Source organism: Numenius arquata, chromosome 16 (assembly GCF_964106895.1).
Source record: "Numenius arquata chromosome 16, bNumArq3.hap1.1, whole genome shotgun sequence".
In the NCBI taxonomy this organism is placed as follows: Eukaryota; Metazoa; Chordata; class Aves; order Charadriiformes; family Scolopacidae; genus Numenius; species Numenius arquata.
The window spans coordinates 3,719,479-3,790,185 of NC_133591.1; the positions used below are offsets into that span (position 1 = coordinate 3,719,479).

At 53.8% G+C, this 70,707-nt stretch overlaps 1 protein-coding gene across 1 annotated transcript; it reads right to left on the bottom strand.

The window, feature by feature from the left end:
- Positions 1–29,487: 29,487 nt before the first annotated feature.
- On the bottom strand, positions 29,488–52,959 carry RPH3A (rabphilin 3A). The gene is made up of 20 exons (XM_074159489.1): positions 52,883–52,959; positions 52,307–52,321; positions 51,308–51,451; positions 43,033–43,162; positions 42,635–42,721; positions 41,966–42,131; positions 41,472–41,513; positions 38,891–39,025; positions 37,413–37,505; positions 37,183–37,242; positions 36,891–37,112; positions 35,745–35,824; positions 35,279–35,353; positions 33,944–34,053; positions 33,222–33,348; positions 32,648–32,704; positions 32,305–32,456; positions 30,603–30,684; positions 29,984–30,080; positions 29,488–29,618 (listed from the first exon to the last, which is right to left on the bottom strand). The coding sequence occupies exons 1-20, from the start codon at positions 52,957–52,959 to the stop codon at positions 29,488–29,490; spliced, it is 2,082 nt and encodes a 693-aa protein (XP_074015590.1).
- Positions 52,960–70,707: the final 17,748 nt, after the last annotated feature.

Below are 70,707 nucleotides of genomic sequence, written 5' to 3' on the forward strand. Positions count from 1 at the left end.
AGGAGCCACTGCTCATTGTCCCCAAAGCCTTCAGCCACTCCTGCAGCTGGCTGGGCCCTATCCTGGCACAGGCAGAGGGGACAGCGTGGGCAGAGCCCGGGGACCCTCTAGCCCCGCAAGCATCCCGGCCACCTTGGCATGCACAGACACCTGCACCATGCCCACCACGGTGGCAAAGCAACCCTGAACCACAGCCAGAGCCCACGGGCTCCTCATTTCAGAGAAAGCCATGACACTGCTGGTTTTCTCTCTTGTGCTTAACAATGAGGAATAAACCCCACGGCCAAACCAGAGCGGCTGAGTGGCATGGGTTTATCCCAAGGTTTTGAGTACCAGAGCCAGTCCTAGCTCCTGGATTCAGAGGAGGTGACGAGACTCAGCTGCCACACACCAAGGGGAGATCCCCGAGAGGAAACCCTAGTGCACCCCACCAGCAGCACCTACAGGACCATCCCCTTACGGCACATATAACGGTATAAATCCCATAGAGACCACAATGAGGTCCATGGGGGCCATGAGTTGGGAGCTGGGAGGTGACCCCTCGCATGGGGGTAGCTCAGCCCCACTGAAACACTTTCCATGGGTGCTGCAGAAGGCCCAGGCACTTTTGGTCCATGATTAATCCCCACGAGCCTCCCAGACAGGGAAGAGCCAAAACTAATTTGCCTGTAAAGCCCACGCTCAGCTCCTGCAGGTCTCTGCCACGGACACTTCGCTCAGCCCTCAGTAATCTGGGATTATACGCAGCACTGGGGCAATTAAGAAATTAAGAAAAACAGCTTTTCAAGCAGCAGACAATGCCTTCTGCAGCCTATTTAAATTGATATAGTGAGAAAGATTATTTCTTGCAGCCCTTGGTTTAAAGCCTCCTTTCCCAGAGGGGGACGATTTCTTTCTTTTCCTGAAGCCCAGCAGCATTGCATCCTGCTGCACGAGGGAGATGGAAGCCCAGTTTGGGAAGAGATCTACCTTTCCCATGAAAGCTGCAAATCCAGAGAGAGCAGTCGGCTCCGCAGATCACATCCCGGCCCTCTGATGTATTCCCCTGGGTCCCCTCACATGGCCTAGGATGGTGCTAGGGAGAGCCAGCCCCTGCTTCCCCTGGGCTCTGGAGATCCCTGTCCCAACTGGGGCAACGGATGTCCCCGGCAGCAGGGTGGACATCTCACTCCTCACTGAACAGCATATGCTTGTCCCCCTCTCCCAGGCTGAGCTCCAGGCTCCAGAGGGGACCAGCACATCGCAAAGGAGGCACCAAAGCACAGGGATTTCTAACTTGAAGCACAGCCAGTTCCCTGCATGACTCGAGGAGAGTGAGGACTTGGTAGTCCCAAGGAGGACAGGAGGTTAGAAGAAGCAAAGCTTCCCCCTCCACCCAGCCGGGCTGCAATGGGACAGCGCTGGGACACCTTGCCTCAGGGACCCTAAAGCCAGGGGGGAGATTTGGGCAGGGGGGGAGCCATGCCGGACCAAGCACTTGCAGCCCTGCTGCTGCAGGCCAGCCTCACCTCCTCGGACACAGGGCTCTGAGAAAATCATCCAAAAGCTGAGCAAAACCCCATGGGGAATTCTCCCTGGCCCCACGACGCTCCCCCCACCAGGCCTGTGCATGAACGGCACATACAATAATTAACTTCTAATGAAGCTCGGCTCCAGGAGCCCCTCGTGTTTACCAGTGTCAGACAGAACAAGGGCCAGGCGAGCGGTTTCCTGAGCCCGGGGAAGGGACAGCCCCCCCATAAAGGTTAATTCGGCACAAGTTCCCAGAGAGGGGAAAGTTACAGCACTCACATGGTGGGAAGGTGCAGGTGGACCTTGGCCAGGCTGGGTGGGGACACCCCGGGGTCCCCGCTGCCAGACTGTGCTTCCCGGCTCCAGCCAGCTCCAGATTGCCCAGAAACTTTATTTAATCCTGCCTTCACAAAAGAAACGGTTTATAACGCTTAGCTCAAGGTAACCTTCATGCGGTTCTCCAACTGCCTCTGCTTTTCCTGCACACTTTTTTTTTTTTTTTTAAACTTTATATTAAAATATTCCAATAGGTTGTCAGCATGGATATCGAAAGAAGAAAACAATCAGGGGAGGTGTATTTAGAGGGATTACCATCTCTCCCCATTTCCCTTGCCGAGATGTTCCTGCACAAAGTCTCGGGAGGAGGAGGAGAGCTCTCTCCCTGCCTGCCTCCCGCTCCTCTCCGAAGCGAGAAACCCTCCCGAAAGCAGCAAAATACAGAGCGAAAAATCTCTGCCAAGGCGAGAATTATTAACAACTCCTGCAAAGCATCCTTAACCCCTGGGGAGCCGGCAAGCTCTCCCATCTCCTCCCGAACTTCCCCGCACACGCAGCCCGCATCTTTCCACGCGCAAACCCACCGAGCCGACCCCCCTCCTGCTCGGTGCCCGCCTCCGGGGTCCCTCCACCCCAGGCTGGGGGTTCCCAGCGGTTCCCCCCCTCGTCCCTTGGGGGTTCCCACCGGTTTCCACCCCTGGCCCCCCCCCCCCCCCCCCCCCTTCATGTGTTGCGCTTTTCGCTTTTTTTTTTTCCTTCATTTCCCCCCGGTTTTAATCCGCTTTCCCCTTCCCGCAGCGCGGATGCTCCTTCCCCGCAGCCCAACTTCGCGGCGGAATCCCCCGACCCCCTCCCCCGGTCCGTTCCCCCCCCCCGCGCCGTCTCCTACCCGCACCGGGCGCTTTCCCACGCCGGCCCGGCCGCCGCCGCCGCCGCTCCATGCGCCGGCCGCCCCCGGGAGCGGCGGGGCCGGTGGAATGGGGGGGGGGGGGGGGGGGGGGAGGGACACCGTGGGGCGGGGAGGGGGTGTCTCACTGCGTCTGGGCCCCCGCCGTGCCCCCTTGCCGCCGCCGGCCCTGCCCCGCCGCCGGGGCTCCGCTCATGATGCCGGCCGCGGGGGGAGCCCTGCCCGGCGGCTGCCGCTCGGTTCTGCCCGGAGCCGCTCCCGGGCGCCGTTACTTAACGTCTCCATCCAGCTCCGCTGCGGCTCCGCTCCATCCGCCGGCCTGCAGCGCTGCCTGCCGCTTAACCCCTTCCCTCCCGCCTCACTCCGGCCCCCGATCCTCCTCCTCCCTCCCCCCCCCCCCCCCCCCGCCCCCCCGCGCCGCATCCCGCCTCCCCGCTTTATTTTTTTCTCCTTATTTTTTTTTTTTTTCCCCTTCTCTTGTTTGGGAATTGAGGTCGGTGGCGGAAAAGCGGCTCCCGGCCATCCCCGGCCCCGCCGATGCGCTCAAGGACAAGGGATGCTGAGGGTGCGGAGGGTGATGCTGTACACCCACCCAGCCACCCCCCCCCGCCCCTCCCGAGGACCCGGTCCCGACCCCAGCGCTCCCCCGAGCCCCGGCACAAGGGTCCAGCCAGAGATTTATTGAACAGGGCTAGCAAGAAAAAATAAAATTATATATATATATACATATTTGTGTCATATGAATGAATTTGAAAACTTCACGCCTCTGGGAGTAGGAAAAATTACGATTGTAAAGTGATTAAGGTGGGAGAGGATTTCCCACTCCCCTTATACTGGCAATTCTAAGCACTGGGGGGGGATTTTTAGGGTGTGCTGGTGGCAGCTGGAAGCCCCGTTGCCTGCCCGGTGCTGCCTCTGCCATGGCAGCAGTGTTCCCGGCTGCCTCCTGTTCCCCCAGCACGGCAGGCCACGGCACACACCGAGTCCCTCTGGGTCAGGAGATAATTAAAAAAGGATCTAGAGAAAATACCCCTGCCTTAACGTGATTAAGGCAGCAGCCTTTGGCGGCCGTGGATCCTTCTCCCACAAGCATCTTTGTGCTGACAAAGGGGGTACAGGCTCGGAGGGTGGCATTTTTTCCGGGTAACATACCCGGCTGGGCCCAGGGGAGCGAGGGGACCCCAAGCAATGTGCCCAAGCTGTGATTTCCTAGGGTTCGTGCATCCCCGCATCCCGCTGGCAGAGCCGATGTTGGGGAGGCTGGGGAATTTGGGGAAAGCAGCAGGTGAGGGGAGGGACAGATCCTGCTGCTGTCCCCAACGAGGAAAACTGCAGCCTCAACTCGGTCCGTGCTGGATGCGAGAGCATCCATGTGTGAGGAACCATCCGAAACTGCCCCAGGCAGGCGCAGGCGGGCGCATGGGCCGCGGCGGCTCGTTTCCATAGGAAACCGGGCTGGCGAGTGCTGCCTCAGCTCCAGGCTGGGGGCTGAAGAACTGTTTGTACTATTTTTATCCTCCCGGTACTAGGTTTCTTGGGTTTGGCCATGCTAACGCCCCAGCAGCGCTCCCTCCCTCCAGCCAAGACTGCAGGGAACTGGGGGGCACTGGGGGGGAGGTGAGACCTGCCATCAGCTGGGGACAGCAGAAACAGCCAGGCAGACCCCTGCCCAGGGAGCCCCACGCTGGGTTGGTGGGTCCTGCCACTTGAGGGCTTTCTCTGCTTCCAGACGGTCCCATTTTCCCCACAAAACCAGCAATTCTCTGTTGCATTTTATAAAAACAGAGATGTCTTCTCCACAGCTCCCCAACAGGGTGTTTGCAATTCCAGGTCTCCTGATGGGATGCGCGGTGCCTTCCTCCTGGACCAGCATCCACCAGAACAAAGTTTGCTTCCTGCAAATACCTCCTTGGCTTCTCTTTAAACCCTCTCCTGCCCCTTGGGGAGCTCGGGGCTGGAATATGCCTGGAAGGCAGAGATATGCCTGGAGGGTGCAGGCAGGCAGGAGAGGGGCAGCGGGGTGGGATGCAGCTGAGCGATGCCAACGCATGCCTCTGGGTTTTTTGCAGCAAGCACAGGCCAGAGAAACAAGAATTTGGCTGGCTCTGGCAGATTAGCTGCTAAACAGCCATTTTGAGGGGTGGGGGAAATTAGAGTCACTGGTTTAAAATAGCACTTGCAAAAATAACTTTCAAAGACTGTTTTATTTGGCTTGTTCTGGGCTAGGCTTGCCCTGGGAGTGGTCAGGGATCCTCCTGAAGCATCAAATAGATATTCCATGTTGACCATGATGTAAACGAAGCGACTCTAGATCGCACTAAGCAGCCTGAGCTGCTCCCAGCAATGCTGAACCAGAAGGACCCAGTTCTTCAGGGTGTTTTTCACCCAGAAGGACTCAGTTCTGCAGGGTGTTTTTACCCTAAGGGCATCAAGGCTATTGCCAGCGGACTCTTGACATTGATCTCAAGTGTCCCCAAAGTGCCAGTGTCACCAAATAAATCCCTACGTCAGAGATGTTGGGTTTTGAGCCAAAAGTGACCGCTGAGGTTTCTGCAAAGAGCCTTATCCAGGGGAGCGCAGCCCGTGGCGCTCTGTGCCCTGGCACTGGGGTGACTGTCATTGCATAAGGGCTTGGGGCAAATTCCGGGTCCCCATTGCGGTGGGGACACTGGAACAGCTGTCCCCTCCTCCCCGCCAAGGCAACAGGCTGCAGCTCTCATTTATGGGTTTTTTCAGAAACTTCTAATTACCCAGGCTGTCTCAGGAGGGCTCGTCAGCCAGGGAAAAAAGGATGTGGTGCATTATAATACTAAAAAAGGCTGCATAAAATCTCATTTTGAGGATTATGAAGTGCCAGCACAAAAAAAGCTGTAAACAGGATGTCTGAAAAGATCTTAAGCATAAAGGTCAGAATCTACAATTTAAATGGGTCGCTTGTTGCTTTCTTGCTCTGTGCCACTAATGAGCCGAGATGTAGAAAAACAAGTTTGGGTTTGAAGCCACATTTTGGTCCTTTTGTGCTTTGAAATGTCAACTTTTTAGCAGCAAATTTTTTACCCGGGGGGTGGAAGGGGGTGCTAGGGTGCAGCTGAAAGGGGTGTCTCTCCCCCTGGTCCCCGGCATCCCCATGGCAGCAGCAGTGGGGGACCAGCGGGGATGGGGCTGCTCAAGCCCAAGGCCTTTGCAGGCGGGTGATGCTGCAGCAGCATCTCAGCCCTGGGGGGCTCCGGCTGCCGGTGCTGGGGCCACAGCATGAGGCTCTGCCTTCCTCCCAAGGATGAGGCTGGAGCTTGCAGATGTTGCCTGGCACAGGGTTACTAAGGCGGTGGCATCCAGGGAATGTCAGGATAAGGAGCCTCATTTGAATCATTTACTTCTTTATATCCTCACTGAGCCCCTGGTGAGTCCCTCCGGGGGGGTCCCACCTCCCAGAGGATGGAAAATGTACTTGCAATCCTGGCTTTCCAGGAGGTTTCAATGCCTGGGGGAGCTGGGCTGGCTTATCAGGAAACAGCTGATTAAAAGTCAATATTCAGCAAATCTCGTGCTCTCAGTGCTTGTCTCCGCTTTGACCAACCTGAGCAATGTGGGGCAGAAAATAGAGAGAGAGCGCCCAGAAATAACGAATGCTGCAAAGTAATGAGCTTCTGCTGGCAGTGCGGATGCCTTTCCTCTTCTTCTGTTTCATTTATATTTTCCATCATTACAACTTTGGCAGGAGCAAACCGAAGCAGCTGAAAGGGGGGCAAGGCAGGGTTGCACCAGTGTTTTTTAACTGCTTGTAGGGGCGAGTTTTGGGGTCTGCAGGGGGGCAGAGGCAGGAGGTGTGTGTGAGCTGCAGTGCCCTGAGCACCGCTCACAACCCCTAACACCATCCTCAGCACCGGAAAGGATGGGCCAGCCCTTGGCAGCTGGAGGGGAATATTGTGAAGGGGCTCTGCTGCCTTTTTCGCATGGGGAGCCACGCACCGTGGTCCCCCTCCAGCACCCAGGAGATGCTTGAGGGTCCTCCCTCAAGGTGCTGGCATCTCCTGGGTCCCCTGGGAAGCAGCTTCATGGCCATAGTCCCCTGGGACAAACATGAACATTCCTGGAGAATGCATTCCTGGAGTAAGCATCCCCTGAGGGCTCACACACCTCTCACCCTGATTTTTCTTAATTAACTCATTAGGATGCCAGCGAAGGTGATGAGAGTCTCCCAGGAGGCACCTGCTCTCCTGGTGCAGGCAGCGCAGGCAGCCACGGCTGCCCAAGCTCTGCTGCCTGCGAGCTCGAGAAATGCCCCGTGGCTGCAAAACAAGGGGGTCGTTTTAGGGTAAGAGAAGGGAAAAAAAAGGAAAGGGGATGTCGAAATGCTGAGGCAGGCTTCTGCGGACGCTTGCCAGAGCCACAGGGCCAGGAGGATGGACACAGGCCTCTGGCGTCTTGGTGTTGTTTTTGTGATTATTTGGAGGGGGGGAATTAATAAAAAAAGAACCCAAACAAGAAAGAGGCAACCATGTGGATTAAAGCTGGAAGGAAGAGGATTAAGAGATTGAAGGGAAAAGAAGTGCAGAGAATGCAGATGGAGGGAATAGTTCCCCTTTCAGCCATTCTGCCATTGAAAAAAGGGGGAAAGCAAAAGATTTTGATAAGCTCTTTGAAAAATTCATGAGGTTTCCATTTCTCTGTTTATTTATTTGTTCCCCAGGATAAACTCTTGAAATACAACATCTCATTTGTCAGCGGGTCCCGGGGGAGCAGGGCATAAATCAGATTGCCCTACTAATAAGTTATACAAAGCCAACGCTCTGCAACTGTGCTGCCAGGCTGGCGTGGGGCAGGAGGGGACATTTTGGGGCAGGAGGGGATGGTTTGGGGCAGGAGGGGATGACTCAGGGCACATGTGAGAGTGTGGGCAGCAGCTCTGCGTTGTGGGGCTCTGCAGGCAATGCATTTCTGCCTGGACCTGGCCATGTCCCCCCCATGCAAAAGGGGAGGGAGCTGACAGCCCCATAGCCGCGGGAGGGCTTAACCGGGTGGTGTGGGTGGGAGGTGGGGGGGGGCATAGGGTGGGAGATGCTGCCCCAAGTGCGGGTACAGCTGTGGGTAAGTGGGAAACCGGTGCCCCTGGTGCCAGGCAGATGGGAGCCAGGTTTGGTGGTCCCCGGGGAGCTCAGCCACCAGGGAGGAGAGAAAATGTGGGAATCTGTGCTCTCCAGCTGTGCACGGCACAATGGGAGCTGACACCAGCCACCCCGTCTGCATTCAGGGACAGGCTCAGCTAATGCACCCCACAGGGGAACCCCGGGCAGGGGTCCCATGGGGCAGCACCATCCCCACCCAGTCCAACCCCAAAGCATCTTCGGTGAGGGCCATTTGGCCCCTAATACACAGCAAGAATTGATGCAGGAATTCACCAGGATGGGGCATTTTGCAATTGATGGGGCTGCCACCCCCAACCTTGGGCGCAGTGCTTAATTTTTCTGGGCTGGTGCAGTCTAAAATGCAGATAAAAGAACCTCCTAAGGGTGTCCTGAGGCTTAATGAGTATTGGAGAGACATCCTGAGAGCAGCACTGCACTGCCCGTCCCCGCAGCCTGCGTGACGGCACAGCCCAGACCAACACAGCCTGTTAAAGTTCAAAAAGAGATTTTTAATTTCTGTTCACTAATTGATGGATCTGATTTTTGTCTTTCATGTGGTTTGTAGCTTGCAAGCTGCCCTTTGGAGCGTCGTGGGCACCAGGCGTGGGTTCCAGGCTGTGGCTGTGCCACAGTGGTGCCAGGAGGCATCACCAAACCCTTTTGCAGCCCCCGGCAAGCAGCTTCTCCATGGTGAGAATTCCTTCCTGCCCTGCAAATTTCTGGTTTCTGGAGCAAAAGAGTTTGAAGGGGGGCAATTTTCATGCTGATTGGAGGCTCTTCACGGACCTGCCCGGGGTCCCCCAGCAGCGCCCACCCCGGGGAGCCCGCTCTGTGCAGAGGGGACGGCGGCAGCACGCCCAGGACTCGAGCAGCTGGGATGCAGGGAAATAAATCATCAGGGCTGAATGATGCCTGCAGCAAATTCTGGGGCAGCATGGGGTCTCTGGTTAGGGTCATGTGTGATTAAACGCCCAGGGGGGACAGTGATGGATGTGGGTAAGGGCTGGGGCAGGGGTGATGCTCTGCCCTCCACCCCACGGCAGCGGCCAGCCCCGGCCCCGGCCGGGGGCAGCCCCACAGATCTTCAATCATAGATGGAGAGGGCTTATGGGCAGGGCTGTAAATTTGCTGGTGACCAGTTTGTCCCGCCCCTCCAGAAGCACTGGGGCTCAGCCTGTGACCGTGGCTGCTCCTGGCCATGGCTTTGGGGGTGGGTTTTGTCCATCCCCAGGGTGGCTGGTGGGTCAGGGCATCCCTAACTTGAATGGGTCCCCAAATCCTCATGGCAGTGCCTTCCCTGCCGTTGGGGCAGGCGAGGCAGCACGGGGGCTGCTGCAGGGGCGGCAGCGCAGGTGTTTTGCCGGGGGAGGAACAGAGAAACCATCTGCGCGCACGGGTTCGTCCTGATGCTTCGACGGAGGAGCAGATCCGGAGGCGAAATTGCTTCGCCTGGCTTTGCTAGGGGATTTCGGCATCTTCATTTAGCGCCGGCTGATAAATGAGCCGGCTGCTCCCCCGTGCTGCGCCAGGCGGTGCCGAGTGCTGCGGTGGCGGAGCAGCAGCAGAAGCTGGAGATGCTCCTTGCCCTCCCTGGGTCTGGTTTGCACTCAAGATGCCACTGGATGGGGAAATGATGGGGCACAGTGAGGCGAGCCCAGCCCTGCTCGGAATAGGGAAACTTATGAAAACCTTCCAAAAATCCCCATTTTCACCCCATTCTGCCATCCTACCCCGGCAGCTTCTGCATGGCGTCAGTCGGCAATCGCTACCGGTGGAGTGATTTGCTCTGACCTCCTCCTCACTGGTGAGGAGCATCCGAGGGTCTGGGTGAGGGCAGGGGGGTGGCTCCTGTGGGGCTTCACCCAGCCCCATTTTGGGAAATAGGGCTGGCGTAGGGATGGAACAGCCACTCAGCAGAAGTGCATCTCTCCTCTCTTTTCTTGCAAAAGAAACAAACCTGTTCAATCCAGAGCTATTCCCCTTATCTTGAAGGTGGTCATTGTTTTTTATTATTATTTATTATTATTATTTTTTATTATTATTATTGTTACTACTACTACTGGCTGGGAGCAGAGCTTGGCAAGGGCTGCCCCCCCTCCAAATGATGCCTGGGAGACTTCTGCCGATAATTCCCATCAATGTTAATGCTCTGAAGGGAGAATAAAGCCCATAAAGTCTAGGTCTGCTTGTTCCTGTACAAAAGAGAATGACTATTTCAGCCATTCCCCAGCGTGCCAAAGGCCTATGGCACATAGCAAATTAATTACCAGTAAAATGCCCGGTGCCCGTGCTGGACAGTAAGGTGGCTTTTAAGAGTGGCCGGGCCAGCAGCTTGGGGTGTGCTGGGGTTGAAGACTAGCACGGGGGCAGGACAGGGTGAGAGCCAGCATTGGGCGTCCCCCTGCATGCACACAGTGCTTCTCCGGGGCTGCATCCTGCCCCAGGCAGCCAGCCTGGCTCTGGTGGAGCCACAATTTGCCCTTGATGGTGCTGTCCTGGCTTTGGTTCCACCCCTAAACCAGCGCTGCCCCAGGGCTGTCTGCTGCAGACTGCTCAGACCTGCCCGAGACCCAGCACAGCCACAGCCCTGGTCCTGGTCCTGCTCCCAGTCCCACAGGTCTCCCTGTGGTCTCCCAGCTACCCTGGGAAGTAGCTCTGGGCATTGCAGCAGGAAATTCCCCTTGGAGATACGGAAAAAACCCTCATCCCCATGAGAGACCTGCAGCCCTGGGGTGGGGACACTGAGGGCAGCCAAAACTCTGTGGTTTTGGGGCTGGAAGGCTTTTTTTGGGCTGCTGCACGGCACAGCTCAGAGCTACTCACCACCCAGTTTTTATACCAAGCATCCTTCAGTGCCCATCACAGCCCAAGCTTCCCCCTGCATCATCTGCAGCTATTACTCCTTTCTGCTGTTCACATTTCCTCCATGGTGTGTTACAGACGAGCAGAGCACACGCCGTTGTCTGGGCACGCTTCTCCCCCCGCCCTCACCCCCGGTAAGAGGGAGTTAATTGCTGGTTTAAACAAGAAAGGAAGAAAAAGAGAAAAGACTTCCCAGGCAAAGCAGTGCCCACCGACTGGTGGAAACAGAGCTTGTAAGGGAAAGAAACACCTGGGTGAAGTACTGTACTCAGCACTGGTGAGGCCACACCTGGAGTACTGTGTCCAGTTTTGGGCACCCCAACACAAGAGAGATCTCGAGGTGCTGGAGCGGGTGCAGAGGAGGGCAATGAAGCTGGGGAAGGGCCTGGAGAATAAATCGTACGAAGAAGGGAGCTGGGACTGTTTAGTTTGAGGAAGAGGAGGCTGAGGGGTGACCTCATCACTCCCTATAACTACTTGAAAGGACATCGTAGAGAGGTTGGTGCTGGTCTCTTCTCACAAGCAAATAGCGATAGAACAAGAGGGAATGGATTCAAGCTGCAACAGGGTAGGTTTAGACTGGACATTAGGAAGAAATTCTTCACAGTGAGAGTGGTCAGACACTGGAACGGGCTGCCCAGGGAGGTGGTTGAGTCACCATCCTTGGATGAGTTTAAGAGTCTTTTAGATGTGGTGTTGGGGGATATGGTGTAGGGAGGAACTTTGTAGAGTAGGGTAGATGGTTGGACTTGATGATCCCAAGGGTCTTTTCCAACCTAGATGATTCTATGATTCTAAGTATGTATATATTCTATTTATATGTATACAGAGGGACAGAAGCTCTGTAGTGATGGCACCCAGTGACCCCCCCCAGTGTCTAGTAAGGCTATCATGCCACAGCCTTTGCTTTCTTATCTACATACCTATTTTCAGGGAAAAAAAACTGGGTTTGATCTGCCTGCCCCTCTGCTGAGCTGGATGGCTGTGGACAGAGCTGTGGCATCGCAGGTGGGAGTGAGGAAGGGACACATGGCCATCAATGCCCGGTGGTCCCCAAGCATGGGTGGCATCGCTGCGGGGTCCTGCAAAGCCCCAGCTCTACCAATGGGCCGAGGTCTGAGGGGTTCCCCGGGGGTGGCCATCCCCTCCACCCCTGCCTTGCTGTGGCTGAGCTGCTGGCAGTGTCGGATCCAGAGCCCAGGGAGGGCTCGGGCACCCGGCAAACCCTTGCCCGCTGGTCCCTGGCCAGAGGGCTGCCAGCACACAGCCTCCCCGGCCCCGACCGATGGCAGGAGATTACTGTAGCTTTGGAGCAGACACGTGTAATGGCTGTGTCCTAGTTTTTGAGAGCAGAATCCAGCATAAAAAAAAAAAAAAAAAGCACCACAGTTGTGGTGAGAGCAAATATAGTAACTCATTCTCACACCAGCTCTTCCGGAGTGTTACTAGCTGTAAAGCCGTACCAGGGTCACATCCTCGCAGGCTGGCATGTCCTCTAGGAAAATGGAAAATGGTTTGTTTGTCCCTCACCTCCTCCTCCTCCCCAGTGGAAAAGCATCTCCAGACACATTTCTGGCTGTGGCCGACACAACCACGCAGTTGTCTCACCTCCTTTGGGGTCAGCAGCCAAGTCATCCCCTTGGCAGCATCCCCCTCTCTGTCTTTGTGCCCCTTCCTGTCCTCATCCCCATTCCTGTTTCTGTTCCTTATCTGATGTTCCATCATTCTGTTTCCCCATCCCCATTTGTTCTCCTGTCCTTGTCCCCATTCCCATCCCCATCTCCATCCCATTCCTTCCTTGTCCCATAAGGCGCAGCACATTGCCATTGAAAGGGAAGTGTTAATTTCACCATCATTACTAATTACTAATTGAAAGTCCCAGCTCAGTCGGAGCAGAGCCTCTCGGGAAGGCGCTGGCAGGCTCAAGTCTCATTTTGGCACAACTCACCCAAATCACCCGCCCCAGCTGGAAGCATCAACCAAAAATGTACCACAGCATCTAAATCTAACATCCTCACCTGGATGCCCAAATTGAAAGAACTAATTAAAGCCACTTAATCACAGACCAGTGGCAAAAGCGGGAAGCAGTGGGTGCTGCTGGGGTGCAGCCATCATCCCCCCAGCATCACCCCCCCAGGATGCTGTAACTCAGCCGAACGTGGATTTACTGCCTGTGCTCCATTATCACTAATCAATATAACAGTTATTACTTAATGGGCTAAAATTGTCATTCTAATGTCCCAGATCTGCATGTTACGGCGTGGCTAATTGGTACAGAACTGATTTGGGGGCTTAATGAAAATGTAAATTCAAGCACATTAATCAAACAATTATTTCGTAACTACGAGACAGACGGTGCTAAACCTAATTAAGAAATAAACAAAGTTAATCAGTGAACAGAAAACATTTACTAATCATATAGATATGTTGCAAGAAAGAAATATTAGGCAATAATTTATTAAAGATTCCCAAACCTGCTCCTCTTCTTAATAGCCCGGCGCTCTGGCTTCCAGGAAGCACCATCTCGATTTTATTAAAGCATTTGTTCTGCTTTAAGGTCTGCTGGGCACCAGAGAACGAAAATATATTACTCTGCAAGATGAATAACTGCATCAATTTAAAATAATAGGGCCAGGGACTGAACGGGTGTGTGTGGGTGACATCTAACGTTGAAACCGATGCATTTTGGGCTTAATTATCAGCGGTTAGTGTTTTTCCAGCTCAAAAGTTAATTCTGATTCAGACATAAAAATTGTGAAAAGACATAAAGATGAAAGCCAGTGGCGTTTCTCTTTCCTCTGCCTGCTCACAGCTTCTTGTCAAAACCTGCTTGTCTGGCACAATTTCTGTAGGTAAATGGGAGTATCTCTCCCCAAAATTCTTTCTGCCCGGTGCTGACTCCCACCATGAAGTGATTTGAATTCCCTGCAGCATCGCTGTGCTTCCCGCAGACTCCTGAGGCTGTGGGCTCCCAGCACTGAGCATCCCGGGGGGTCCAGCTCTGCTTTTGGCAGAGGGGGACCATTTGCTCCCTGTCCACCCCCCACCACCACCACCCCAGTTCCCTGCATGTGAGATAAGGCGGGAGCCACCGGCGTTGGCTGCACCCTCCCCAAATTATCCCTGAGAGTGATTCAACACGGAGCCATTAGTGCTGGAGGGGATGGAAAGCAGATGGCAGGATGGCAGGGTCAGTGCCAGGGCTGCAGGCAGCTGCCTGCTGAGGTCCTGCCTTCACCTGGGTTCCCTTTTGGATGCTAGTGGTGAGACCCTCAGTGTCCCCCACGCCTGGGGACACCCACATCCCCAAGGCTTCCCTCGCCCCAGGGAGCCACATCCCCAAAAAGTGCCTGAGGGTGCAAAGCCACAGTGCTGCACATCCCAGGGGGATGGAGGGCTCGGTTCTGGTCCCCAGATGGGAGCAGGGCTGATGTGACATTTATCAAAGCTCTCCCTCAAAGCAGGGGCAGAGGAACACGGGGACCGTGGCTGTGAGATCGCTGCTCTCACTCCAGGGCCAGGGAGGGCACCCAGTAGTACCTCCTGTGCTCCTGGGGCAGTGGGGTGGCTCCAAGCAAACCATTTCCGCCGCTGCTCTTCCACGGGAGGGTTTTTATGGCTTTTCACTGCAAATCGGAGAGGAAGAAAATTTCTGAAATATCACCATTTCCCAGCAAACCATCACTTACAGGACACACGGGGCTGCGCAGCTGGGATTCACCGTGCCCACCAGTGCCATCGAGGGGGACCCTGTGACCCTGCTTTCAGCATCCATTTACCCAGGGGAAGGAGAAGGGCCTCTTCCACCCCCCAGCACTGTTTTTTTGGGGTCATTCAGTCTTTCTGCAGCTGCCTCATCCCCGGTACACACAAGCCTTGCTCTCAGGGCAAGGTGAAATCTGCCTGGGAAAACCGCTCAGCTCTGCCAAAAAGACCTTCCACATTTTCTTTGGCACAAAGTTTTCCCAAAACTCCAATATTTGTGGTCCCAAAGCTGTGTTTTAGTTTCCCCGTTGGCCCTGGAACAGCACTGGGATGTGGTTCTGGGTTTTTATCCATGAATCCCTTGGCTGGGCGGGATTCTGGTGCTCACACCTCATTCCTGCTCCTCTCCCATCTCCGGGGTGAAGGAGAGAGGCGGGATGGAGCTGAGAGCCACTGGGTTTAGGGGGCTAGTAACAAACTCCAGCGCTGCCCCCCTGCGCCCACCACCGCTCCTTCCGCTTTCTTTTTTTGTCTCTCTCTCCAGAGCAGTTATTAAGCCCGTTTTCCCCACAGCCAGGCTAAGCCATTTATCCAAAGCCTCCATCATTAGGTTAATGATTCTCAGCAAATTATTTCATACACAGCCCGGTTCATCCAGAAAATGGAGCAGCGATGCCGACAGCTCCATCAGCTGCAGGAGAGACGGCTGACCGAGCTGCGGGGTTCTCAGCACCGTTACACTCCCGTTTGACACCCCATGATGTGCAACGTGCCTGATGCCACTCAGGACCCCAATCCTGGCTCCATCAGCACATCTTTGCCCCACAGAAATAGACCCTCTGAGGAGCAGGGATGGTTTCTGTCTCCCTCCATCCCACCCTGGCACCAGGCACTTCATTCCAGCATACGAATTATACATCAGACTTGGAAGCATCTGGCTCTGTTTGATGCCGCAGGGATGGATGGAGCTGACAGCTGGGGGGTTCGTGAACCCATCACCCCTGCAGTTTCATAGGAGCATTGCAACATGGCAGGGGGTGGCACCAAAAAATGGGGGGCACAAAGCAGCTTTGCTTCAGCTGCAGCCTCCATGCTCCTTCTTCCCAGGCTGAGGGCCAACCCTCCGTCCCTCCCATGTCTGCCACCTCTCCACAGGGATGTGACACCTACCTCTGCACCACGGGATACCAGCAGCATCCCTCTAGCAAAGCCCTGGTTCAGCAGGAGCCCTGGGAGAGCAGGGGGAAGCGAAGGGCAGGGATGCCACAAGGACAACCCAGGGTGGCTCAGCTCTCTTCCAGCATCGGGGGCACCTCTTGAACCACTGTCACCAGGACCTGGAGACAAGGACTATTTTCCCACCAGCCCCTTGGGCGCTCCTTGTCCTGAAACCACCTTGTACCATCACTCTGGTCCCTGAGGCTACGGCATCAATTTCATCTCTCCCATAGCAGACAGCCAGGAGCAGATTGTCTGTGCCAGTACCTCATCCTGGACTGTGCTACTTGGCTCCCAGGGTTTCAAAATGCAGTTTGGTTCTCCTGGGAAGGGGACGTGCTCCGGAGAGCAGGGTGGCATGGGTTGGGTGGGGGCAAGGATTCAGTTTCCAGCTTTCTGGGCCCAAACGGCGGCTGCTGTTGCTGCTCCGCAGCGCCGGCCTCGTTGGCATTCTCTGGCGGTGCTGTGTGCCCGGTGGGACCAGCAGCCGCTGCAGAGCCTGAATTATTCAGCTCAAGCAGGGCCCATTTGCTGATGGAGCAAGTGAGGACTCGTGAGCAAGACTGAGTGCTCGGCTGTGCTGGGAAGCTGTTCCTTGGGCGAGCTCCTGCGGCAGTGCCCTGATTCCCTCCCTCCCCACATCCTGTGGGGCTGGCTCACATCCCGGTCCCTGGTCCCCCCGCTGGTCCGTGGCACCGGCATGAGGTGGGAGAAACCCCAGATCTGCTGGCTGGGTGCTGCTGTCATGATCTCAGCAGCAATAGATCCAGGGGACCGGTCACACCTTGCCCTGATAAGTATGTGTCTAAAAAATAGAAATAAAAAAATGGGGGGAAAAAACCCCCATAAATAAATTGCTATGTTTAAAAATGTCCCTTTCCAGGCTGAGGAAAAAAGCATAAATAAGTCACCACATTTAAAAATACTCCTTTTCCACACTAATGCTCAAAAGTCCCCCTGGTGCAGAGGTGTGCCTCCCTCCCTTTCACTAATTCACCAGCATTGAAGGAGGGGTGTTTTTAGGTCACCACATTCCCAATCAGGCAAGCACTGACCTTTCCATACGTTAAAGCAGAGTGATGAGCTTCCACCTCATCGTATCTCCTGTGTGGGGGTCTGTCACCAGCGCTGCCGACAGCAGCATCTCCCATCCAGGGACTGATACGTGGCCCCCATGCCCAGGTCTCCAGGAGAAGGAGCAGCAGCCACAAACCAAACCCCACACTGATCTTCTTCATCCCAGCAGCTTAGATCTGCTCCTGCCCAGAGGAGAGGGATCTGCACTGGCTTTCTGCCACCTCTGTGACATTTCAAGTGGCAACCATGAAGTTCAAGGTGGCCTCGATGGCATCTTGGCAGGTACCGGGTCGCCAAGCCCTAGAACTGCTAGAAATGCTCTCAGCCCTCCCCTAGGATTTATTGGGACATGCCCATGATGGATGATACAAAAAGGCTGAAAATCAGCCCAGGCACCTGCCAGCATCCAGCCTGAGCTGTTAATTCACCCAATTGCTTAAGTGCCAGGTGAAAGTCACTCTGGTCTGATGGAGCTGGAAATGCTGCAGCTGGGAAGAGTGGCTTTTAAAACCATTTTTGTCAGCCTAATGCTGTTAAAGTGCCTGGGAAGGGCAGCAGACCCCATCGGGGTCCCCTGGTTGCTCCTGAGTCCCTGGAAATGGCTGGTGAGCCCTGACTTGCAGGAAAAGGCAGCTCCTCCATGCAAGGGTATGTCCCTGAGCCTTTTCCGTCGTCCCCAGGAGAAGCCAACAGTGATGCTCCTGGCTCATCTTGCAAAATAGGTTGAATGTTTCCGGGTTTGCACTTGTGGAGGGCCAAAGTTTCTGGCTGAGTGGTTGTCACCTCCGCTGTCACCCTGGGAATGCCATCCCCTCCTCTGGGGACAGCCTGCCAGGGCTGCTCCCCAAACCACAGGCGATGCCAGGGAAACTGCACCTCCAAATGTCTGCCAAAACTTGGGGGGCACCAAGTACTCCTGCTGGTTTCAGTCCCCACTTTTGCAGACCTCCTGCCATCCAGACAGGGCTGCGCAAGCCCAGGGAGGTCAGTGGGGAGCGGTAAAGGCACTGGTGGTTTCTGATTTATTCTGCAAGATATTTTCAAACAAGCATAATAAAACCACCGTGAATTGGCCGCCTCAGGGGCAAAAAAAAAAATAAATATGAAGTGGAGGAAGGGAGCTGGTCTTCAAGAACCAGTGGCAGCCAAGGCTGAGGAGATCTGTCAGGTTGGGGGGTGTAAGTAGGGGTGATGGTGGGGTCCTCGTTGTGCTGCTGGGGCAAAGCTGGAGGTGAGCAGGGTGGGAAGCAGGGACGGTGCGAGGTGGACCGGTTCGGTTCGATCAGAGGAAGGATGTGCGACAGGCAGCGGAACGGCCAAGGTGACCTGCCACATCTCCTCTCCCCTGCACTTTGATGATTAAACCAACCTGCTGCCAACAGCCTTCAAAGCCCCATCCTGCCGGGTGCCGAGAGGCGCTGGCCACGGGCCAGCCCGGTGCTCCAGCACAGCCGTGATGCCGAGTGTGGGACACACGCTAACCCCCGGGCACGCTCCACCGAGGAGCCCCCCTGCATCCCAGGGACTGGAAACATGCGTAATGCTTTTTATTAAGCTTTTGGCTTGTCCCATACCATGATGCCTACGCCACCTTTCACTCCCCCCGTCCCCAGATGCCTTTCCAAAAGCAAGTCTTGGCCTGGGGTACCATACCCCTGGGGCGAACGTGCCCCCCACATCCCCGGGACCCAACAATGGCTCTCCCATGCTCTTACTGCGGCTGGTTGGCACTGGGATAGTAATTTTTAACTCTATTTCGGTGTAAGTCCTTGTTGGAATTAAATGTCAGTGCACTCTACCTCCCTCTGCACACTGCCTTTCTCCCGAGTTCCCCATGTGGGATGTTGACAAGGGTTTCAAGTTGATTAGGAAAAGAAGACTCAGGAAATAAAATGGGACAAATAAACATTGCACCACCACCGCTGGCGGCTGTTGCTATGGATGGGTGGCCCCAGTGCACCCACTGCCCCCAGATCCCTGCATTGTCCCCATCACACTCTGCACCAGCCACTTCCATGAGCACAAGAAACTTTGCAGCACCCTTGTTCGCTCCGTGGCTGCTGCAGGACCATGAGACGATGGGGACCAGGAAGGTGTGGGGTGGTACATGGGCTGTGCGGTGCCAGCAGCATCCCCCTGGCACCTGGCAGGTCCCCAGCCTGTTGATCAGCATCTCCCCACGCCACTGGCAGCACCATCTGACAGGTATGCAGATTGCTGGGGTGCAAATTCCTTCCCCGTGTCATTTTTCAAAAAATTAAATATAAAAAGGCCCAAGTGCAACTCATATTTCAGCGTTAATGTTGCTGCCAAATATTATCACGTTGACACTGCTTGTAAAACAAAAGCAATCGATAATGTTCTATCTCCAGGAGAGCCGCTCCCGCACAGGATGAGCTTCACGTGCGCTGAGATGTCTTACCTGCACCCTCTGGCTCAGCACCAGAGCTCCGCTGTGCACCCCTGCACCAGGGACCCTCTGCGTTTCATTATCCCTTTTAATTTGGCAGATGCCTAATGCGCTTTGCTTCATGCTTCTGCTTTCTAATGAGCCCTGCGCCCAGCGGGGATGCAGCCCAGAGCAGCCTGTGGGTCAAGATGATTAATGATGGGGAGACCACTGGGTTTTTTTAGAAGTTTGCACGTGTTTCTGTGGCCGGGAGGAGAGGTGTTTCCCCAGGCAGGGAGGAGAAGCCATCGTTTGGGTGGTCCAGCCAACAGCAAGCAGAGGCGAGCCCACGCCGGGCATTCAGGACCCGTGCACGTCCCCCTCGCACCCTCTTGCTGCTTGGAGCAAACGCAGCCATAAAACCCAAACTGTTTGCCCACTGCATACGAAAACTGAGCTCACGTCTCGCTCTGAGTTATTCACGCTTGGCTCCGTTTTCACTAATATTAAAAAGCTGCTGTTGCGGGAAACGTTGTTCCTTTTTTTCCCACACCTTGTTCCAGACGGTTCTGCTCAAGCCCTTCACCAAAGAGCAAGCTGGGACTCAGTATTTCTGTTCCTCGTGTCCATGCAGCTCAAAGGGAGGGGGAGAGGAAGAGGAGGGCTAAGGAAGGGGACCAGAGCACGGCGAGCTCTTTCTCCTTGTGCACGCAGGGCACACACACAATATGGACAGCACAGGTCCACATGCGTTCCACTGCAGGAATAAGGTCCCCAAGTCCTGGAATCATTTTGAGCCCATCGACAGGCCAAACCTGGAGAGAAATCCTGGTCTTTGGGAAGGCAGCAAGGCCAAGACTCCAGCTGTGGGGAGGTTTCCTGGCAAGGAAAGATGCCATCTGGGGTCCCAGCTTCTCCTGAGACACCCCTCCTGAGACAAGCCCCTGCTCCCTCCGCTGCCCATGCTTTGCTGAGCATCCCCCACTTCCCTGCATCACTCAGCACAGTGTCTCCACCAAGAAGTGGTTTATTTGGGCAGCAGAGCCTCCCTCTGCAGTGGGGTGGCAGGATGTTTCCAAGCAGCTCGTGAGGAAAGGACTATTTCGGGGTAAACCTGAGCCTCCTGCCTGGGATGCAGCAGCTCATACATTAAACCACTGCACACGTGGGAATGGGCAGAAACAAGGTGGTTTCAGGACTTGGGGCAGGCCAGATTTGGGGGCCCAAGTATAAATACTATATATTCAGTATACATAGCACGTTTTGATCTACTTTCCTCTGGGCTGGCACAATAGCTTTCACTTAGGCAGGTTTTCCTGCCTAGTTCTCCTGCCTAGCTGTCACCAAAGGCTTGTTTCTCTGAAGACACTCCAGCTACTTGATCACAGCAAGTTTGCAAGGCCAGGCCGTTAAATACACACCCAGAGCAGCAAACAGCTGGGGATGAAAGCGATGCCTGCCCGTCAACTCCAGCAAGGTGAGGGCAGAGCTCGGTTCATCAACACCCTGTCCTTGGGGACAGGCAGAGCTTTGGAGATAAGGCACATCGCTGGGACACGCTGAATTCAGCCCCTGGAGATCCCACCTACCTTTCACAACTGCGTAGGAGTCATGCATATCTGAATAAATTGGATTTTAAAAGGAAAATACTCTTTGTTAGCCGGCTGAATAACACACTGATTTGCTGAGGCTCTTGAGATCTTGGCTGTGCCACTCAGGGTTTCCATGGCAGGGCTCTTATCAGGTAGATAACGATCAGCTATTCAGCTCTGCCTATCTGGCCCTTAATTAATAATGCTGACCCTCATCCTGGGAACAAAGAGGAGCGATACAGACACCCATGAATTTCTTAGGCTCCTTCTCTCTCAAATTCAGCCCATCCTGTTTACAAATACCCCGAATGCTTCTCCTCGATGGCAATTCCCTTCGACCCGACAGTAATTTTTTTTTTTTCCCCACTTTTCGTGTGCCAGCACTTTTGTTTTCCAGTTTTGACCTAATCAAGATGTCAAGATGAGTCTTTTTTGCTCTGACAGCTTTTGGAAGGAGCTAGTTTGTTGAGATTTTTTTCTTTTTTTTTTTTTTTTTTTTTTTCACAGCACTGCCAGAAAACCTGAGAAATCAGTTATCGCTGCAACTCTAATGGATTCAGAAAACCTGCTCAGCTCTCTCAAAGCAGATAACCGCAGTTTCCATGTCGACTCCAGCTACTTAATTCAGCTCTGAAGGCAGGCGCTGGGCTCCCACTGCCTGATCCGCCAGAGGAGGGGGCAGCACCGTGGCCGGCCAGCTCTGAAAAAGCCAGTGACCTTTGGTGAGGGGCTTTGACTCATTGCCTAGCACCCCCAATATGTACCCGAAAGGTGCCCTCTCCGTGCCACCTACAGCGTGGGGTGAGGATGCAAAAATGGGTTTGCATTACCCTCCGTATCTGTGACACCCTGGAAAAGCCTCCCCGACGTCCTGCTGCTTCTCAGCTCCCATCAACCCTCCTGACAGGCCCACGTTCTGCAGTAAACTATTCCCGGCTAATATTAACTCCACCTGGATGACAATCAGATGCAATTTCCCACTTCTGACTCAGTGTGGCTGCCTGAGGCGAGGGGCTGGATCAGCATGGCAGGGACCAGGGTGGGGGCGAGCCCCTTCCCACCCCCACGGGGACCGTGGGCTGCTCCGGTGCCGCAGCATCAATTTTAGCCTTGCAGGGGCTTCTCAGTCAGAATTTTCCCTTATTTATTCGCTTGCTTTCTGCCAAGCCATGCCTACTTGCAACCGTGTGTTTTAATGCAAATCTGGTCCCAGTTTTGAGTTTTTTAATCTGAGCTGTCATATAATTTAATCTGGATTGATTAGATTAATGAAGGTGTCACCAAGGCAAAGACGGAGCAAGGAGAACCCACCTTAACCTTTGCAGACAGATACTTTTAGGAAAGATGAGCTGAAAGCAGTGGTCTCATTTCCAGCATCACCGCAGAGGTTGTCGCCACCCAGTATAGGTACCCAGCACCCCACCTCCAACACCCGGCCATCCCGCTGGGCTGCATCCCACCCGGAGGGGACCCATCCCAAACACCCGTGGGAGCACACAGAAAATCCTGCTCCCTGGAAACACAGTCCCCAGGGGAAAGCTGTGGCTCCCGGTAGCTGAGATGAGCTCAGGGTGACAACCAAGCTTTGATTGAACGCCACGGGATGGCAGGAGTCCTGTGAAGAAGATCAGACCTGCACGTTTCTCCTTAAATGCCTCTTTCCCCTCCCAACTGGGTGAGCGTGGGCAGGCGGGCTGGGTGTGCAATTAGCAGGTACACAATTTTATCACGGTTGAGTCTGGCAGCAATCCAGTTCCCAGAGGTGCCGTGCCAGACCACCCCACCCCAGACTAGCAGAAATACCGCAACGTTTAGTGCATTCGCGATTCTGACGCTGTCAGCTGGAGACAGGTACACCTTCTGGAGCCTCTGCCTGTACAGGGAAATCAGCATTATGCCCAGTTAATATTCAAGCTGTGATTAATCAAAATACTCCGCTCCCTGTTCCAATTATGCCGGCTGTTTGCCTGTACACGCGTTGTTCCTTTTGTTTAAGTGCACGCAGGGTCTATTGGAATTGGGGATTTACTGTAGCTGCCAACCACTCCACTCACCAACAGCAGTAAGTTACATTCCTATTATGCAGCATGCAATAAAAAAAAAGGCTGATATTTATTCTTTGGATTTTTCTCTCCCGAGAAAGTCAACAAAACTCACACAACCGCTAAAACTCTGTATTTCACCAGCGCGGTGGGATTGTGGAGGTGACTCTGTGAGGTGGTTGGGAGGAGGCGAGCATCACCCAGGTGTCTTCGTTGGCTTCTCCCACTTGGGACCAAACGTTACCCTGCAGAAATGAGACAAGCCAACACTTCAGTTTCCCCCCAGGGAAAGGCTTTGTGGACTCTCCAGACCCCACCGCAGACTGTCTCCAGCCCCACGGTCACTCGTAAATGGTTCTGCATTGGGCCAGCAGCCCAGAGGAGATGCTAGCCCCAGCCCAGTGCATCTGAGTGAAAGAATAACAGTTTATTTTTAGGCTGAGCACCGACGGGATGAAAGCCATTGATCTCAGCTCATAATTACATCGTTATCTGTTCCCTACGAGATAAAGAGATTTCTAGCTGCAGGCTTTTTGAAAAGCTGGGCTTGAAAGCGGATAGAAGAGGGATTTATTTTGTTGAGCTTCTCTATTTTTTTAAGTGAAATGTTAAATAGTAGAAGTTTGCTTTTATTTATTTCCCTTTTTTCCCCCAGAAGATGGAAGGCCGTGGAAGGTTTCTCTCCTGCTCAGCGCAGCAGGAGAGCCTCAGAGACCTCCTGATGCCTCAGGATCATGCAGGACATGTTATGAGAGCTCCATAACATGTTTTTTGTATGATTTACACCCCAAGGAGAGAGGTTAGAAGATGGTACTACAGGATGCTGGCATGGGTTGGGTCATTGGGTGCTGCCACGACCTTCTGGAGTGATGCGCATATTGGAGAGGAGCCATTTGGCCATACGTTGTATTTTGCAACTCTTGCTCCAGGAGACAAGGAAGAGGCCAACAGTGTCAACATCTTCAGCCCAGTCCTCGTTCAGCAGGAGAGTTCTGCTCTGCTCACCAGTCCTGTAGCTTCTCCTCCCTGATTGTACTGGCCACTCTCCAAGACCAGCAAGGGACCTGCTTCCATGTCAACTGCTTAGTGCGGCTGCTGTCACCCGTGTTTTACAGCCCTCTCAATGAAGAGCAAATCTGTATTGATTTCAGAACAACTAGAGCTGTAAATTACTGGTCATGACTGGCTTGGCCAGTACAGAGATGAGAATCTATTGATTGCACTGAAGGTCTAAATCTAATTAGCACGCAAGGAAACTGGTTGGAACAGCAGAACGATTCAGATGTTCTGAGATGTAATTAAAACTGTAAAGCTACCTACAAAAGCAGAACATGCAAATAACGGTCCTGATCAAGCGCAATTTGCAATCCAAGGGCTTCTTTTTCAGAGAGGCTGAGAAGAAAATGGGAGCAGAAATATCAATCAGGGGGAACAAAGGACCCTCTCTTATCCCCATGGGTTCTCTCAAAATGCCTCTTTCTCTCTTTTGAAGCACTTTCCATTCAGGACTTCACAGCCGACCACAGCTGGCGATGCCTCGCCCACAATTAATCAAGGCGGCATCTTAATTGCAGGGGATACTGGGGATGCTGGCTCTGGTGCTCAGCCAGAGCTGGGTGGCCTCTCTGCTGGGACCTCTTGGCTGGCCACTCGCCGCACCAACATCAGGCAGCAGCAGGGAGGAAAAATCAATGGGAAGCTCTCATGCTGAAAAACACTACTAAAAGGAAATTAAAGCTCAATTTTAAGCCTGCTAGACATCTCTGGGAACTATTTTTTTTTTTTTTTTTTTTTTTTTAGAGGACAAAGCCCCAGCTATTTCCTGCCACTAAAGTTTTGGAAGAGAAGCTTTAGCAGCACAAAAAGGTGGATGCAATTGTCCCTGCTGTTATCAGCGCAGCGGGCAGTTACAGGCATGGTGGTTTGCTTGTTCTTCCACCCAGCCCACCCAAAATACCACCACTGGCAGTCACCGGGAGCGAGCACACATATAGCTTCACCCTTTCTGGAAAATGACCCATTTTCTCTGCTCAACTCTCTTAGTGTCCAGCATGACATAACCAAAGAGCATCGTGCTCGTTGTCCTCACAAGCCGTCACCTCTCCTTGTCCTCTGAAGACATGCCAACCCATCCTGCACCTCACTGGGAGCTAGTGTGATTTTTCTCCTTTTTCTTGGAGTTTGCCCCCAAAGAGGATATCACCTCACACAGTTCAGTCAGTGCTGTCCATGCTTAACCTCTGGTTATCTTCCTGCCACTGTGAATGAGAACACGAGGTCTTCTGACCGGTGGGAGAGCTCAAGGTCTTCATTAGTGCAGTACATAGAGTTAGCACCATACGACAATTTTAAATATCTCAGTGATTTTCTATACCGGTCACTGCTGCTACTCTTGGTAATTACAACCTAATTACCACAAAGTGGTATCTAACCTGCCATTTTGGCCTTTTTGCTCCAAGATGAGTCCAGCTGACCACTGGTGGCTCAGTTGAGGAAGGTGGACCCTGGCCTCCAGGTCTCTCCTAGGCACTTATCTCCAGGCCAGCTGCAATGCACTGTGGTGGCACCTCATCAGCGTAGACACCTCAGGGACCTTTAACTGCCCACAGACCTTTGTCGAAGAACCACCACTGGCCTTGCCTCGGGGAAACCACGGGTTAAATCTGTGGTGTGTGGGAGCAGCCATGGGGCTGGAGCTGCTCCACACACCCCCAAGGCTATTATCCACCGAGGCTGAGCAACAGCTTGAACTTGACTGCATTTGGGGGGGCCACCACAAAATGAGTGCTGCTGCAGGGGTGTGGGAGTCCCACCACCAGGATGGGTGATACTGAAGGTTTCTCACCACCAGGATGGGGGGTGCTGAGGGGACACCAGCCCCGGTCGTGGGCATCCTTCTGGCATCTCCTGCCCGTCTTTCCCATGCCATACCTGGAGCATCAGTGACATCTGCTGCTGTCTCTAGGCATCGGCGCCGGACCCACCACGCAGCCGCTCTCCACGGCTTGGCTCTGTCCCCCAAGGGGCATCTCTGGGCACACAGAGGGTGCGGGTGTCCCCACAGAGGCGAGACCACCACCCACGTCCCCCTGCCCAGGGCTGGGGCACGGAGCCCGTGGATCCACTGCCCGCTGCTCTCCCAGGGGCTCCCATTATCCTGGCGTGCCCTTCCCTGGGCTCAGCACCTGATGATCTGCTGGAAATTCAGCCTAAAATTGTCAAAAATAAGAAAAAGGAGAAAAATTCAGCTCGGGTGGTGCATTGACTGGAGGGGGTGTTGTCCTGCAGTGGTACAACAGGAGCTGCAGCTACATGGGGAAATTGGGAAGAAGGGCTGGGGTGGGAAGAAGGGCACCAGGAGGTTCATTTCTGGGTGGGTTTGCTTCTCAAGGGGGCACACAGAAGCACCACAAAGGAGCAACCACTGCCGCATGCACCGTGGTCTTCCCCAGCAGCGTGTGCCCATCATGTTTGCACCCAGGAGCCCAGGGATATCTCTGCTGTGTACAAAGGATCAGTGCCCACTGTGCACCCAGGATTTTAACCCAGGCTGTTCCCCACCATTTGTGCCATCCCCGTTACCCTCCAGGAGAGGCAAATTGAGCAGGGCTGGGCCCTCTCCCCACACAGAAGGGGCTGCACCCCATCATCCCAAAATCCTCCTCAACCTCTTGAACCCAACTGAACTTTCCAGCTCTCCCAAGCCCACCACAAATTCCCACAATCAGGACAACTGCCCACCTCTACCAGCCCACGCTGGGGTTCACATTCCCACAGGGAATTAAAGAAGCCAAAAAACATCATGGTTCGGTGTTTTTTTTTTTTTTTCTTTTCCAGTAGTCTCACTTTATTAGATACCACATCAAGAGAGGATGTTGTGCTGCATGCAGCGGAAGACTGGAGTATTTCTAGTTCCTGTGTAACATTTTCTTTTTTTTTTTTTAATAGTTGTAAACTGATATTTTGCTGTAAAATCACTGCATGCAAGTTTGAATGCAAACAGCAGTAGAAGAGGCTTTTTTTTTTTTTTTTTCACCATTCCCAATCCATAGGTGCATGCTTTATTTACAACAAAAAGAAGTCATTCAGGGCAGAACTTACCATCAGAAAAACTCAAAAAGAGGGTGGCAAACAGAGACGAGGACTGTGGTTTGCACAACACCGAGAGGGGGACTGGCAAGTTGCACTTTATTTTTATGGGTGCAAAGAGATGATTTGAGTATCATTTGTCTGACGGGAAAGCAGGCTGAGCAGAGACTGTCCATACAGCACACGGGTAAAGGCAACCTTAATTTAATTGTTCTGCACACACAAAGGAGGCTGGGCTGCTGCAGGTCTGGAATAAATTAAAGTATTGCTCAGATTTCTTTTTTTTTTTCTTTTTAAAGGTAATTTCAGCCCCAGCCCCATGTTTTGCCAGCACAGCTCAGAAGTGCACTATGCCCAACTCGGAGATAGGCAAGGGCTGTGCAAAGATTTTAGGCAGGTCCATCACTCTGGAAGGGACGATGGCAGCATCCTACAGCCAAACCATCTCTGCCCAGAGCAGCAAGGGCCCTGGCACTGCTGCATGAGGCAGCGCTGGACACAGAGGGAAATGGTCCAAAAGAACCAGGTCATTTCCATCTGGGTCCTCGATACAGCCCATGCTGAAGGCAGTGGAGCTCAGGGGCTCTGGGCTGTTCCACTTACTGGTGCAGAGTCAAGAACTGTGTGAAACGGAGAGGAAAGCCATTTTTGGAGTGTCCTCTCCCATTACACTCTTCCACGTATCGTGCCCCAAGCAGCTCCCATCTCGGTGCCCATGCCACACCACGTAGTTTGGGGTGATGGAAGAGCTGCCTCAGCTCCAGCTGAACGGAGCAGAGGATGCACATGCTGGTTTAGGTTTGCTTTCCCCATCCGTGGTCCAAGGGTGTCTCCTTGTGGAGAGTTGGCTACAACGAGCGGGCAGTGGCCGGCCAAGGGGAAAGCAGACCTCCGTGGGAGCGCAAGCCCTGAGCTGGGGAAGGGCTGCCCCACAGCAGCATCGCTCGAGAGGTTTAGCATCAGGCAGCGACGTTGGCATCACTGCCAGCAATCCCAGCCCTGCAGAGACGCTCAATGCAACTCAGCACTCAGAGCAAATTCTGCTGGGGGGAAGGGTTGGGGTGAAATAAAATAATTAAAAAAAAAAAAAAAATAAAAAAAAGTATCAAGAATAGGAAAATAACTCATCCAATTCAAAAGAAACAGCTCTGCGGTACAGCTGAATTGGGAACACGCCACACGACAGCAGGCCAGCAGAATACAGCAGCGGTTGCAAGGGAAGTCATGGGACGACAGCGTGGACCGGCGGGGCTGTGGTTTGTGTTCCATACAACATGTGCAGTGACCGACAATATATTCCAGTCGTGCTTATTGTGCTGCTATCGACGTCGCTATGCTTGAGGGTGGCCAGAGATGGCGAATGGCACCAAACCCGACCAGCATCAGTTCGAGAGCGTCTTGACTCTCCTGCTATTGAGAACAAATCAAACACCTCCAGACGATCATTAAAGCGCAGGTTGAAGATGATGGTTCTTGTGCAGATTTGCAAAAAAACCAAACCCCAACAAACCCAAAACAAAACAGAAAAAAAAACAACCCCAAAGTTTGGAAGACCTCTAACTGTTCCAGCTAATTTCAGTATTTGTGGTACTTTAAAGCAATAATCCTTGCACACATCAGCTAGTTGGAGGGAAGCTTCTCCTCCCTCGGCTTCCCTCCAGAATTTGGTATGGCAAACGGTCGGCAATGGCAAGGATAGTCTGAGGAGGGCCCAGGGACTGCCCTCGGGGTCCAGCTAGTCACTACTGTGCAACGAGGGATGAAGGGGAGGTAGGCACAAGCTTGAAACACAGATGGGCTCCTACAGCAACGGGGAGTGAGTTCCTCGGGTGAAAGGAACCGCACATGGCGGCTGCAAACGAACAGGCACCAACCCAAACGTCTGCTTCCCTGCGAGCACAGAGTGGCTCCCTGTTTCTCGTTATTGTATTATTGGTGGATCTTCTCAGCAAAGGATGTACCACAATATTGCTCAAGTATACCGAAATCAGAACTAAAGCTCAAGCAGGACTCGCAGGGTTACATCAGTGACACCGGCTTTAGCCTAATCACGACAACACAGATACCGGGCTACGGTTACGACCCACACCAAAGCCAAACAGCTTTTTCATTATTGCAACTGAGGTATTGATATCACACAAGCAGAACAGGACGATGCTCCAACACCAGCACTTAACCCCCCTCCAACACCGGACGAGAGCACGGCCGGGCCAGTGGCCACACATCCCACTGGGAGATAAAGGAGCCACAAAGCTGGTGGTGATGGGACGAGCCACACGAGCAGGAGGCTGGAGGAACACAGAGCATCACACACACACACACACAACAGGAAGGCTATCACGGCGTGCGTGAGACTAGTGAGAAAGAGGAACAGTCAGAGGGTAACTATTGCTTGACAAAATTACACACCGGGATAATTCAATGACCCCCCACTTCCCCCCCCCAAAAAAAAAAAAACCAAAAAAAACCCAAAACCAAAAAACAGAGGAAGTGAATATAAAAGATCTGGGTTAGTTTTTGGGTGGAGGTGAGGACAGGGAATAGAGGATGCTTGGAGGAGGCAGAAGAGCGTTGCTGCCCTGGGACCAGAGGCGTGTAGCAAGGCATGACTGCGCTGGAAGACAGACATCAGAGATCTACAGGGGCTTGGCAGAGGGTGGGCCGTCTGGGGAGGTTCGGGCAGCAGCTCCCTTTAATCACTGGCAACGTGGTTCTCATTTTGGAGGGTGTGCCAGCGTTCAATCTTCTTGTCCTTGTTCTTCAAACATTCATACCAGTGTTTCAAGCGCTCCCCCTTAGCCGTAATGCCAAGCTGACAGCCGCCTGGAAGAAAAGAACAGTCATCATATTCAGAGAGCATGTTGATGTTCCAGTAAACCATCTCCATGGGGACAAACCCCACATTTGAGGCACTTCTCTCCACCTACTGCATTTAAAATTTTAGAGGAAACAACTAGAGCTGCTCTGCCCTGCACAGAAGACCCCACGAGATGCTGGAGATGGGGCAGCACAGTGGGTGTACTGTATTTGACAGCCTGATACAAGCACCCAACCCACCTGCATGGTCCCACCTCAAAGCTCAGCCTGGGGTTCCTCACAGGGCAGGCGACCTACGCATCCCTCCCGTACAGCAAGCTCTATATTGGGCATCAAAACCGCACCCCAGAGCGCAGAGACTTGCAGCTCACCGATGTAATCATTCGATTTTCCGATGTCGTAATCCCAGACAGAAATGTCCAGTGACTTCTTGGCCAGATCGCTGTGTTTGATATCATAGAAGAACTCCTGCAGAAGAGGAACACCCACATCACCCCAGGCCTCCCAGGAAAATACACCCAGAAAATTGCAGTTAAAGAATTGCAAGTGATCTCTCTCTACAGCCTGAATTCAAAATCCAGTGAAAGGATATTTAAAATACACTAATGAGGAGCACGTGCTCTTTCCTTGCGGCCACCTCTCCTCCCAGGATCACAGCACACTGCACAAACCCATAAGCTGAGCTCACCCCTTGTATCTAAGTGGCACTTTGCAGGTGTTCCATCAAGGTAGCACCATCTGTGGGGACCCCCGGGGATGCTCATCCCACCCACACCCCCAGCTGAGGTGACACGGAGTCGGCAACAGGGAGGTTTCAGTGTGTACGTATCTCCCATGGCAAAGTCATTCCGAAAATATTCCTGGGTGCATAAGGGGGAAAGGAGGCTGAGCGAGGAACCAAATCTCAGGGAGTTTGTCTTCTACCTCCTTTGTACAACATCATAATTGGCTAAGTTGATTTAATAACATAAAAATTAGATCTATGCTTACCTCATTAAACTCAGGATTCAATGTTTTCTTCTTAATCTGCGTCTTGTGCTTGGCCTTTTTTCCCATGTCAGGTTTCAGCCAACTGGGGGCAACAGAAAACAGCCCAAAACTCAAGAACAGCGTGAATTTATAAGCTTAAAAAAGTAAGGTTTGGGGCTAGAAAAAAGCAACTGAAGTTATTTAAGACAAAGAAATGGGTTATCCAGTCTCCCTTCTCACCTTCTAAAATCATCTAAAATAAATGTAAAATGAGCAAAATCCTGAATATTTTTTTTCTCCCCCTGGATTGCCAGACGAGACCTGGGAAACCACAAAGACCTGCCTTGCACAGAGCGCCAAGCTCGACAGAAACCTTTCTGGTGGAGCATCTCTTGCTCAGAGCAGCTGGGTACCATGCAGACACCAGAAAGCAGCGAGCCTACACCCGCACCCTCGATGTACTTCCAAACCACGCACTGGTCCCAAGTCTTCTTTCTCCCAAGCCATGCCAAAAGAAATGGTTATGAGTGTTTTATGGAGCAAAAGCAGGTAAACTCTGCGTTTTGCTGGGGAGGAACCTGCTGAGGAATAGCTGGAACAGGGAATACAGAAAACAAGCAGCTGGGCTGGTCACCAGCAGATGGGGGCAATCGCACGCCCGATTGCTGAGCCTGGCCACTGGAAAACCCAGCTAAGGATGTGTGAACGCATGCAGACATGGGGAGAAACATAGTGGGGGGGGAAGATAACCGCTAGAAATAGCCCATTACTGTTTAATACCACACAGACTAGTATGTTCAGCCAAGGTAGAGAACGTGGGGAAAAACTATGGTTTGGGTTTCATAGCCTGGCTGCAGACCAGAATTAAATTGTAGAGTTGGCATTAATTAGATCTGCATCGGAAGTTGATTTAAAAATGGAAAGCCACTACATTCTGTTTGTGGGAATGGAAAAATATATTAAAAAAAAAAAAAAGTGAGAAGGAAAACTACTCAGTTGCACTCAGCTACAAAAAGATGTGCAAAATGTTCAACACGGGAGTTATTGAATGAGTTCTAGGGAGAACAGAGGTTTTTTTCTGAAGGCAAGGAGAAAACAGCAACAAAAACCGCAACCAGGAATGACTGCAGGGTCCTCTCCGTGTCGCAGTTTATGAGACTTGAGTTAAAATGATCTTATTCCCCCATCACCTGCCTCCACCACCAAGAGCACCAACAGATGCTCTGCTGCTCGAGGAGACACCACTGTCTGTATTAATTAAGCTGATTTGTTTGCAGTGGAGACGTGGCATGGGACAGGGACAGGCAAGGCAGGGCATTCCCTGGGCTCCTCATCACTCACAGAGGGACATCAAGCTACCTGTGTCCTGCAGCTGTGATGGGCCAGAGCTGGGGGAGAAGGACCTCTTGTCCTCCAGCTCTGCAGTTACAGGGTTGGGTCTCTGCGTTTGGGAACCTACAAGGAGCGGATGGACCTAAGAGCTGGGTCAGTCTCACCAAGCTTCAGCCACAGCAGGAGGACTCAAGCAGAACATTCCCACCTTGCACAGACATCGCTGGTGGGCAGCCGAGTCCTGTGTGAGGTCTCGAGGTGCTTGGGAAACGCTCTCCCTCTCTCCAGTGGTTTTGGAAGGAGCTCTCAGAGCATCAGCTACTGCCCAAGGACAGTGAGTGGCTCCATGACCATGTGTTACTCTACTACACCAGCCCCAGCTCTCACTTACAGTTTAACAAAGGGGTCCGAGTATCCGTTGGCATCCATGGCTGCTAAATGCACACAGCGTACGATGCCGACGATCAAGCCACCCTGCTGGGTGCTGTACATGAGGGACACTAGGATCTTCCCACGCTCCTCCACGTCCCCACCACGATCCACCTGCAAGAGGAAGCGACCAGAGATGGGGACACGGGACACTGAGCAAGGAAGACTGTCAACTGCAGAATAGATGAGACAAGACAGATACAAGGGAACCTTATATCCTCATGAGGGGGGGAAAAAGGCAGCTCGAACATGAGAGATGATGGGTGAAACGTGCATGGAGCACATTGTCCTCCAAGGATGCTTACCTCCTCTTCATACAGTGCCATCCCGCGGGACGAGCCCGTCGTGCCAGCACGCTTCATCTTGGATGGGGAAGGGGAAAAAAGACTGCTGTGAGTGACTGCAGCTGGGAGACGCACCATCCTATGGCAAAAACACCCCCCGGAGCCCAGCCCAGCTCTTTTGCTGGCCTCTGGAGTGAAAGGGGGCTCAGGTACATTCATCTGCTCCACCAACCTCCACCTCAGCAGAGTCAGCACCTCACCCGCAGCACTTGGGAGAAGAGCTCAGGGGTGGAGCAACCTGCCATCTCCTCCACAGTGACATACATCAGCATAGGCTGGCAATGCCAGCAGATCTGTGGCCACTGGGGATGTCCCTGGAGTCACTTCCCCTGGATTCCCACCACGTTTTTATCTCCTGGCCTTGACATGTCACATCAGCCCAGACATGGGTGGGAATCCAACTCCTAAAGATGCCAGTGAAGTCAGGCACCTACAGCTCTTGGCTGGTTCCAGCTACAAGCTCACCACTAGCTCCCTCACATTTGTTAGCAAACTCATCATTAGTGGTAGCAGAAGACATTTCACAGAAACTCACTGGTATTACTCTCTCCAAGCAGATGTTGAAGTTCTTTTTCTGATTGGCTTTGAGTTTTTTCAAGGAAACTCTAGTTTCTCCAATAAACTCATTGTGGCCAAACTTGTCTTCATCACACACAGAGATCCTGAAGGGAAGAGGAAAGGTGAACATCAGCCAGGCTGGAACAGTACCTGACTCCGGAGCACAAAACCACTCCTGCACGGGCACTGCTCAGGGGCAGACAAAGCAAAGCACCATCCATCTGTCTCTCCTCTGGCCAAAAAGCAGTCAGGAAACCAAACTTGTTTTGCCAGAAAAATCAACATTTTTGATATATGCTCTGTGATGGGGCAAGAAATCAAAAGGTGGAAATTTCCTGTAGGAAGGAAATGCCAAAAATTTTAAACTTCTAAATGTTTTGCTGGGACACTGGCAAATCATGCATAGATATGCAACACACAGATCTCTATGGTGGTAAGAATAATAGTAATGCCAATAATTTAGTATTAAATGACAGGGCCAAAAATGCCTTTCTTTCTCTTCTTAAAAAGGACGCTCAAAATCAATATGTGAAGGATACTGAATTTGACAAAAAAACTCTGCATTTCCAGGTGCTCTACCAACACCTGCACTTTGCTGCCGGTGCCTTCCCAAGGAAGGCTGGCTTGTGATGCTCCATTCGAGGAGACCCACGGTCCCCATCCCACCGTACTGCGGGATCCCCCAGCTCCTCCGCTTGCCTGAGCGTTTTCCTTTGCATGTCCTCATCTGTGATGCCGTGGTACACCAGGGTCTCATTCCACACAGGGTTACGGGTGTTGCGCAGAGTCTTCGTTCGCAGCTTATTCGACTGCGGCATCAAAACAAAACACGGCATAATCACACCCCCGAACTCCTTCCCCACCTAAATTTAGGCTCCTGGCAGAGGAGTGTAAATTAAACGCTCCATCACTTCTGGCTCACGAGAGGTGGTTTGACTGGGGCACGAAGGACTCTGCAGGACGTCACCACTGCCTGCTGAGGCTGTCGCGACGGCGAGCCATCAACTCCAGGTGAGCGTCACCGACCCGACAAGGTGGACCTTTACGCAAGCAACTGGGGACTCTGTCACCTGCAGTGGCCGGGACAGCCTTCACCGCCTGGCTTTTTCCACTGCCTGGGGTCTACTCCCTCAAGAGTAGAAGAAACTACTTGTACAAGAAAGAGTTGCACAGCACAGACTGTGTGGTGCTTGGGCAGCAGCTCTCATGGTCTAAAGGAGATGACAGCTTGGGAAATGAGGAGCTCTGTCACTTGTTCGTGTGTTTTTCCAAACACACGTGAGCAATAAAAAATGGAAAGAAAGATCAGCAAACAAGAGAGCAACAGAAATCAAAGCAATTCCAAAGACCACAACACCTTGATTTACTCTGCACGAGACAAGGTGGCCAGAAAGCCCCTGCACATAAAGTGAATCTTTAAATATCAATCCAATGGTTTTATTATCAGTTTCCCCCCTTGTTTTACACTTAATTCCTCTGAGCAAAACCCTGCTGCAGGAAAGAGCTTTGCAGCCCCCAAGCAAGGATCCAGGACCCCTCAGGCACCGGGCCAGTGGTGGCCAACCCTTCCTCAAAGGTTTCCCCACTGAGATCAGCTTAGCCAGGCTGGGGAGTGAGATTTCCAGTGGTTTCTTGGATGTTGGAGGATCTTACTCAGAGTTTATTCAATGGTTATTTCCTCACAGCTCTAATGCTGCAGCTCCAAAGCAAACAGATTTTTCAAACTTGGGTAATAATTAGATTTTGTGTCAGATGTTTTGCGATGCATTAACAGTGTCACCTCCTCCGGAGCTCCCTTCCATCCCTGAGAGCAGATCCCTGCCTGCAGGATGAGCTGTTCCTTGGGTACGGGAGAACATCTGCAAGCATCATCGCTTTTCAGAGATACCTCCCGGGTAAAACAGCAGCAGTGGGCGACTGCGTGGAGAAATCCAGAGGAGGAAGTCTGACGCAGGGAAAGGACCTTGGGGGCCTTTGAGAAACCTCTGCTCCATCCTCAGCCCAAAACACACCCAAAACCAGGCAACGCCTCACCTTGCTGGCTCCGGGCAAGAGGTGCAGTTTGACGTAGGGATCCGCCAGGCCATTTGAGTCCATTGGTTTTAAGCCCTAAAAGATAATAAAGAAAACACGGTGCATGAATCCTCCTTAAGCAGAGCCAGGGAAGAGAAAAAGCTACCCGTGAAGCAACTCAGTAAAGAGAAAGTGTGTTCAGCAAGCCAAGAGCCTCCCTCTATGCCCCAGGACAGATCGGACCCACTGGAGGAAAAGCCCCACAGACCTCTCAGACCCACGCGAAGAAAAGCCCCACAGAATTCTCCTTCCCAGCCAGGAGGAGCGGTACCAGCCCAGGCTGGGAGTCCCAGGGGAACAGCCTCTGCCAGCATCCACGCCACTTCCATCCCATCGCACTGGGGAAACTGGGAGCTAGCTGGACTTGAATCAGTGAAAGAAAGGGAGGAAAAAAAACAAACAAAAAAAAAAGAAGAGGTCCACTTACTTTGGCCTTGATGAGGGTGCAGTGCAGCGAGCTGTTCTCCTGGTCGTAGAGCAGGCTGAACTCCAGTGCTCCCAGTGTAGCTGACAGCGGGGGGGGAGAGAGGGGAGATGGAAATAGGACCTCGTTAAAACCTCAGCCAATAACTGTTTAATCAGCCCCGATTAGTAATAATTAGAAAGATTTGCAGTTCAAATGTAAAGCCATCATTTAAAGCACGTGGGTCTGCGCCGGCATCGGCCAAACTGCCACACGCAAATCCAGCCAGATTGATGAACTCTGGTCATCAAAGCTTTACAAAGGTGGAACTGCCTGGGCTTTGGAGCTGACTTGAATATTCCCATGCAAAGGAGGATGTAATGGTACAAACCCCTCCCTGGGCACAGCTCAGGGCAGCAATGCCACCTCAGGAACACCCTGAGAAGGTGTTTCAGCTCAGGTGGCCAGCATCGCCTCCCAAGGCTTGGGGCTCGACGTTTGGCCCCCATTTTGACTTGTTGGAAACCACCTCATGCTTGTCTTCATGTGTTCACCCGAAAAAGATCACAGGGATGAAGAGTGAACACAGAACCTCAGCTGGGTCCATCTGCTTCTACCCAAGCACAATTTCTGCTGGCTCAGAGCAGCTCTTCCCATCCTGGGAACAGGCTGGACAGGTGAAGCACTGCCCTGCCATGGACACTCACCCTCATGCAACAAATTCCCTTTTTGGAGGGAAAATAACCGAACACCGTCTCAGAAAGGTACTGAAACCACCAAGCCTTGCCTACAGACAGGCTCAGTGGTGTTTCTCGCAGCAAAGGACACTCTGATGGAAAGAGGCAGCTGCCTTTGGGACTCAAATTTGGAAATGGAAAAGTCGCGTGAGCACAGAGCCCAAACCAGCACACCTCACAGCCGAGTCGTTTGGTGCAAAACCGACTGAAGATCCCACAAGCTGTGCTGAAATGACTGAGCAGGGACAGCCTGCGAGACCCTGCCCCAGCTCCAAGCCCTGCAGGGAAGAGGCATTCCCTGATGGGTCTCCCTGCCAGAGACCCATGACCCTACAGCGCAAGTCACAGTCCCGCAACACCCACCACCTCCAAAATCCCAGGTTTCCCAAAGAAACAGCTCCCTCCCCTCCAGCTGGGCATCAGGGGCACGTACTGCCTTCATCAGAGTCGTAGCTGTTGGCATCCTCCTCCTCTTCCTCCTGGGGTGGCTGCCGCAGCGGGGCAGTAGCTGCCGGTGGGACAGCGGGGGGCTGGGAGAAGGCGGGGGGCTGCCGGGCTGGCCTCTCCTCTCTGGCTGGGGGCACAGCGTAGCCCCCTCCTCGCTCCTCCCTGGCGGCAGCACGGGCTGGCTCCTGGGGTCCCAGCGGTGGGCTCACTGCGGGAGGGACCCCATTAGCCCCTGGCACGCTCTGCCCCCCAGTCCCTTGCAGGCGGCCGAATTTTACCTTGTCTCTCTGGGAACCGACCGGCCGCCCCAGGACCCGGTCTTCCCGCTGCCGGTGGTGCTGGGGACAAATTAGAATTACTGGAACATTTGCCTGCGTGATGCTTTTCATCCCTCTCCCACCCCAGCACCAGTACTGCCCCGAGCAGGGGGGTCTGTGTCCACGGCGAGGCATCGAAACGTCCCCCACAAGGGACTGAGCATCCTGGACACATCCCCATCACATCCTACCTGTGGGTGCTGCTGGACCAGGACCAGGAGCGGGGCCAGCAGCGGCTGGCGGAGGTGGCCGTTGGGCTTGCATGGAGTTGGTCCTTTTCACGCCTGCAAGGAGAGGGGAGAATCAGCAACAGCGTTTGGGGCTCTGGGGGCTTTGCCTGTATTGCAGAGGGGGTTGCAGCTGGAATCAGCCAGGGAAGGGCAGCTGGAGAGGAGAGAGGCTTGTTTGATGGATGGAGGTAGTGTGTGTTGAGATAGGGGCTCAGCCTCGCACATTTTTGGGGCCACCGCTGCGGGGAGTGGGTGCAGCCCGGGCTGGAGCAGGGAATGTTTCACTAGGGGGACCCCGTGCCACGCCAAACCGCCTGCAAAAAAGGGAGAGGGAGGAGAGGTGGAACAAGGAGGATGGATGTGGTTGCAGCCAGGCAATAGTCTGAGCTGAAAGGTGAACAAGCCCGTGGAGTATCGCTGCGATGCCCATCACATCCCCATCCTCCCGCACACCCGACCGGCAGCAGCACCCCAGGATCAGCACTGCACAGCATCCCCCCCGGGGTGCACGCACATCCCAGAGCAGTGATGGGGGACGGGTGTACCCTCACAAGGCTTATCCACCCAAACATGAATTAAAACACTGTCTCCCCACAGCAGAAGCCTGGGCAGCCCTGAATGCCCCTCTCCATTTTATCCAACTATCCAGCCATTGAATATACGTCTCTCTCCCAAGGAATTAAAGAGGACTTGGCCATTTTCCAGCCATTTTCAGCTTCGCCAGTTAAATTTGCAAGCTCAGCTCCTACATGAAAAGCGATCTCTGCAAGTGCCTGTCCCCTTCTGGAGGCACCTGGGGAGGATTCAGGCCCTGCTGAATGCTGTCAGCCACCCATTCGTATCACAGCCATTTACAGTAGCTTGGAGCACATCAAATTTTCATCAAACAAGATACTACATCCCTAGCCAGGCGCCCACCAGCGAAGCATGGGCTCCCACAGGTAGGGCTGGCTCCTGCCTGCTCCTTCAGCAGAGCCTTGTCGTGAAAAATGCTTTTACTTTGTGTCTCAACTCGGTTGCATTTCATTTCTGCTTAAAATTAGCCTGGAAAACACTGAGCCCGCTCCTTTTTCCACCTGCAGCTCTCACACTGTGCATGGACTTTTTCAAATTTATGTCCTTCCGTGGGCCATAAGATACCCCTTTTGCAAGGAAAAGCACAGCAGAATCCTGCCTCTCTTTCCCACAGCAGGGGAAGGAATGGGGATCCCCCTCGATGTCTCCCCCTGGATCCCACCAACACCCCAGACATCCGCCTCAGCAAACCCCACAGAGCAGTGTAGAACAGCGGGCGAGCGGCGTGGGAAGCGGGCACCGCTGCTCTGCGATGTGAAATCCCTCAGCATCACCTCGTGCTGCACGTCGAGCAGAAACAACCCTCGTACAGCTGCTGGCCCCTCAACCCTCTCCTTCCAAGCATGCAGGAGCGTGGCTCTCACCGGGGCTCCTGCTGACCCCGCTCTCGGCAGCGTAGTCGCGGCTGTCAGTGTCCCCACCGGTGTGTTCGCTGCCCTCGGCCGGCTTGCGGCTGGGCGCTGCGTAGCTGCCCCGGGCAGCCGCCGTCGCATCGCTGCCTGCGGGGAGACCGATAAAGGCAGCAGTGAGGTTTGCACCCCGATCACCCGACCATCCCCAAAGCCAGCCCTGAAGGAGTGATCACCCGCTCGGGTGGTGCCCAGCCGGGGTGTCAGCAGAAGAGGACGAGGATGGGTATGGCTGCTGTGGCATCACCCCCAGAGCATTGGGGACTGACAGCCATCTGGCACTCGCAGGGCAGCAGGAGGGCTCTGCACCACCAAACCAGCACACGGTGGATGGGAAAACCCAGAGGACACAGCAAACCATGGGGACACCAGGAGACACAAGAGCCCCATGGGAAAACAAGGCCAGAGGCATCCATCAGCCAGTTCTCGGTGTCCATCAAACCCCTAATGCCATTACAGCTCCACGGACCCCAGGACAGGGGGATCATATTTTCTTTTTGTTGATCATCTTCCATTTATTAGCGAGATAATGGCGACAGCTGCCTTTGCCTCTCACTTCCAGCCAGCCAGCAGCAGCCATTCCAGTGGATAAATCCCAGCCGCACGCGCCAGGGTGCCGAGATGCTTCAGGGTGATAAATTGCAACCCACGGACGTGATGAAAAAGGTCTCGGCGCTCACCTGACTTGTGCCAGAGACGCCAGGTATAAATCTTTGCTGTGACATAAATGGGATGTTTACCCTTGGCTGGGTTCTCAGGGTCGCCGGGCACAAGGAGAAAGTGAAAAGCAACAGATTGCAGATGGGAGAGAGGAGGGGGAGGGGGGTAAAAATGCCACGATGCTGAAAAGGAGGGAGGAGGGGAAACGAGCATCCACAACCAGGAGCGTTGTGGTGCAGAAATAGCGATGCAATAAATAATTTTCCAAGGGAGTTTTAGGAAAATCATGGGCATGTCAGGAGCATGCTGATCACCAGCAGGGACTTGCGGAGCCTGACAAACTCTCCCCGACTCGCAGGCAAGCCGGTGGTTTAATAAAAGCGGTCTGTTGTGGGGTTGGGAAGCTTAACAGCACCAGCTAGCATCGCGATTAAATAGTCTTAATTAAGTGGTTTCCCCAACTGCTACTGCGTGGGAAGATGAAGATCATCACTCAGCACAACCGGGCTGGGCACAGCCTTGCCAAGGCTCAGCCGGAGCCCCCCACCGGCACTATGAGCCTTAGCATGGGCTGTGGTTGAGCCTGGGTACCCCCCCATGGGTACCCCCAATGGGTACCCTGCCATGGGACTCACCCAGACACGTAGGATGCGTCCCCATGGTGAGCGGTGTGGAGGGAGCATGGCTCGGCACAAGGCTGTGCCACCCACCCTGCCTACAGCCCACCCAACACGGAGCCAAGCCCCAAGCAGCCACAACCGGGAAATTAAACACATCCCTGGGAACCAGCCATTAAAACCTCCTGCACACCAACAGCCATCTGCCAGCTGGGTCATCACAGCCCCAACAGACCTTGGGCTAAAGGAAGGGTGGGACAGAGGGGACCACTCCAGGGGAGGGGGGGTGTTGTGTCCTCAGCCCCCCGCTGCTCCCTCCATGCAGCTGAGGAAGGGGAGAGGAAGAGGGGGGTTTGCAGCCACTGGGCTGCTCCCAGCCTGACCATCACCCAGCCGGGAGCAGCCTGTGCTAGAGGGGAATTAGGGAATCTCATCGCCACAGTGCTCCTATGCCAAACTGTGAAAATGGGGGCTATTACTCAAAATTAACTCCCAGTGACACAGCCGGCCTGGGAGCACCCCCAACCCCAGCTCCTGCCGGTGCTGGCAGCAGAGTCTGGGGGATGCGGGTCCAGAGCAGCACAGAGCGTATGCGAGGTTAGAAAGATGAGCCCCGGGGAGGAAGATGGCTTCACCCCTGTAAGCAGGAGGCACTGACTGTGGCCCCTTAACACAGCCCCCTGGGTTGGCATCGCTATTAAAGACACCAATGCCAGCAGGGCTTTGGGGGGCTGTGAGTGCTGGAGGGGACAAGGTATAACCACAAAAAAAGACCCTGCATCCTCATCACCCTGCTCTGGTAACGGTGCACGGCACAAGCCTGGGCACAGGGCACCGGCACAAGAGCTTCAGTGGGGGAAACCCGACGTGGCCAGAGCAGGAAGCTCAGCTTCTCCATCCCTTGCCAACATGCACAAGCCCTCCAAGAGCCTCCTAAAGTTTCCACGGGAGGTTTTCTAAGGACTGCCATTAAGTAACCAGAAAAACACCCGTCAATCAGCAGCAGGAAACACCACCTACGGAGGCAATTCTGCTCAGCGCTCTAAATTGCAGCGTTTCAGCCCAGGCGTGTGCAGTAGGTGGGGAAGCCCCAGAATAACTCGGTCCCCGCGCGGTGGGTGGCAGCAGCAAGAAGAGGTCCTGCCGCTGCAGCTTCCCGCGGGAAAACACCATGGGGAAAGGAGGGAGGGAGAGAAGGGGCTCAGCACAGGCGGCACCGAGGCAGCGGCACAGGGGACGGTGTGAACACCAGTGCTTACCGTCGGAGTCCTGCTCAGCCGGGGGCCCGGCGTCCGCCTGGCCTTGGGGGGGTACAAACAGAGCAAGAAGCCGTGAAGCTGGAGCCCACCTGCCCCGCCAACGCCAACCCGGGCTCTGTTGCCACTCTTTCCCCAGGTTTCCTTTTTTATTCTTGTTTTTTCTAAGCTTCTGCATCACCGTGTTCATACCTAGGCACTGCCTGAACCCCTGGCCGGGCACCCCAGACCCCCACCCAGGGCTGCTTGGCTTGAGAATGTCCCTGCAAACGCGGCCATCCTGACTTGAACAGCCTAGAGAAAGCCTCAGGGGGCAGGGAGGGCAGCAGGGAGATTTCTTGCACCCTTTAGAAAACAGGCAGCAGCTACGCAACTTCTCCAGATGCTTTTTGCTCGGGCTCACCCTTCCAAACGACGGGGAGAAGACCCAACACCTGACTGGCAGGACCCCTGCCCCTGGCACAGAGGGAGGGAGTCACCACCCCACTGGTACCTACCTCGGGTGGGTGCACGGGAGGGGAGTTTCGGGTCCTGGGCAGGGGGCTCCAACGGGCTGGGCTCGCTGGGGGCTTGGGGTCCCTTGTTCTTGCTGACGGGCATCGGCTGGGGCAGCACTTGCTTGGGCAAACCCTTGAAGAACCAGGCGCCGGAGCGTTTCCACACCTGGGGGGTGCAAGCAGGGGGGTGGCACTCACATCTTGGGGGGATGATGGGTGTAGACCTGGCAGAGTTTGCCCCCCTGCATCACCGGGGTCTGCCTCCAGCAGGCAACACCGAGGACATGCAACTCCTGTACCACCCTGTCCCACAGTGATCCCACAGCCCCTCCCACTAATTAATTAACTCTTTGGTTTTTGCAGACTGTAGGTGGCAGGGAGCTGATCTCTGGCCAAGACAGCCTCTTCCACCCCAAGACTTTGGTTTTGGGGAAAAATAAACAAATGGAAAAAGACATTTTATCTAGAAAACAAGATTATCCTACAAGAACCAGACTCAAATAGCTGGGCAAGGTTTAATGGTGCTGGGGCACATGCTGAAAGCCCCTGGGAGCATCCCCTGATCTGGAGCTGGTCCTGTCCCGGAGGCCTGGGGTGGGGACAGTGCTTGGGGTGAAACCAAGGGGAGGGACCGTGTCCCCACAAGCGCCCAGGGGCTGCCATGCTCACCTCCCGCTGCTCGCTGCAGATCTTGCAGAGCCAGATGGCATGGGGCCGGCTGTTGGTGGTCTCCACCCCACACTTGGTGCAGACGTTCTGCAAAGAAAGCAAAGCGCTGGACGGCAACGGAGACGCACTGGCCACCCAAAGGTTCCATCGGGCCAGCGCCACCCCTCAGGAGCATGACGTTAATGAGAGATGGTTAATGGGAGACAGTTAACGAGAGCTCTCCCAGCACAAACATCGGTTATTGCAGAAACTCCCAGGGATGTCCCCTTGGGCCACATGCGGAGGGATGCGGGCAATCAAAACATGCACCCAAAGCCCAAGGTGCCCGTTTTTACACCAGGGGGATGTGTGGGTCCGGGAGGCCGTGCCCAGCAGCGGGTGGCAGGGAGATGCCTCACCTTCTTGCAGTCCTCGCAGACGACGCAGGCGGATCCCCGCGGCCCCAGCTGCTCCCCGCAGAGGATGCAGCGGTTCACCCCGTCCCCCAGCACGCTCCGGCGCATGTCCTCCAGCCGGGTCATGAGTCGCCTGGCAGAAAGGGGACAGGGGCTGTCAGGAAAGGCACGGTGCAGCTGGGATGCGGGGGTCCCACTCCCAAGGGGCAGCTACTGACTTTGGTCCAGCTGCCCCTTTTCCTGGTGCACTTCCCGCAGAGCATCTCCTCTTCCAGCTATGGGAATGCAACTGGGGAAAGAGACACATCCCAGGGGATATGTTGGAATATTATATTCCCCTATAGCTTTATATTGCACGACTATTAACTTCCACTGACGCTGCCAGAGAGCAGACTCTGGCCCCAGCTCCCACATACACAGACGTGCAGAGAAGCCATCCAAGTCAGCACCTTTGCACAAAGTGGTTTGGCATCGGTGAAGCAGCTTTTTCCCCCCAACAAATGGAAAACTTTCCACCCCGGCCCCAGCGACTGCCTGTGGAAGAGCTGTGAGAGGAGATCTTGGAAGGGCTCTGGCAGGAGGACTGAACAAATTAATTAGTTCTCTCATTTTCTAAGAAAAACATTGCATATAATTTACTTTATGGAAATTCTTAGCCCTTTGAGTAAAATGCAAAAAGCCCACTGGAGGACAGGCTATAAAAACACATCTGTTTACTGCAAAGGTAAAAAAAAAAAAAAAAAAAAAAAATCCAGTTAAGCAACTTCTGAAAAAAAGGAAACGGCACTGACAAAAGCAGTTTGCAAAGCAGGAGCAGGAGTGAGCTGCCTGCCGAGCATCCGAGAGCTGCGGCGAGTGGTACACTCAGTTAACCCAGAATCCTGGCCCTAAAAATAGCACTGGAAGGGAAAAAGGATGCATTATTTATGCCATTCAGCAAGGAGGGAAAAGGAATGAAGAAAGGGAGGAGGAGACCCAAGCCCACCGGAGAGAGCAGCAGCCCCCCTCGCCCGCGGGGCTGCCACCCGCTCCCGTGGCAGCCTGACCCAAATCTGACAGAGCCGCTAACACGGCGTGCCGTAAAAAACCCCCGACGTTTAAAAGACATTTTCCCACATGTCTGATGACAGCTTCAGATTTATGGCGGCCGGGCTGCCAGCACCTCCGAATCGCTCATAAACAATATACGAGCTGTCCTCTACCTAGGGTGCCTCTGCGGTTGGTCTCCAGACGGCCGGCAGCCCGCGGACTGCACGTGGGAAAGAAACGGTGTTATTGGACATGGGGGATTGATAAAGAAAGAGCAGCAGAAGGGGGAAAAAAATAAAGCGTTGTGGAACTGGCAACCTATTACAGCTCATAAGATGCCCTGTTGGAAACTCGCTGCAGTCAACAGGAGCATCTCGAAGCACTTCATCAGCCCAAAGTGGGGACACGGCTCAGTGACTCAGCATATGTTACCTGACCAAAGCCGTGTTATTACAACACCTCGTTTAGGTGGAAGACATCGGCCATGCTAAAACCCACCGGTGACCTTCCCACTTCTCCCCGCGCTGGGGCTGATCTCCCCGGGCTCAAGCACATTTAGGGCTGCTGATGTGGAGGTGCCTCCTGATGGTTATTAGTGAACCTGCAGCCCATTTCCAGCGAGGAGACAGGAAAGCTGGACTGGGGGCTGGAGCAGCCAGTGGAGCCAGACGGAGTCAGCAGTTGGGAGAAACCACTATGTTCACAGCTACGGTGTCACCAGACGGCAGATGGGCGAGCTTGCAAGTTCCTTCAGTCTTCATCGCCTGAAGTTTCAGCAGCGACATGACCACAGGCTCTCTAAATACAGCAATACTGCTTCTCACCCTGAGCTATTTTGTTGCCCCGAACAAAACAGTTTTTGTTGAAAAATAACATCCTCTGACTGCTTTAATGATTTTCCACTCTGCTCTTAACTGGGCAGCTCTCTGCTCGCCTAGCTCCCTGCTCCAGCTTTATTCCCGAGAGATGTCTCCCCCTGCCCTTGAGCATCTGCTTACTGCTTTGCAGGTGATCCAGAGGTGATTTCTTCCTATAGAATAAACCATCATCTGCCCTTGGTGCCTTTCCAAGCTCCACGGCTGATACACTCTGCTGCAAACACCGATTCCCATAAACACCCAGCCAGCAACGAGCAGCGTTCCAATTAAAACCTGGAAACTAGCTGTTCTTAAACCACTTCTGATTTAAAATTAATGAATCACACCACAGTTGTTGCCAGCCCACATCCCACCACAGGCAACGTGGGGTCCCCACCAAGACCCCCCCAACAGCAAACAACCAAGAACAGTCAGCTTCTGTCGCAGCACATTGCTCCCACCCGGGCAGGGAAAACATTTTTGGGGCAAACCCTTTATTTTCCTAGCAGCGAAGCTCATGTATCTTCCTCAATTCTCCACCCTGTGCTGCAAGAGCTCGGCTCCAAGAGAAGCAGCTTCCAGTTGGAAATCTGCAAGCCCAAACAAACTTATTATAGAAACTAGAACAAATGGCACAATCAAAGCAAAGGAGAGAAAAAAAAAAAAAGCCTTTGCACGTCAAGAGATTCATTATTTAGCTGCAAAATCTTTCCCAGTCTCTCATTTACCAGAAGCAGCTCCTTAAGAGGTTTTTTTTTAACCAGTGGAAGAGCTGCAGCAGCCAGTACACACACCTGTGGCACCAGTTTCAAGCAAAGCACTTTTGCCTAATTAAAAAATCCATTCAAGCTAGAGAAACTGGGCTTTTTTTTTTTTTTTTTCCCCCTAATTCAAACACTGCCATGAGAGGACTGTACAAAACATTAAGTCCTGGTGTGAACCTGGCAGAAAGAGGGCAGGAACTGGGGAAGGGGGTACCACGCCGAGACCCATGGGCTGGCAAGCTCCTGATTAAGGGGATAACTGGGAGCAAAAAGCCCAGGTTTCTCTTTGACTTCATCCAGCACCACCTTACACACATGCCAGAGCCCCGCACACAGGCTGTTCACCCACCGATAACTGGCGGAATGCCTTGCTCTTGCCCGGGTAGCAGCCAGGAATGAGCTTTTTGCCTTCCCAAAAGCTTTTTCTTTCCCTCTCCCCTAGATATCATTTGTTTCTCATTTTTATTGCACATAAAATAGCCAGCCAATTCATCACTCTCCCCTGCACGTCTCTAGGACTACAGCAACATCTTCCTTACCATTATGCGCACTTCAAAGTGCCCATCCCTCTGGCCTCTGTAAAGACTAACTTCAAAGAGCAGGAAATACGCTTCAAACTGTTAAAATAGGGTAAAAAAAAAAAAAAAAAAAAAAAAAAGCCCAAAAGAGAAGTAATTGAAGCCGGTGGCTTGGAGCTGGCTAAGCCCGGCACCCGGGAGCATCGCCGCTCCCGGAGACAGCCCCGCGGAGCGGGAGAGCATCCGTCATCTGCCAACGAAATATGTATTAGTCACTGATGGGAGCAAGATATAGGAACTGGGCGATATCCTATATCTGAAATGCTTAACAGGCACCTGAGATGATAAGGGCAATAAAACAGTCCCCTGATAATATAATATCTGCCTGGCCCCATAAATATGGTTTGGAAGAGAAAGGCGAGTAGCCCCGGGGCAGCAAGGGCTGGCAGGAGTCTTCCCCTGCCGCCTCCTGCCCGCACCCGGGAGGAAGGCTGCCATCGGGAGGAAGACCTGCAAACATCTCCCAGGCTGAGGGACCATCTCAGGCTGGGCTGAATCCTAGACAGGACAGAAACCCGCAGTGCTACAGCATCGGCATTTTCTCCTGCGCTAGGACCAGAGCGTTCCGGAGAGGGACAGAGAGTCACTGGCATTAAACGCTGATGAACTTGGGAAACAAGACTTAACAGCGCAAGAGTTTGTTGTGTTTAAATATTCATCGCCACTCTGCAGAAACGAATGGCTAAAGACGTGCCTAATGGGTTTTTAACCGCGTGGTGGAGGACATTTAATGCAGCAGACAACAAAGTGCTGCACAGGGGTGGGAGAAGGACCTGACCTGCGAGGAAGGACCAGGAGCCGGCTGCTCCCCAGCCCCACAAAGGAACCAGCAGGGACGGACTCAGCCATCACTTACATGGCAAAAAAGAAATTAAAGTAAAACACAAAGGAGGTCACAAAGTGCCTCCAGAATTAAGCACTGACTTGGCTCCGTGGGGAAATCATGTGCCTTAAAGGGCTGCATATTAAATTAAGGCTAATTTCAATGATATAAGAGAGACAAGAAAAGAAGCCAAGCTACAGATTAAAGAAAACATAATTAAAATCAGGATGAAATATTAGGAGTAATTTTCTTCCCTTACAAATGCACAGGTAACTAAAGGTAAGGCATCATTTGAGCTTTTACAGGTCGATTTTCAAAGCTCGTCCTCTGCTGAGAGCCCTCGCTACGGAGGGAAGGTGCCCAAGGAGGGCAGGGGGATTCATGCATTTCAGAGCATCCCGTCCCATGAGAGTGCATCGCTCCGGGTGCTTGCTGCCTCCTGTGGTGTGTTACAGGAGGGCTGTTATTTTGCAGTTTCATCCCAGTCTCAGAAATGAGAGGAGGGTTTTTTTGGGAGGGGGGAGGGGCAACAAAACCAAAACCCCACAAAAAAAAAATCAGGAAACGCGGGAGCTGTCTTCTGGCCATGAATTAACCTCATCTCTTCTAGAAGTTGGTGTCTCAGGAGAGATTTCTGCCTGCCTCCAGCAACTACCCTGCCCTCCCTGGCCCCTATTTTTATTTTTGTGTTGTCTGAACATGAGGTAGAAAATAAGAGACTGTGGTCCCCAGAGAGCATCTCTGCTGCTGGCCACCAAGGTTAATGACTTAATCCCCAGTGACTTCAGCCATCTGCTCCAGCATTATGCATGTGTCATCCCAGCAATAAGCAGCCAAATTAAAATGCAATCCTGCTTGATAGCTGGTCCTCTCGGAGGAAAGGTGAGGGGCTGTGACCCACGGGGAGACAGTCAAACCACCACACTTTTAGGGGGGACCAGGGGGAAAGGAATAGCTGCACCCCATCAGGGGCATGGCCAGATCCAGGAGTGATGCGTCACATCACCCCTGGGAGAACTAGCTCCATGCTGCAAGGTGCTCTCCAGAAATAGCAGTTTCTAACTTTGGATGGTTTAAGATATTTCCTTCGATGCCGAGACTACGCTGGACCTCATTAGGCAGCAGAACAGACTTGTTGGGTTATTGACGGCACCCAATTATAGGTGCATAGAGGAGCCAATTAGTATCTGCAGGTGCTCCCACATCAGCTGGGAGGAACAGGCTCCTTGTGCACCACATCTGGAGCATCACCACCACCAGAGAACAGCAGCAGGAGATGGCACAGAACCATCACAGGGAACCCCTGAGCACAAGCAGATAAGGAGAAGGGACAAGAATGGATCCATCCCTCCACAGGTCTTCTTCGCCCTCTGAGTCCTTTGCCCACCGGCTTTCAGCCCCTGTGCCCCAAACTGGCCCAAAGGATTATCCTAATCCCCAGGCAGTTGTAAAATCCTCCATCAACTCACGCCCAATGAGCTCTTGCTGAATGGCTGCTTAAGATGATTTCAGCTCCCGTTATCCTTCTCTGTGCTACGAGACAATGACCCAGCCAAAAAAAAAAAGAAAAAACCAAAACACAAACCAAAGTGTCCCTGTCCTACAATCTTCATCAGCATCCAGATCACGTACCCCGCGGGCCTCCATCCACCTCAGGTGCTAAAAATACTCTTTCACTAGATTAATTTGAGCTGGATTTGACATGAAGTCCAATTTCACAAATGTCTTCTCAACAAGCAGCATTGATTTGTTCTCACCCTGTCCCAGCCAGCTGAGGTAAGGTGCTCGTGGGACATCGGATAGGGGAGAGGGGACACAAGAGGGCTGGAGAAGGAAGGAGGAGATGGCTGGGCACTAAATCAGGATGGACTTCAAGGCACGAGGAGGTCCATCTGCAGCCAGCACCCAGCTGTAGACTTCCTGATTGCTCAGGTACTATCTGAGAAACTCAAATCCACCCCCTCAAAACGCATCCACTTATTAAGACAACTCCAAGTATTTATCGCACGTTCGCCCTGAGGAAGGTGCATTCGTTTCATGTAAGCTATTCCTTAAATCAACCAAAACCAGGTTTTTAATGGATCTTCCTTTCCCCCCGCCCCTTATAGGAATACAAAATGCCAGAAAACTGCAGAAAATCAGGCTTTCCAGGGGCAGCTCCCTAGAGAAGCCTATCCCACCGAGGGACACTATCACAACCGCTGTGTCCCCGCCAGAGGCCAGCCTGGCAAACCCGGATTATTTTGTAATATAAGGAGCTATTCTGGATAACGTCCGAGCAGCGCCCGAACGGTCGACTCTGTACGAGACCGATACAGACGCCGTCCTGTATTTCTGTAGCGGCACATCCTACAGCCCTTGTTGTGCAAAGCCAACAAACACAAAGGAGCTGGCACGGCTCCTGCTGCGCCCACACGCAGGAGGGAAATCAGCTGCGACTGCACATCCGCCAGCCTCCCCCTGCTCCGCTCCCGGTACGGCACCAAGTCCTCCGCCCAGCTTTTTCATGAATGAGGAGGAGAAACCTCCTCTGACTCGGCTAATGAAAGGGAGAGGTTTCTGCAGGAATGCACAATGCAAAAAAAAAAATAATAAATAAAAAAAAAAATATCTCTCCCCTGCTGCCAAAGTTCATTTAAGCATAATCCAAAGAGCATCATGTTCAACATTAATTCCTACCGGGCTGCAAATGGGCAAAGCTGGGGAAATGCTGTTTCTAAGCACTTTTTGGGAATGAATCACCACCATTCATAGCTACTTTCACCTGGTTTCTGCTGGAAAGCCGGGAGAGGAAAGCGTTGCACATAATTCAAGGCAGTGCCAGCTGGGGAGCCACCCTGCACCCAGGGGAGCAGCACTTCCATAGGGCACACACTGAGCCCCGGCCAGCACGAACAGCCACTGTCGAGGCGATATCTGCCTAACCTGTTCACAGACCCACTCCTCCCAAAGTATTTTTAAAAACGAGTAAATAAATCCACCGCTTCAAAGGCCACTAGCTGCAGCCACTGAGGAAGACCACATGCTGAAGCACCCCATGCCTTCATCGCAAACGCATACTCAATATTTAAGGGTTATCAAGCAGCTAGGGTGATGGATTAAAGCTCCGGCTGCAGCGTGAGGCTCTGCAGGTCCAGGCAGGTCCTCCCTGCGTTTCACCAAGCAGCTGCCCCGCAGGACCATGCGCCTGTTTGCTGAGCAAAGCTGTCCCCGAGCTACAAGAGGGGCTTTGACATTCTCCCAGGCAGCAGAGAGCTCAGCTCCTGCCTGGGCCTGAGTATTTTCCCTGCAAGTTAAAGGAAAAAAAAAAAAAAAAAAAAAAAAAAAGCAGTTGATGCTGAAGCTCAGCAAGAATAAAATGCTGCGCTGTAATGAAAAAAGGCATGACGCCTGACAAACGGGATTATGGAGATGCCCTCCGGAAAACCATCCCCAGCACAGCAAGTCGATACCTAATTAGCAGCATTGCTTCGCCTGGTACCTTTGCCTAGGCAGGGTAGAGATAGATTAAAAGCAAACACAGGCACTTCTTGCCCTCTGCTCCACACCGGCTGCATCGGCACCAGGGATGCCCCCAGAACCCACCAGTGACTGTGGGTACCCCACCAAGGATGCAGACCCCCCCGGGAGTTGGTCCCAACGCGTGGCCAGCCCCGAGGCTGGGCATCACTCAGACCTATTCAGCTTCACAGACGGCTCGTTTCTGGCTGGCAGGAGGGTTTAACTGCCAGGACACGCGGCTGGAGGGGGTGATGGATCCATCTGTGCTCCCAAAACAAGACAAAACACCTTTTGGTGAGCCATGGCTTTGCCGGTGCTCACGGGTGCTGGGGCTCAGGACTGGGCAAGCAGCAGCAGCTTCACTCCCTGAAATAAGATGTTATTAATGATCCCTTCTGGACCAAAAAAAAAAAAAAAAAAAAAAAATAAAAAAAAATAAAAAAAATCAATGAGACGATAAATTCTGGGTCCAGAACACAGCGGCACACCGAGCAGCTCCCTCCCCTGCTTACAGGTTCCTCCTGGCCAAGGACCAACGCCAGCTCAAAAAGATCCCCCGCAGGCTCCCTTTCAGGAGAAACACTGCAGTGCAGTAGCTGCCGGCCAGGAAAGCAGCCAAGCAAGCGCTTCACCCCCTGCCGTGGTTTGGGCTGAGCTGGCCACTAAAGGCTCAGGGTCCCTCCTGTCCCCACCAGGATGGTGGTGCCGGTGCCACCGCCGCCTTACCCGATGCGCTCCTGCTCCATCTCCTCCATCTTCTCGGCCCGGGCGATGACTCGGTTGATGATCTCCTTCTCCTCGTCTGTCAGCTCCTCGCCCTTGCGCTGCCGGTCGGGCTGGCCGCCCCGCGCCCCCCAGCCAGCGGGGAGCCTGCGGGGAGAGGGGGGACAGGGCTTTGTCCACAGATCATACATGTGTATTCACATGTACGTGTGGGCAATCACACATGCATGTGGGCAGTAGCCAATTCCCAAGCCCAGGGAAGAAGGGGTACAGTGCCCCTCCAACCTCTATTCCAGCAGGACGCCTGCTAACGGCCCCCAGCCACCACGTGGAAACTCTTATTTCCAATTTGGGGGGGAGGGAGTGGGGTGTCATAAAAACACTTGTTTTGCATAGAGAAAACCAATTCCCTTTTCAGAAAGATTTCCATGTTAAGCATTAACTGACACGGCTAATTTTGCACCCTGCTCTCTGTCGGGTAACGCCAGGTTTCCCAGCAAGCTGCGGTGCTGGGGTGCTGGCCGCAGAAGTGGGTGCTTTTTGGGTACATTTCATCAAACATGGGAGTTTTTCCTCTCCTAACATTGTCTCCAGAGATCCTTTCGCACAGCGAGCACAGCCTGGCCATCAGGCAGCTTTAGCCTGCTGACACAGTAACGTCTGCCACCCAGCCCTGCAAATTAGCAGGCAGCAGAGGGGCAACGCTAACGAAGGACAAACGTCCCTCCTCCCCTCATCCTACTCATCTAAAGACCTTTCCCAGGTCTTTCTCCCCTGCGCTCAGCAGACCTGCACTTAAACCTTAAGATTCAGTCTTAAACCTTAAAACCTTCAAACCTTGAAAACCTTAAAAACTCTATACAAAGCTTCCCAAAATTAATTGGGGTTTGGTTTTTTTTTTTTTCTTGCATCCAGGGCCAGGTTTTTCCTGTTCTCTCAAGACCATTACAGTAGCAGGTAAAGAGCAACAGGCCAAAAAAAAAACCCAAGCGAGATACTTACTGCTCCTTCTCGCTGCTGGGAGGCACAGGGAAAGAGAGGGAACAAAGATTAGGTGAGAGAAGTGACAAGGACAGCTCAGCCCAGGTGCAGCCAACGCTCTCCCCACCTCAGGGGGTGACAGTCCCCAACAGCACATCCCTCTCCACCAGCTGTCCCTGCTGCTCCTCCAAAGCAGTGCAGAGCAGCGAGCTCCGAACACGAGTTTTGTCCAGCCCCTGCATCATCCAGGCACCCAAAACCAGCTTCCATCCATGGGTGCTGCCACCACCCACCCAGCCGGGCTGGAGACCTTCCACATGGTGGGATGCAGCATGGTGAAGGGCATCTGGACAGATGGAAGGGGCTCCTCACCAGCACAGGGGTGCGTGCACACCCATGGGTCCATCCCCACCACCTTTCTCAGGGGGTTTAGGAGGTGACATGGCAAAATGTCCTCATCCAACCAGTGCAAACCCAATTCCCGATGTCCCCAGAGGAGGAAACGAGGTGGCTGCACCCACATCACCTCCCACCCCCGGGGACTCCCCTCCCTCCTGCACCAGCAGCATCCCTGCAATCCCAGTCCCCTCCTCTCACCTGGCCCGGAGAGACATGGTCCTGTCGCTGGGGCACATCCACCGGTCAGAGCTGCCACCCACCACCGCGTCGGTCATCACCGGCTGCCGAGGGGACACGCGGAGCGGGTCTGGGCACACCGGTGCTCCGCCAACGAGTGCCAACAATCACTTCACTTGTCTGCCCGTGCCCTCAGATCACAGCGACGCTGACGAAGGGAACCTGGTGCTTTCAGTCAGGCTGTAGGGGAAAGAAAAAAAAAAACACCAAAGAAAAAAACCCAAAATCACGTCAGGCAGGGCTTTATTTCTGGCATTAAGAGGAGTGGGAGAGAAACAGGAATGTCACTTTAGCCGCTGTCTCAATATCATGCACGAGATGCAGGAGCCTACAACCACCACCCTCCCGGGAGGGCACCACAGCCACGCTCAGTGCAGATGTAATTAATGAGATGCCCGACCTCACATTAATTATGAGGCTTCAGAGCTGGGAGGGAAGAGGATGTTTCCATTTCAGAGAAAAATCTACAAACTAGGGAACTTTCCCCCTGCAAAACCCAGCATGTCTCGCTGTCCTCCCCCAAACCACATTCCCTCCGGAACAAAACTCCTCCTTTTTCGTTTTAGTTTGCTAAAGTTTTTGCAAAATGAAACCTGGAGAAGCACTGGAGGGGGATGCGGCAACAGGACCCGAACACAATCTTGTGTCTACTCATCTCCAAAAGATTCATCAAGACAGGGACCTCTTCAAACCCTCCTCCTTTCAGCAAAACTGTCAGTTTTCATTAAAAAAAAAAAAATTGATGTAAAATTAGTCTAATTTACATTAGTGCTAATTTATTGCTACTTTCTGGGGGTGTTCTACCCCTCCACCCGCCACCCTGACTCACTGCATGGGGATGGGGACTGGATGGCAAAGCCCAAGGTGATGCCAAGCAGCATCGCCCACTGCACAGGGATGGAACCATCCATCCCATCATCTTTTCTGGGGGAAAACCAGCGCTTTTACACAGGGGAATGCCGCAGGCAGAGCGGTGTCCCCCAGCCAAGGACAGGGTAGGACCCATCCTCCTGTGCAGCCCCTCACCCTTTGTGTGGTCCATGGGGTGCCAGGGGATGCTCTGATTACGCTGTGAGTCACTGTCACACCTGGACCCGTCTTCAGGACGGTCCCCAAGAGCAGAGGGTGCAGCTTGTGGGTCCACGGATGGCATCACCCATGAGATGCAAAGGGAAAAGCTCAGGTCAAGCCTCCTTTTACAGTTGTTCAGGTAGAAACAAAAGAGAAAAGGCAATCCATCCACGAAGGGGTCAGCTTTGCTGCAACACTAACGAGAGCACAAGGCACGGAGGAGGAAACAAATTGCCCCTTCCTTAGGGCCCCCCCACCGATGGGGAATCTTTTGTGAGTTCAACTATTTCCCCTATCTGTGCATTTCCCCCCACCATCCACCTCTGCGGAGCCAGCACGGGATACCCGCTGGGATGCCCCCGCAGCAGCAGCCTCCCGCCTGCATTGCTCGCAGCACCTGCATTTGAATTGCTTTCTCCTGCCTGCAGCAGAACTGGGGAAAAAAAAAAAAAAAAAAAACCAACCACAAAAAAACCCACCACACTCCATAAAACCCCAAACCCCTCTGCAGAGCCTGGCCCGCAGGCACTGGGACTGCTTCCCTTTCATCCTCCCAAACCTGCTGCCCTGGGAAGACACTACCCCAGACTCATCCCCGGCTGGAAGGGACCGCTCAGACACCCGTGTCCCACCGGGTCCCAGTACTGAAACCAATGTCCCAGAGCTGCCGGGGGTCCCAACAAGACCGGAGCTCAGCCCAAACCTGGCAAATGCACCTTTGCAGGGCACAAGGTGACTCCAGTTCTCAGCAAAACTCCAACAGGAGCACTGGGGAGGTTGTCCCGAGGAGGGGATGGAAAACAGGAGTTTGCAGAACTGCCCCACTGAAATCACAAACTCCCAGCCATAACGTACAACATTTCCAGAACAGGGGAAAAATACAATTCCCATCCTCCGCTTTCTGCTCTGCAATATTGCAGGGGTTTCTCCATCAGTCTCTGAAGAGTCAGCAGAGATCTGAGGATCACCTTTGCTTCACTGATAACTTCCAAAAATACAGATATATACATATATATATAAAAAAAAAGTGAAGCATGTGGGGTAATTAGTGCTCCGCTGGTTTCATACAGCGACTATTCCTCTGCCAAACCAGAAGGCTCTGATTGACAAGGTCAGTTAAATAAGCAAATTGTTCATTTACATCCCCACCGCCACCTCCACAATCTGCACTGCAGCACCAAACTCCTGCCGGGGATTTAGGGTCCTGCTGTGTCTGGGAACGGGGAAGGGGGGGGCCTCATAGGGCTGCACGCAGATTTTATGGGGTACCCTGGAAGGCCAGTGCCATGCCGCAAACACCCATTTTTGGGGAGATGCGGGTGGATAAACAACTTGCCCAAGGTCACACGGAGCTGGAGTGGCCGCTCTGACCCCACAAAGAATAGGGGAAAATCCCTGTTTTTCTCCTGGTGAAGAGGGTAGAGCAACCACCAGCACTTCAGCCGGCGGGGAGGAAAACTCCTTTTCCCAACTAGAACTTTCTGCTAATAATAGAGAGGCCGCGGGCGTTTCGCTTTGTTGCGGATGGAGAAGAGCCTGGGGACGGCTCCTGGAGGAATACACAAGCCTTTCCCTCTGCCTATAAATAATAGATTTTGAAGATCTACTTTGCATTACTTCCAGCAACTACTCTTGCTTGTCCTAATGCTTGGTTCTGCATTTTTAGCGCACAGTAAAGAACAAAATAACAGCTTACGGTGGCTTTTTCCCCCCACCAAATCCTTGCTTACAAGCCAAAGGATGTGTCAATCCAAGTCGTGATCGATGGGACGCAGCAGCATTTAGTTAATGAAATGGAAACATTCACCCTAGGAGGATGCCAAGACCTTCCAGGTTTGGGTTGTCCCCAGAGGGTCCCAGGACCTGCTCCCCCAGGCCCCTCTCGTCCCCGCACGGCGCTGGCTGCTCGAGGTTCCCCGATTGCAAGCAGGGTTCAGGAGGAGCGAGGTGGCAGCTCACGCCGGCATGAACACGGCGTGTCCCGGGCAGAGCCAGGAATAGAAGCGAGGTCTTAATTTCTGGCCTTAAGGAAGAGCCACATGACTCTAATCACGCCGCTCCATTACTTCTGTATGACGGAGCCCATGAATTTGATCATGCCTTAATAAAACGGGATTGAACGTCTTCCGTGAATCACTCAGCCTCTCCCCGAGCCGCCGGCGCTGTCGTCCCGTGCGCAGACACCGCTCGCTCTCGGCCAAGAGGTGCCAATTCACGGGCCCATCGCCAGCACCCGAAATCTGCCGGATGCAGCGTCGGTGCCAAGCCCTGTCCCAGCAGGTCTCCCTCACCCTCCAGCAGCCCTGGACGAGCAGGGAAAGGCAGCCGGAGCCCCATGGCAGGAGCCCATCCTGCCCCATGGGCACCAGGAGGGACACGGGGCTGCTGGGGACACAGGCAGGACCCGAAGCCACCGGAGGGACCCACATTGCCACCACCAACTGGGCATCTGCAAAGAGAGACCGTTACAGGGCTGCCCTAACGCAATAGTTTAGCCATCTGGAAATAACATACCGGGGTAGAAAACAGAAAATTCAGTATTTTAGAGACTCCCAGTGCAATAATTAAGGTTTTTACAGTGAGCTCAACGTTTCACACTTGGCAGTGCCTGCAGAGATCGTCTCCACCAGCAAAGACACTGACACAGGCAACCTATTTCTCCAGCCTTCTCAGCTCTGCAATGCAGCTTTCTTAAATATTGAATAAGTCTGCTGCTCTACACCACCTGCCAGTGCCAATGATGAGGTAATTTTTGCATTGACAAAGCCTAATGCGATTAATCTGGTTTGAAAGAGCAGGTTTTAGAGCCCGGTCCATTCACTCGGCGAAACAACTCTTGCAGACAGAGCATCGGCAGCAGCTTGTTATTCACAGCCGGTAGCCAGACCCCAAACAAACAACCCAAACCGCTGCACGGATGCCAAGTGAGAGATTATTTCTGCGTGTCATCACCAAACAGGAGGTTTTGAACTCGAACGGATCCAAACATCATCCTCCGTCAGGCTGATGGGATTTTCACACCAGCTCCGAGGCCAGCCTGGGCACGGGAGCTGATTCATGCTCCCCAGCGGGATGGTGGAGCCAGGGAGGGAAAAATAGGGTACAAGCGTGTGAAAGCCTGATGGGGCTTCCTCCCCAGCTCCACACCCAGGGAGAAGGAGGGCATATTTTGAGGTGACAAGGACCCAGTAGAATCCCCCCCCCAAGCCAAGCGGTGAGAAGAGCAAATGCAGAAGCCGGGATGCGCTGGCAGCCCCAGGGATGGGAGTCGTGCCTCCCTGCCTCTCAGCAGGCACACATGTCCCCAAACACCATTTCTAGCTGGAACTCTCTCTCAGTTAGCGGTGACATTCACCACCATCTCTTGAGTCCATCAGGGCTGGATCCTGCCCTCCCCTCCACACACCCCAGCACCGTGGCTGGTGCCTGGCACCCCCGGGGACCCTGGGTCCCAACCAGAGACGTGGCACAGACACTGGGTAGCCCGTGTCCAGCCCTGCTCCGAGCATCTCACAACACCCGGGCTCTTCCTTCACCAGGAAAAAGAGTCTGTCCAGGGCAGGAGCCACACACACCCCACAGCATCCCCTACGGCGTATGTGTGTGGCTATAGGGGCCGCAGAGAGCATCCCAAACCGACAGCAGGGTGCTCACTCCCCTCCGGGGTCAGGCAGGATTTGGTACTATGGGATTTATACGCAGAGGGGAGGAAAAAAAAGGTGTAAATAGCCCCAAAACAGCTGCTGAAGCAGCTGTGGAATGCTGCAAAATAATCAGCAGACCAGATGGGAGGGTAGCTCAGCCCCATGGGGTCCCACACACCGAAACTCCCTCGAATCCCAGCGTCCCCAGGCAGCCATCACCCGTGCTTCGTCTCATCCTGGATGCAAATCATTTTAGAAAGTTTGGGCAAAATTGGGCAAGCTGCTTTATGGATGGCGCTTCAGGAAAGAGATCACATTCAAGACTTTCCTTTAAAAAAAGAAAGGAGAGAGGCAGATCTCAGCTGGCAGAAACAGAAGCTGCTTGGCCTGGAGCCACCCACAGACACCCGGACAGGTCTGACATCAGGGCACGGGACAGCAGGACAGTCATCCTGTGAGTCCAGATGAAGCACCAAGTGAGCCACAGCAGCACACGCTGCTGTGCACCCGCGGGGACCCACGTACCCCAACCACCCAGCAACGCTGCTCCGGTGCGAGGTGGGATCAGACCCCGGGGTATGGAGCCCTCCGACCGCACTGCGGCAAAGCCAGGGCTGGGGGTCCTGGAAATTCAGCTTTCAGGAAAGACTCAGAACTGGGAAATCCTAAACCCCAGGTCATTTCATCCTTTGTCCCCCTGCCAGACCCTTACAGGGAACTGAGGCCCCACGATGCCCCGGGCGAGCTTGGCACCAGTTGGTTAATCAAGGCCAAACATGGCCCCGATGATGACAGCCGCAGTCCACAGGTGACAATGATCCACGGATTAGAGGCATGCAAGAAACCCATCCTCAGGTGCCCAGATCCCATGGGTGCCCCTATGATCCCAGTCAGCAGCAGTTTGCCTGCAGCACCCATCCACCTAGTCCCACTGCACCCCGGGACCATCATGACCCGGCACGCTGCTCGATGGCACGGGGCATTCACCCACGCACCACGCAGGAGCCCACGGGGCTGCTCCTGCTTCCACTGTCCTCCAGCTAAATCCACACCACAGCCCAGCCCGGAGGCAACAGGGCAAGGAGCTCTCCTGAACACTGATGGCTTTGGTTTGGCCGATGCCTCTGCTGCCTTTAAATTCACGTAAGGTGCTGAGAGATGCCTTTTTTTCCCCCTCCTCCTTAATTCCCAGCTCCCTGCCATTCTCCAAAGATCCATCCCAAGGCAGTCGTGCAGCAGCGCACAGTCAATTTTATTTAAGCAGCACGTTGACATTTCCTCCAGCAGCTCCTTCCCAAACCAAACACCGCTATGATGCTGTCAGGAGGATTTACTCCCGTTGATTAATTGCAGGAAAGACAATGGTGAAAAAATGATAATAATAAAAAAAAAAAAATAAAAAAAATCACTTCTGGGTTTGTACAACTTACCCGTGGCTGCTGGAGCTGGGGGTCTCTGGCCAGGCGATGCCTGAGCGCACCCCAAGCCTACACGGGGCTATTAAATGCAGCGGCGGCGTTGCCATCGCTCCTCTCACCGCTGCGGAGCTGCTCCGAAGGCTGCTTAGCAACAGATCGCTGCACTGCTCCGCACGCCGCCCTCGATTCAGGCACTGCCGAGGACAGGGCATGTGCCCGGAGCCGCCAGGATGAACCGGCCCCACCAGGGATGCTGGCAGGAGGATGGCACAGGGAACCCCATGCAATGACCGTAGCAGCAGTTGAAGGAAGTTTAGCGATGGGAAAAGGCTGGGAAGGACCAGCCAGCCCGGTAACGCCAGCGTGACCGGAGGCACCAGGTCCTGCTCGCTGCCAGGGGCGGTTTCCTAAAGGCAGTGACAGTCCCCGGAAGATGCCCCGGTGGTGGTTGAGGACCACAGCATCATGCTGCGCCGCATGATGCATGCCCCATCCCCAGACCATGTCCCTGGGCTAAGGATGCTCGAGGCTGCAAACCTGCCCTCCTCAGGGGGCAGCACAGATGCCCAGTCAGGGCCAGAGGAGCCAGGCACCCCATGACAGGCCTGTGCAGAAGGTGTCCCCCCAGCACCGCAGCCCGACCCTCCGCAAGAGCCACAGGGAGCCCAGCCACCAGCAGAGAAAAGCACTCGGCTGCCCAGCTCAGTGTCTGCACCACCCTGGGAGATGCTGGGCTCCCAACTCCCCCAGTCACTAAATGCGGCTCCTTTCTCTCCCCACACACCTTCGTTAAGCAACTGGTTTCCCACAGCCAGACCAGCCTCCCATCACTGAGGCATCGGGCCCAAACGGGAGAGCCCGTACCCACCTCCTGGGGCTGGAGGAGAGCGATGTCACTCAGCTCCACACCGGTACTGGCAGGGATGGAGCCAGGGCATCTTTCAGCACACGAAGGTTATAAACCATCATGGTTGCTATAAACCATCACAGTCATCAGCCACTTCCCAGTCTCCAGCTTTAAGGAGGATGGGGGAATTAATCAGGCTGGTCTTGGGGACACTGCCTGGGGCAGCAGAGCTCTCCTCCCTGCCCAGACCTTGAGTGCTCAGCTGGGACCACCTGGAGCGATTCATTACCTATTACCACTAATTGGCAATGACTGCAGTGACATCATCACCTGTCTGCAGGCAGGAGGAGGGCACTGGGCTGGGGCCACCACCAGCACTGGCAAACAGGCAGAGGGTCTCTGCTGCCAGCACAGCCCCCAGGACCTGCAGTGGGCACTGAGGACCATCTCATTTTGAGGTCCCAGAGAAAGTCCCTCAAAACTTAAGCAGAAAAAGAGGCTCCGGAGCTGTGAGTCCCCTCACCTTTCCTCAGCAGTTTTTCTCCCCTTGCCCTTTCTGATACCAGGGAACGTTTAAGACCAGCACACACGTACCCACACGGCCACAGAGGCACAGCAGAGTCCTGCAATGGGCTCCCGGGTTTCACCTTCACTACAAAGGGTGCTTCCACAAATAAAACATGCTTTTTCCACGTTCAGCACGCTTCTCGGCTCTCCTTGGGAGCCAGGGCAGTGCAAAGGAAAGACTGCCAAGGAGGAGAAAGCAGAACAGCAGACTGGAGGCAATGCCAAGCAGGGGACAGTATTTGCACCCAGCTGGGTTGCAAATAAGGGGGTTCGTGGGTCTGATGCTGGGGGGGGGCTTGGCTGGAAGCCCATCCCGCAGACCACACACGCGGGTGATGGCAAACAGCTCCCACCGCATCGTCTGGGTATGGCACAGCTCTGCCGGAGGCGGCTGGCACTCGCCCGGCTGCGGGGCTGCTGTGGATGAGCATCACCCACCCAACGCTGCTCTCCCAGGGAATGTCCAGCAAAGTGCCCACGAGATGCCACAGCAACCCCAATTTGGCATGTGGGGCTCAGACCCATGGCCCCACGTACCCCAGGCTGATCCCCACAGAAGGGCTGAACGCAGATCTCCTGAGTCAGCCCCTACAGCAAAAGTGAGCAGCTCGCTAAATCCCTACCAGATGAAGGATGCATCATCAAATAAAGCCCCGTATCACAACATTAACAATATTTATTTTCAGGCTAAGCTGCAGCCTGGGCTTTTGATACCAGTAATTAAAGCAAATGGTTCATCTGTTATCATCTTTGCATCCCCGGAGCCAACTGTCCGTGTTTTGAAGCCCTGTATTATCTTTTTTTTTATTGCAGCCTCCCGGGAAGGGGAGGATCAGGCTGATCCATACACACTTTTTAGATCCCAGGAGCGGCATAGCATGGACCAAGCCCAAAGCAGAGCCACGATCAGGGCAGCCACCTTGCTCAGAGCTTTCTAGCAGTGAAATGAAGAAGTGTTAATTGCTCAAAGACAAATTGCTGCTCCAGTTTATACCCGAGATTAGAATTAATAGGAAGACAGCAGCAAGAAAGACAGTGAGGTCCCCTCTCTGAAACAACCTGTCCCTGCGAACGGCAGCATTAGCAGCCTCAGCCTATTTTCCGAGGTGGCTGGTTTTGCCTCCAGGAGGCTTTTAATGCTGTTTGCAACACTTTTGGCTGTCCTGGGAAAGCAGCAGAGAAGGCACCTGGCTAAAGCCCTTGAGCCGGCCCCGAGCTGGGCAGCGATGTCCTTCCAGAGCCCTAACGGGGAGCACAAAACCCAAAGCACCTTTGCAGCACCCTCTCCGCTCCGGGGACAGGATGGTCTCCGCATCCCACCGCTGCCAGATGCCCAGGGATGGGGCTCAGCTCCCGCTGCCATCGCAGCTCTCGCTGTTCACACTCCGGGGACAGGGACAAGAGGCAATTTCAGGGGCTTAAACCCCCACCCCAATACCCAACACGCTCAAAAGTTGCCCGCACACGACAAAGTCCAAAAGCAACGACCAGAGCAACCCCCTCCACCTGCAACAACGCGCCGAAGGGGCGATGCCAGCTCCACACACAGCCCGGGTACCAGCCCCGGCCGCTGCCACCGGCTTCCCACGGGAGACGCGGCCGTGGGGAGGTCACCCACCGCCCGCACGGCTCCGGGACAACGCAACTTTCCTCGGCCGGCTGCTCCCTGCTGCAAACCAGGGGATTTGCCTTTGGCCGAGCATCCCCGCATCCGCACCCCGATCCCCGCCCCTCCGGAGCGGGGACCCCCAGCGCCGCCGCCGCCGCTCCCCCCCCTCGCCCGCCCCGGGGCTCCAGCCCGGGGGAGAGGAACGGCGAGCCCCCCCCCCGGCCGTGCCGCTCTCCCCGCTCCCACGCCCGGCTCCAGCACCGTGGGGGGTCCCCGATTCCCTCCCACCCCCTTACCTGGGCCGGGGTCCCGCCGCCCGGAGGCCGGGGGCAGCCGCCCTCTCCCCCCGCGCAGGGCCGGGCTCGGCGGGGCTCAGCGCAGCGCGGCTCCGGCGGCGGCACTGCGGAGCGGCGCGGGGGCGGCGCGGGGAGGGGACACGGCCGGGGACGGCCCCGCTCCGCTGCCCGCCCCGGGGAGCCACCCCCGCCCCGGGGCGCAGCCCCTTCGCGAAGCGGGGCGGGTCTCCCCCCTCGACCCCGGCTCCCGCAGCGAGCTGCGGGGGGGGGGGCGCGTTAGAGGCAGCGGCACCTCCTCTCTGCCCACCCTCGCCTTTATCCCACCCCATCCCCTCCTCTCCCCATCCTCCCCCTCTCCCGTTATTCCTCCTCCCCAGCCATCTCTCATCCTCACCTCCCATCCCTTCTCCATCCCTCTCCCATCCTCATCTCCCATCCCCTTCCCTCTCCATCCCTCTCCCATCCCCACCTCCTTACCCCCTTCTCTCCATCACTTTCCCTCTCCCATCCCCTTTCCACCTCTCTTCCATCCCACCCCTCCTCATCCTTGCAGGACACAGCAGGTTTTTTGCACACACATGCACATCACCTGGGAGACAGTGGGCTTTGGGCATCTCCCGCAGCCCCCCAGCATCTCCCCACCTGCGCATGGAGGCCCAAAGAGGAGCAGATGTGTCCCCCATGCACCTCCTGCAGCATCAGCCAAAAGCTGTGGGAGCTGCCTGCCCGGCTGGGGTCCCCATCACTAGGGTTTCAGCCCTTGCACTTAAGTTTAAGCAGCACAGGGAACCCCACAGCCTGGTGGCCCTTGCCCGGATTAGCCCTAAAGACCAACCTGAGCCCCATGCACAAGCAGGGAACAGGCTGCCTCCGGCCAAGCTCTACAGTGACTTAAACACTGCTCAGACCTTCAGGAGAGCACAGATCCTGCCTGTAGGGAACATTACTGCAGGGGACAGGGAAAGCAAGTGATTCAGAGCACAGAGGGAACCCTGTTCCCAAGCTGAGGCACCCATAGCTTCATAAACTGAAAGGGGCAGCAGCTCGAAGCCACCCCCAGGCACCACCTCGCACCTCCCAGCTGGAGGGCTCTGACCTCCTTCCCCCTGTGGCAGGGACCATGCGGAAGGTGGGGGACTCAGCTCGCAGCCAGGAGCAAGCTGGAGCCAGGCTGGGAAGGAGCCCAGCTCACCAACATGCTTTTGTGCCAAGTTCCTCGGCCCCAGCAACCCCGTTTTATCCGCTCCCAATATTCCAGCAGGGATCTGTAACACCCTCAGGCTTTCATGACTTTCCGGAAGATCTCCTGCCAGTTGTTCCTGCATCATCTCCTGCCAGGTGAAGTGAGGTGGACAGATCATCTGCTGGCAGGAGGGGATGGAAATCAGAGCTGGCTTGACACCTTGGCATGAGGAGCCGAGGAGGAAAATTTAATAAAAAAGTTTCATAAAAGGATGCTGTGAGATGGAGCTGAGGGGGTGGGTCGTGGCTCTGGGCTGCCTCTGCGAGCAGGAGAAGACCCACAGGCTTTGAGCAACGCTCAGCCACGGCCAAGGATGCGATGCCTGAGCCTGGAAGGGGAAGGAAAGTCTCTCATTCCTATATTTATTTCATCATTTCTATAGAAAAGATTTTTAACCGGTTGCTAGTAAGCCTTTCATGAAAATCCTACTTTTTTCTTTTCGATTTAAAAATAAATCCCCAAAGAGACAGAAATCCTTGAAGGATTGAGCAAGTTCCTACCTTCAGCAAGGAAAGTATTCCACCACTCAAAGTTGAATCTTGATTGGCGTTCACCTAGATGCATGATGGACATCTTCTCTTCCAGGCTCAACTATGTATTTTTACTTAGTAGAAGAATGCCTCGCTTATGCAAAGTAGTTAGGGAGACAAGCACAGTACTTTCAAGCTGATATGTCTTGACACCTTCCTTGGAGATTCACAAAAAGCAGCAGCATGTGCTGAAATTTGAAAATCAGATCTAAAACCTGCTTTCCAGAAAGGAAAAAAGCAACACCTGCAATTCTCTGTTCTGAATACCTGACACTTTCACTCCCCTTTTTTAGCCTGTCTTCTAAAAATAAAAGAGCCAGTTTGATTTTTGTTGAATTATAAATACATTTTGGCAGTCTGGCATCTCCCGCAGCAGATCAAAGCATGGGAGTTTTATTTATTTATTTCCTCCCAGGTTTATTTTTATGTCTGCAAGCCCTTCTAATTCTCAAGGATTTGTCATATTTCCCCTTGTGATCCAACAGCATGCAGCAAAACGCTCCCTTCAACCCCAGAGCCATCCTGTCCGGAGGCTTGGATGGAGCCTGTCTGTGGTGTTTGGCTACAGCACCGTGTATCAGAGCTCCTACCCGCACGCTCAAGTTCAAGTGCGGAGGCAAAACTCCCAGAGGTTATTAGAGCATCACAGCATTTCCCTGCTCGAGGTCACAGAAGCTCAGGCTGGATGCACCCAGAGCACATCGAGCAAGCCTCCGTCCTGCCGTACCTACGGTCTTGGGTCTATTTCCATCAGCAACCCCACTGCTTTCAATGGGAACAATTGAGGAATAAAATCAAGTTCATGGCTACAGACAGCCCCAGGCATCAAATCATCACCAGAAGCAGACAGGGAGGCCGCAGGGTTGGGCTCTGCTTCACCTCCAGCTGCCTCCCATCCCCAACCGCAGCCGGTGCTGGGGATGGAGAGCTTTCCCCCAGGGCAGCGTGGCCACACAAACACTGAAAACACAGCAGCACAGGAATTTTAAAGTATCAAAAGCACAGCATGTGCCATACTCAGCTATTGCCACCCTTGCACCACTGCTCAGGTGCTCCAGGAGGAAACCTCTCCCCTTATCTTATAGCCCAATTAGTTGTACCTAATTGAAGTGCTGATAGGGAGGTAGGGAGCAGTGAGCCAGAGCCAGGCTGGGGTTATCCCTCCAGCGTGTGCAGAGTCAGGCAGTCCCCTGGGAAAAGGAATATGAGCTTTATAAAACATTTTTTCTCCAATGTTTTTAATTAGGATTAAAAGCGTTCCAGTGGAAATCTATAAACTCTCAGAGCTCGAGCACAGGAAAGCTCAGGGCTGAATAACAGCTGCTGTCGCTGACTCCAATACCGGGAAAAATAAACCAGGAGCCCGTCAAGCCCCCCCTCCTCGCAGCCGCAGCTCCAAGCATGGTTGCATGAGTTAAATTAAAATGATTGATGGCAGCTCGGGCACCCAAGAGAGCATTTTCCACTTCTGTAAATCACTAAAAGCCAAGCTGCTCCCCCCATCCAAGCCCGCCTGGCCACAGATCCCGACGGATGCCCTCAGGAGCTCCCTGGGATGTGATAGCAAGAAACACGCGCCACCCACATCATAACTCACCGCCGACCGCCTTGGCACGTGCTCTCCTCCACACTCAACCCAAGCACTTTAGTGCTGACTTAAATATTTGACATGCAAGAGAGATGGGAAAGGACCCGCCTCCCGACACCCGAAATCCATAACCAGCTGCCCAGCGCCGGTTGGAGAAAGAAGCGGAGGAGAAAAGAGGGAGAAGAGGATGGAGAAGGTGATGATGGGCATCAGCCTGGGCTCTCCGAGCAGCATGGAACCTGGCAGCTGAAACTGGGGACGTTGTGGCCAGCACTTGGGGGACCAGAGAGTTTGTACCTACTTTTTCAAGAGGACAAAATGCCGAGCCAAGATTTAGGCCAGAGCAGGCAAAAACCATCCCTCAGACTTTCCCTCGGGACCTGCGAGGGACGCAGCTGAACCAATATTATTTAATTAACACCTTGTTTCCCTCCAGCCTGAGCTCCTGCCAGCTCAGAACAAGGCACAAGCCAGAGGAGACATCCTCGATTAAAGTTCCAGATTAAAAAAAAGAGATATTAAAAAGGAAAGAGCAAGAAAGCAAGTTTTCCCCTTGTCACAGGGACACCCAGCTGCTCCAAGGGCTGGTGATGGGATTTTTTATCTCTGCAGAACCAGTGGCTGGAGAAACAGAGGAGGAAAAGCACCTTGTGAGGATGCTGGGACATTTTTGACCATCCCCTGCGTCTCTCCTCAGCATCTCAGCCCTTGCCAGTCCCATCCTGGCACCCTCCCTGCCAGAGATGCAGGAAAGCATCTGCAGTGAGGGGACTTCAGCGTCCCACCCATCACAGGTGCTGGCAACCCCAAGGGAAGATTGCCCTCCCCAGCCCACTTACTGCCTTGACCCAGAGCCATTAAGTCCCAAGAAAACTCATGAGGACCCCAAATCCCTCACCAGCACCCTTGTGTCCCCTTCCCACAGCCCCTGCAGTGGCACGGGCAGGACCTGGACCTCTAGCCCAGCCAGAGAGCTCAGCCCACGGTCCCAGCACCAATGCACAGCCCCGAGCTCAGCTGGCCCAGCTCAATCATGTAGACAGCTCATTACACTCTTTTAATAAGATATGTGCTAGTTTTACATTCGTTTTTCATCTCTGATAACATTCTGTCCTATATAACTACACTATTATCCTTGGTGAGGTGAGGAAGAATATATTTCCTAAAAGACTGCCTGCATTAATTTTTCAGTAAGTGCCATAAAAGATTTAATCTCCAGCTCCTCTTTTGTTAATGGGATTAGTATAACTTATTTACTGATTTAATTAATTAGCATGTCTTCCACTCAGCTGAGTACAGCATTTCAGAAACTTACTGGTTTTGGCTGAGAGTAACTGGGTTTCATTTCATTTTAGAGACTGCAAAGAGCACGCGCCTGTAAGCCTTAAATTATTTGAATTATTTCTGATAGGGCGCATCAAAAAGAGGGGAGGAAGGAGCTTTATCTCCCCCTTCAACCCATGAACACGGAGCATCTGCTGTACTACAGCGTTGACAATATATATTTGATCACAACAGTTGTCTCTGCTGGTGACACCCTCCAGGGCCAGGATGGTCCTGCTCCATCCCGCTGCAGTTGGGGGGGCCTGCCTGCGTCCCACCCACCGCATCCCTGCGTGCCTGGCTGTGCCGCATCCTCGCCAAACGAGGGGTTTTACCCATTTATCCATCTCCCAACCCCTCTGTAGCCCAGGGCAATGGTGCTCCAGGGCACAGGCTGCCCACGGAGGGGTCCCAAGCCGCAGGCCCGGGGCTGGGGGACTGGCACCCCCCGATGCTTCTTCCATCGCTTTATATAGGTCACCCTGTGCTCGGCAGCACGGCAGCCACGCTTGCAGCGGGGGAGGTTGGACTTCACACTCTTGCTCTCCGAGCTGCTTTTCTAGGTCACCAACCCACAGCGGTGCATTAAAATAGAGTCTCTCCACTTCCCATTTCCCACGGCCGTAGGCTGAGATGCCTGGGCTGTCGCAGCCGCCAGCCGAAGGGGAAGAGGTGCAAGAGGGTGGCTGTAAACCCGGGGTCTGCGCAACCCCCTGTGCTCGCTCCTCTGGGCATCCGCAGCAATGCACGGGGTGGGCTGGGGCTGGCAACACCGCACCCCCAGAATAAGCAACTCCGAGGGCATCGGGGTGGGTGCAGAAAGATGGGGACCCTGCCAAGGTAGGTCAGGGAGCCCCAACAGGGACCCACTGCCATGCCCTGCTCCTAGAGGCGATGCTGTCCCCAACCCCGGCTCCCCGTGTCACTGGGTCTCACCTCCATGTCCCAGCTGGTGCCTGAGGATAACCACCCCATGACAGACTTTATATAAAGACATCATGGATGCCAGCCCCCAGCTCAGCTTGGGACCTGCAGCCTCCAGCAGCGATTTCTGTTCGATCTGCAATAATTAACTCACAGCAAATAGCGATGTCCAGGCAGGCGGCCACATTCCCAGCCAGGCACAGAAACCTGGAAACACTCTCCTGCGGAGAGGTGGGCTGCTCCACTTTGAAGTGGAGAAGCATCACCCCGCTCTTATCTCACTCCCCAGCAGCTTCCAAATGGAAATTTTACACCGGGAGAGAAAAGCGCAGCCCGGCAGCAAGTGGCAGCCCGCAGGTATCTGCTCGCTCCCCAGCCCAACTCCAAGAATACCTTCCCATTCTGCCAAAAAAACGCAGGCGGAGTTCAGCTGGCGGCTCCCCCATCCCTCCCCAGCCGGGAAACCACACACAGACCCCCAGTGGGGAAGCAGAAAGGCTGCTCTGGTGATGGAGATGGCAGCACCGGGTCACAACGGCACTTCTCACCGAGACACCGGAGACGCCGCGGCTGCCCCTGACCTGGACCGACGGCATAAATAATTACTTGGTCATTTCAGGTGGCGGTGACCATGACCTCTGGTTGTTTCCCCCTCAAGGACTCCCTGGCAGGGCACCCTCTTGGGATCATTTGTTATTGTTTCTCTTCCCTTTTTGATTTTCTGGATGCTCTGTGTCCTGCACCCTAGGTATGCCGCTCAGCCCCTTGGTTCAAGATTTCTACCGTGGCAGAAGAAAGAAAATCAATACTTAAAACCCCCAAGGAGCCTTGCAGAGGCATTCCTATGGTGCTCCAGGACAGAGAGTTGTCCCCTGCCCTGCCGGACCCACCATGCCCAGAGGCTCAAGTCTCCTCCCAGAGCTGGCACAGGGGACACGGCTGTGCAGGCTGTAGGACAGCAGGTTTTGTGGGGACGCATCTCCCTGCCGTAGGTGCCCCCTTTTCCATATGAATCCACAGCAAAAGACAGGTCTAAACAACCCCAAAATCCCTATTCTTCATGTGGCAATCAAGAGGTTAAACCAGCCCGCGTTATACTCACATGGGGACCAAGCAAGAGGGGACCTTTTCCAGCGAGCGCAGCTTGTTTAACAAGCTCAGAAATCAATACTGTCGTCAAGTCCTATCCAAACGACAGCGTGAGCCAGACACCGCTGCAAAGGGATTTGGCCGTCGAGTCTTCCCAGCACCGAGCGATTTGCCGGGGCCAATCCCAGAGGCAAATCCCAGCCCGGATGGGCAGCCCCGGGGAGGGGGGACGGAGGGTCCAGGGGCTGCGATTGGGGTCCCCAGGGAGCACCAGCTCAGCATCCCCTCGCACCCACAGGACACGCTCAGCCCAAAGCCACCAGCAACCACCCCAGAGGAAGGGCTGGTTTCCAGCTTGTTTTATATCCCAGCAAAGCCTGCAGGGTATCGATTGCTGCTCAGGCTGCTGCCTTGAGGGTAATGATTTGCTTTGAAAAATTAAAGCAGCAGCAGCAGCTGAGTTTCTCACGCGACACGGGGTCGGGGCTGCAAGCGGAAAGGTTGTTCAGCTGGTAGTGCAAGGGTTTAACTCGGGGAGCCAAAAATGGGCTGTTTGGAGCTCCCAGGGCACGCGGGTGGTGTATTTACAGCTGCCCTCGCTACCAGCGTGCCCTGCTTTGGGAAGAAACCCAGAAGACATCCCTCATCCCGTGCACAAGCCCGGCAGCAAACTGTGCTAAGAGCAGCCTGCTGAGATGCTCCGCTTATCCAGCAAGGACAAGCAGCTCCTCGCAGCCGGCCACGGAGCGAGCTGGAGCCTCTACAATTCTCCCAGCACCTGAGAAGGGTTAAACCTGGAGTATCGCTGCATGAATAATCTCGCCAACACCTGCATCTCATCTGCAGGGAAGGGAGTTTTTGAGATATGCCAAGAACTAGTTGTTTTGATCTTTAGTGCTGTGGAGCCTTATAGCTGCCGCTTAAAGGAAAAAACAACCTCCGAGTGCTTTGATATTCTTGAATACAAAAACACTCAGAGAAAACAGCAGGCTGAGAAAAGCTCCCTCGTAGTTAACTTGTATTCACGCTCGATTCTGTTAACCTGGATAAAGAGGGTCCTAGTGAAAAACCCCAGGTTCTACCTGAGCATCCTCCTAGGAGGGAACTTGTACGATTCCTCTTCCAGGAGAAATGTGCGGAAGGTCAGAGAAAGTCACCCAGATCAGACCAATAAATGCAAGTTACTCATCACTGGGCAAACTGCAGTGGGTTGGTTGAGATCTATAGCTCTGAGTTTTTCTACTGAAGATAAAATGCTGTTACCGGACTCATGACCCAAGAAAGGGGTGCAGCGTGGAAGACAGATACTAAAATGTATTGCTGGGTGTTCACCGGACAGACAGACACAGATGGCCAACGTCCCACCTGGACACAACAGCAAGTGATTTATTTCTGTGTCACTGCTGAAGAACCACCTTCTGTGTGGGGATTTCCAGGCTTTGCCCTGACTCTGGGCAGCAGCATCTCAGCCAGGCAGCGACTCCTGCTACAACACGGCAAACACAGACTTTCCCGGCTCGCCAGCAGTGGGGACGATTGCAGGCAGGAGGTTTAAGGCAGGACACAGACAGCTCAAGGCCAACACTTGGCTTGACAGATCTCATTCGATCCCACTCCCCAAAGGATGCTCCAGCACG

Coding starts and splice junctions, on each gene's coding strand:
- RPH3A (XM_074159489.1), bottom strand. CDS start 52,959: ATGACCGACGCGGTGGTGGGTGGCAGCTCTGACCGGTGGATGTGCCCC. Junction 32,705..33,221: donor GCTTGGAGAGAGTAATACCA/GTGAGTTTCTGT, acceptor TCCCCATCCAAG/ATGAAGCGTGCTGGCACGAC. Junction 29,619..29,983: donor AAAATCGAATGATTACATCG/GTGAGCTGCAAG, acceptor CTTTTCTTCCAG/GCGGCTGTCAGCTTGGCATT.